Here is a 72,089-nt window from a genome sequence, read left to right as displayed (position 1 = left end):
AAGCCTTGTTCACAAATAGTAAGGTAGAAGATGTAACAGAAGAGAAAATTCCACTAACAATATTTTCATAAAAATAAATGAAATAAGAATAAAATTAAAAGAAATGTGCAAAGCCAACATGAAGAAAACTACAATAGTTCCCCCTTATCCATGAGGAATATATTCTAAGACCCAGTTTATGCCTGAAACCACAGATAGTACCAAATCCTGCATGTAGTATGCAAGAATTTCTTTTTCGTTCTTCACAATTTCATGGGTGACAGAAGATTCATTCTTACCAAAGATCTTAGCAACCTCACTATACAATATTTTTTTTCTTATTAAGTTAAGAATTTCACATTTTCCCTTAAAAGAAGAACTTTTCAGCTTCTCTTTTTGGCATATCTGAATTGCCAGCATCACTACTTTTGCACTTTGGGGCCATTATTAAGTAAAATAATGCTTACTTAAACATAAGCACGGTGACACTGCAATAGTTGATCTGGTAACCGAGGTGGCTATAACAGGTAGGTAGCATAGGCAATGAACATCTTCTGGACAGGGGGATGATTCACATCCTGGGTGGGACAGAGCAGGAGGGCATGAAATTTCAGCATCACGCTACTCAGATGGTGCACAATTTAAAATTTATGAATTGTTTATTTCTGGAATTTTCCATTTAATGTTTTCAGACCACAACTGACCTCACATAACTGAAATCGTAGAAAGTAAAACTGTGGATAAGGTGAGACTATGGTATGAAACACTTTTGAAGGACCAAAAGTTGACATGAACAAATGGAAGGATCTCCCATGTTCTTAAATAATACATCAATTGTATCCACTCTCCCAAATTAATTTATGAATTAAATATAATCCCAATAAAATACCAAGGAATTTTTTACCTTGAGCTAGGCATGGTGATACTAAAATTCATATGAAAAAATAAGCACAGAGGGAAAGCCAGGAAAACATTAAAAAGAAAGAGATATGAAGGAGAATTAGCCATACCAGATATTAGCACATACTATAAAACTCCTTTAACAGCACTATCCAATGGAACTTCTGTGATGATGGAAATTTTTTATATCTGCACTGATATCACATCCACTAACCACATGTGGCTAAATGAATGTACTTAAAATGTAGCTAGTGTAACTAAAAACTGAATTTTTAATTTTATGTATTCACAGTAAAGTTAAATTTAAATAGGCTATGTGGCTAATGGCTACTGTATTAAATAAGCATAGCTTTGTAATTAGATAAATATGGTAGTGATGCATGAATAAGAAGACCAATTAAGTAGAATGTCAGGTCTAGACATAGCTTATCCATCTCTCTATTTCTCTATCTCTCTCTGTCACTCTTTCTCCCTCTTTTTCTCTTTTCTTCTCTTCCCCCTTCTCTTTCTCTCTCACTCTCTCACACCCTCTCTCTCTCTTTCTCCATTTCTCTCTCTCTCTCTGTTTCTCTTCCCCCACCCCCCCCTAAAAGGCATTATCAATGGAGCAAAAAGGAACTTCTTAATACATGGTGCTGGAACAACTGAATAGTCATTTAATAAAACACAAAACTGGATTCATTCCTTACACCAATGTCAAGATAAATTCCAAATGTATCAGAAATAAATGTAATAAACAAAACCACACAAATACTAGAAAGAAATACGGGTGAATTCCACCTTATTAACCTTGTTATAGAGGGACACTTGCTAACTAGGACTCAAAAACCTAGATGCAATAACAGAAAGGATTGATAAATTTGACTATATAAAAATAAAAGAAAAAACTTTTGAATGGCAAAACAAATGAATAAATAAAAGCCACCAGAAAAAATATTCAACAATGAATGGCAAATAGAAAAATATCATAAAAAATATGAAAGAAAAATGCCAATATCTTTAATATGTAAAAAGCCTTTAATTTTGAGAAAAAGGTATTTTTAAAATCTCATGAAAAATGGGCAAAAATATAAAGATATAGTTAACAAAAAACTAGCCCCTAAATGTATGAATAGATGTTCCACTTTACTCATAGAAGGAATAATGTGCACCAAAACTCACAGAGATAACTTTTCTCATCCATCATATAGACAAAACCTCAAAAGCTTACAATAAATGCACTGTTGGCAAGACCCTGTCATACATTGCTGAAAGGAAGGCAAAATGGCACAACTCTTACGGGACAATAGATTTGGCAATATTTAAGAAAACTGTGTATGTATTTATCTTTTGACATAGTAATCCCACTTCCCGGAATCTACCCTGAACAATATGAAAATATATGCAATGGGTTATTCATTACCACACTATTTGCAATTGCAAAATATTGGAAACTACCTAATTGTCCACGCATAGGAGATTGGTTGAATAGACTACATTACATGCATGCAATACAGCTGTGTAGTATTATGTAACTATAAAAAGAGAATGAGAAAGAATTTAGTGAAGCAATAGGGAGATACTTCCAGAATATATTAGATGAAAAGAGCGAAGTGTAAGAGCATATATTGTATCAATTATACATTTCCAGAATTTGATCATTTTAATATGGTTATGTGAGAAATGTCTTTGTTCTTGGGAAATACACACAGCATTAAAGAGTAAAGGGCAATGATGTGTGCAATCTATTCACAAGTGGTTCAGGAAAAGCAGTGAGAAAAAGAGAGAAGGAAAGAAAACAAATGTAGCCAAATGTTGAAATTGGTGAATCTGAGTAATGTATACAAACCGCTGCAGGCAGGAATTGGTGACTTCTCTTTGGCACTTCTATAGCACCCTCTGTTATTTTACAGCACTGTTAATCATGCTTTGCTTCTTAATTCTTATCCACCTTTTTCTGCCCACTACTTCCAGCAGGATCTGGCGCGTGGGAAGATCTCAATTATAGCGTGAATGAATTCATGGATAAATTTCTAAAAATGTAAAAAGAGAGATTATGTGGATTAGCTCTTCCAGGGAAGGTGACACTCAGAGGAGGTGACACTTAAAATGTGTTTTTAAAATTCCTAAAACTTGGGGAAAGATGGAGGGTGAATAAGAGCAAAGGGAACAACTTAAGGCACAGAAAAGTATGAGTGTGACAGGGTTGAAGACAATCAGGGCCATTGTAGCAAGAACAGAGGCCACCGAATGAAATTACTGGGAAGTAAGAGAGCCGATGAAGACAATCGGACTGGAGAGACACTTCAGATGGAGCCAGGAGGTTTGAGAAGGCACTAGAAACTCCCATGAGGCTCTTGGTAGCAAGAAACGTGAGATCCACAATACACAGCTTCTCCTGCTGGCTTATGTGCATGGGGAAAAATGCGCCAATGATGAGGATTTTTGCTGTTTTCCTTCCTTATGTTAGTCACTGATCTTTATTTCCAAGCAGGTTTCCCAATGCTCAGATTGTCTTTTTGAATTTTAAGACAGGAATCTAGACATATGGCAGCTTGGTTTGACTTTGCCATTACGTAGCCATCGGAAAATGTTGCAGTGGTTTTTCATCTGCTGCCCTAACCACATGGTTTCATGCTCTAAGAGTGTTGTTTTGATCAAACAATATGAAAAAAAAAATGATAATCTTAAATAGGTTTTAACTTTAAAGTGCAGAAAATAAGAATTTCAGCTCCCATGATTAACTATTCTAGGCATGGCTTATGTTCAATGAGGTGCTGAAGCTTAACTTGAAAGATGTTAAATGCTTCAAGATATGTAGTAAGCATGTGATTCCTCCAATGGGCACAGTAATTATCAAGAACACAGGCAAAACCTTGGTTGAGTAGTGTATACATTTGCCTTAGTTTACATAGGGGTTATTAAGTCTACAGAATATTTCTTCATTGATTTTATATTTTCCTAAAAATATCATTGTTAGTCCACGGTGAGTGTATCTTTTGAGATTCATGGCATACTGATATAGGAATATAACTATAAAATACAGACAATGATCATATTGACTTTAGCACTGCATGACCTAGAGCAGAATGGAGAGTCATTTAGAAAGTAGACAGAAACTCCACCCTTTTCTTCTGGTAGGCCCAGGCAAGGGAGAAAGAAGATGACTATAATCTGGAAAAGAAAATGATCATTTATTCTTTCATTCAATGCATATTCGTTAGCATAAAAAGGTACTTGTATGTAAGTATGACTCAAAAAATATATCCTCAAAATGTTAATAAACATGTCTTAAAACTCCTATATGCACGGTTGTCAATGCCAGTGCATTTATGAATTACTTTAATTATATAATTACTCATTCAACAGATATTTATGAAATATCAAGGAGGTGTCAGATAGTGCTCTGTGCACTGGGGACAGAAGCAGGGGGGAAAAAACAAACTCCCTGTCCTCAGGTGCTTACATTCTGGTAGGGAGGGATAGATACTGAACAAAATAACCAAGTATAAAATATAGCTAGTTGGTGATAAAAAGGGTGGAGAAAAATGAAGCAGGAAAGAATAGGAAATGTTGAGGGGGTAGCAATTTTAATTAAGGTTTGTAGGAAAGTCCCACTGGGAAGATATTTGAGAAAAGACCTAAAAGATGTGAAGAAGCAAACCACATGAGCAGTTGTGGAAGAGAATCTGGGCAGAGATAAAGCAAGTGCCAAGCACCCACCTGGTGTGTCCAAGGAGCAGCAAGGAGGGCAGTATGGCTAGAGCAGAAGAATAGTAGGAGAAAAAGTCAGAGAACGAGCCCAAACCTGAGCCTTGGCCATTTTAGGCAAGGATTTTGGACTTCATTCTTCATAAATCTGGGAGCCACAAAGGGATTTTGAGTAGAAGAATGACAACCTGAATTCTGTTTTAGAAAATCACTTTGATGGCTGCCTGGAGAATAGACCAGAGGAAGAGAAAATCAGAAATGAGGAGACAGCTTAGGAGTTTATTTAAATAATCTATGAAGGAGATAGTGTTGTCTAGATAAAGGGATATGCATTGAAATGAATGTATATTGAAAGTATACATAGAATGTTTTAAAAGCAGTTTGCTTTCCTCTTAGATACATTGAGGGCAGAGGTGTTTTATGAAGTAGCTAAAAGGAAGAAATATTCTAAGTAGTTGGACATCAGGAAAAAGGTGGGTTTGAATGAGTAAAGCCAGGAGAAAATGATGTTATAGGGCAAAATAAAGTCCCAGGCTACCTGTGTTCATAGCAGCATTATCCACAATAGCTAAAACATGGAAGCAACCCAAGTGCCCATCATAGATGAATGGATAAGCAAAATATGGTACATATATACAATGGAATATTATTCAGCCTTAAAAAAAGGAAGGAAATTCTGATACATGCTACAACATGGATGGGCCCTGAGGTCATTATGCTAAGTGAAATAAGACAATCACAAAAGATAAATATTATATAATTCCACGTATATGAGATACTTAGAATAGTCAAAATCATGGAGGTAGAGAGTAGATTTGTGGTTTTGAGGGGGTGTGGGGATGGACAAATAAGAAGTTATTTTTAATAGGTATAAAGTTTTAGTTTTACAAGAAAAAAAAAAGAGTTATAGACCAGGCACTGTGGCTCATGCCTATAATCCTGGGACTTTGAGAGGCAGAGGCGGGAGAATCCTTTGAGGCCAAGAGTTCAAGACCTAGCCTAAACGACAAAGTGAAACCCTGCCACTACAAAAAAATTAGAAAATTAGCCAGGTGTGGTGGCACATACCTGTAGTCCCAGCTGCTCTGGGAGGCTGAGGTAGGAGGATCACTTAAGACTAGGAGTTTGAGATCACAGTGAGCTATGATGATGCCACTGCACTCTAGCTCCAGGCAACACAGTGAAACCCAGTCTCAAAAAAAAAAAAAAAAAAAACTTATGGAGATGGATGGTGATGATGGTTGCACAATATCATGAATGTATTTAATATCACTAAACTGAAAATTTAAAAATAGTTACTATGGTAAACATGTTATATATACTTTACCACAATAAAAAAAATTGAAAATAATTGTCCACTTTGTACCTTTTCCCAAGGGGCTGTGTGGGAGCAAAATTTGTTAGACCACTGGATGTTTGCACTGCCTTTGAATGTCAGCCTACCGTCTTAACTGCAGGTGCTGAACACCTGTGGGAGAACATAACCAGGTCCATGAAAGCTGCTACATTGGAGAAAGAGTAAAAAGAGAGAACTGAAGAGAGAAACAAAGAAGAAACCCAGAGAAGAGGAGTAGATACAGGAGAGAGCAAGAAAGGAAAGGATTCAAGAAGAAAACAGAGATGAGCAGGGGAAATATTTTAATAGTGTCAAAAGCAATTGCCCCAGTTGCTGTTTTGTGATATACACCTTCCTGGCAGCAAATGCCTAATGGAGGGCATATAAGAATAAGGCTGATCAAGGAGAAAATATTTCTGACTACATTGATTTGGTCAGCATTGTGGATCTAGAGGACAGATTGTATGGGTATATTTCAGACATAATCACTGGGATTTTAAAATAATAACCGAATGAAGATAAAATGCTTTCTATTATCACTAAATTATCTCAGATTGTTTTAACTCCCTTTGATTGTACTGCTATTTTCAGCTGGAACTGTAGAAAAGGATTGAATATAAAAATCAAAACTGGATGAAATTCAAACCAAAACTTCCTTGCAATCTGATTAATCTGTTCAAATGAGACAGCTCAACTAGATAATTCAAGCCTCCGAGTGGATTTTTTGGATCAAGTAATCACACCAAAATGACTGACCCAGCCTGGCTGTCTGAATCAATGAAGCAAACCAGGTAATTGCAAAATATCTCTGCTGTTTGCACTGGGTAGATACAGTTCAACTATATAAAGACAGCTTTTAAAAATTCTAACGGGATTAAATTGGCCATGGAATTTTCCATGTTTTAATTCTTAGCATCTTCTCTTAACAACTTGTTTGACCAGAATTGTGGTTTGGGGTCCAGGTTCGAGGACAAATGGTGCTGGCCTGTTTATTATTATTGTGTGGGGCTCTTTCAGCATTTTTATCACAGTTCATGTCCCTGTCATGATCCTAACATCAGGTTGCCGGGTCATTACTTTTCCTCCTCCTCTTCCTGACACACATCTGGAAACTTACCAGCTATTTTCCTTCCAGCCACTGAGTAGGCCTATTTAGAAAGCCAAAATCAAGCAGCAGTTCTGAGTAACTACCCTTTTCCCCAGTCTTGACATTTCTCTCCAGTTTAAGCTGTGTACTTCCCCACCTAGCACTGCTTTGGGATTAATACAGATGCAAGACAAGGCAATGCAGGCAACTTCAGGAACAACGATCTCTGCATATACAAGTACATTCCACTCTCCCCATTACTGCTTCTTCTTTATGCGCATACTTGTGCTTCCTATCTAACGTGACTCTTATATCCTAGATCACATTTGTTTCCTTCTCCCCATTATACAAATAGTTGCCTTACAGAAACAATAACAGCTAATGCATCAGAATTTAATAAGTGCCAGGTGCTGTTTTATCCACTTTATAGGTACATTAGTTCATTTGATCCTCATTTAAGCACTATGCAATAGACACCATTCTTGGTCATATTTGATAGACGAGGAAACTGAAGTACCGCTAAGTAACTTGCCTAAAGTCACACTGCTCACAAGTAGGAACTCAAGGCTGGTGGTCTGGCTGCAGAGCCCATGGTCATAACCTCTATGTCCTACCACCTTTCAGCAGAACCCACTCTAGCCACGTGCATGTCTCTGGTCTTGGCAAATAACTGAGGGATTTTCTCTACCAGTTTTCCTTTAGTGGTGGAATCATGTCCATGGAGGAAAGTCAAGAGATTTCCCCTCTTCCCAGGGTCAGGAGTCACAAGGGAGTTCTATGGAGCTGTGACAATAGAATCAGAACTGATAATGCCATGGAGCCCCTGCCTCCTCTAAGGGTACCCTCTCCCACAGTTCTCGAAGGCTATGGAAGCATCTGATGAACTAAAGAAGCAGTTGTAAATTACTGAACCCCATTCAGATGGTTAAAGAAGAAAATCACCAGTTGATGTGTAGATGTAAATTCAGGGCTTTACCTAAAAACAGACTTACATAGCTGATGCATTTATTCAACTGCAATTATTAGTGGTATTGTGTGCTGGGTTCTAGATCAGCTGTGGGTGTTCTCAGTGTCCTTGTATGTTTCATTCCATAACAATCATTAATTCTTCTTTATTCTATTCCTCTTGTTTTATTCACTCATTACTAATTCATTCAACTTTTACTAAGGCTCTACTGGGTAGCATCAGCTGATGTGTTTCATGAGATGATACAAACATGGTTAAAATATAATCTCTGGGCTACACTTCCTCCTATCTGCTGAGGAATTATTGGCATGGTGACTCTCACAATGCTTGATCTCTTTTCTGTTCGGTAATTCGCATGTTTTTGTTCACATAGGCTTACAGAAAGCATTTCCTTAAAGTCCCAAATCTTTGACCATTAGGAAGACCCGTTAACACTAAGCTACAGCCAGTACTTGTATGACTTACCAGTTTGGAGTCTCCATCTTTCTGATTTTTACAGAATTCTCCACTTTAAAAAGTTCGTTGAGGTAGAAAAGGGGATAGAGGGCATATATGATATGTATGTCTTAGTACTTGACCCAAACCAGTTTCTAGATGAATCAGTTTGAGAAATTAATCCTTGAAGCCTCGATTTCCTCATCTGACAAATGGGATAAATAACATCTAATTTGTAGATTGTTGTGAAGATCAAATGAAATGATGTGTCAAAAAGGTGTCTATATGTATTAGACACTAAAAATGGCAGTGGAGGAGAAAGAGAGAAGAGAGCAGAAGAATTTATGTCATGTGAGATTTTTCAGGAGTAAAAATACTGTAATAGCAGAGTAATCTCCATGACTAGCACAGAACCAGGATGATGACTAAGAAACAAAGGCTTTTTGTTATTGTTTTGTTGTTTTGTTTGTGGACCACGGAGGTCTTTTTAGTAAAGTAGACAAATCTCTTCTGTATTTTTAAATTCCTTAATTATATTCCTGCTTGCCTTTCTGCTTTCTCTTAGCCTACATCCGATTTCTCATATTACTTGGAAATGTTCTGTGTTCATTGTCTTCCCAACTGCCTCATAGGGAGATAGAATTCTCTTTTAGCGTGTGATTGCAAAATAAGGGATATTTTGTTTTTGTTTAACCCACATCTTTTTGTTTAATGAAAAGGCATTTGAGAAACCCATTGGTAACATCTAGATTGAGAAAATGCAAGATTCTTGGTTTCCGAGGCCCAATTTTACATTATGTGAAAAGTATTTGAGGCTAACAAACCACAATGAAAAGAGAAGGAAACATAAATGTATTTTATCCAACTTTTAGGAAAATATACATAAGATGATTAAATATGAATATGTGTCCAAGTCAGAATATGATAGGAATAATTAAAGGACTGACTTTGAAAGAAAGACAAAGGTACCCTGATTCTGTTTTCTGAGGGCTGTGGGAAACCTCTATAGGAAGATGAAACATATTTAAGAAACTGCTAAAGATCCAGCAATTGAAAATATTTCAATTTAAAACCAACCAGGGTAAGGATAATAAAGGCTACTACACTAAAGTGTGAAAGAGATATGAAACTTTTATATGCAGAAATCCTTCAAATAAAATAAGGAAATATAGTACAGTGGAAGTGGAGGTAAAAATATGTAAAAATAAATAGAAGCAAGGTGAGGGATTTGAGCTTTAGCAGTGAGTGAATGGATTTAGTGCCAAACCACAGAAAAAATATTTTAGCTCAAAATAATGGGCTCTTGAAATGTATTCTCCAAATAAAGGAGCAAAGGCAAAAGCTGTTCTTCTGACAAAATACTAACAGAAATTAACACATTGACTGCCACACTAGCAAAAAGATTTTTTTTCTTGGGGCCACAGTGTTTTGTTATGAAAATAGAATGAAAACTTGGAAAACAAAATGATCCTTTCTAATTTAATGAAAAATGTGTTATTTTTTATTGTATTCTGTGCATGAGTTATATGCAACTGGAAAAATAGTTCTTGCAGTTCCCATGGTGAAGAGACGTGTGAATTAGGTATGATTCATGAGGTCCTGGGCTGAACACTAGTGTGAGTTAAATACAACTCACATGGCAGTTCATGTTTAAAGACAGAGAAGAAGAATTGACACAAATAATAGCTACTTACAGAAGAAGGAGTACCAAGAGAAGAGGAGCCACCCAGCCCTGGGAATCCACTTCCCAGGGGAATACCTGGAAAGAAGTTTGAAAGTAGGACGGTAGAAATTAAAACATCAATGAAAAAGCAGGTAACTGATTAGGGAAAATGTATACCAGGTCTTAATGACAAACCATTATTATTACAAGCTTTATAGTATACTATTCCATGGTATCAAAACCTTTTGTAGTAAAGGGATCATATAAAAGGATCAATAAAACAACCCTTTAAAACAATAAAGCAAACATATTCCACATGTTTTAGAGGAAATAAACACTTAATTAAGATTTAAGCTTGTTTAGGGCTCCTGTGCCAGGTTTGATCAGTAAAAATTCAAAACCAAAATAAACATTATTTTTCTAAAGTAAAGTTGAGAATTTAAAATCAAGGAAGGAACCCAGGTGGTATGTACTGAAGATCTGGTAGTCTTCTGGTTAATTTGTTTAATGGGGATAGCCTCAAAGTATTTTTTTTAACTTGTACTGTTAGAATTAACTTTGTATAATATTTACTATTGTTGTCAAGTCTCTTTTTTTGTAATTTATAAATACAGCATCAGAAATATGGGTATGTAATTTAAGATTCTCCAGCAGTATTTATACCAATAAATTACTCAAAAACCATATACTATACAAATACCATATATATTAAATTCTGCAGAGGCAATGATACATATGGGAAAATACTTGAAAAATCTAAGTTCTTTACATATATTAACTCATTTATTCCTTACAAAAAGCCTGTGAGATAAATTATATTATCATCTTTATCTTATAAATGAGAACACAAAGGCCTCCAAGATTTGAGGGACTTGGCCAAGATCACAGAGCCAGTTGCTTTAATTTGAGTCTAGGTCACCTAGGAGTGTCTGGTGCCTTTTTACCACTACGTAATGTAGCCATCACATAAACAGATACATATATATAGATATAGATATATAGATATACATGTATGAAATCACTATAAAAAGTATGAGAAACACATTTGAGAGCAGAAAGTATCTATGTAACTCTGAGCAGTGGGAGGAAAGTTAGGAAAGTCTTACTTGAAAAGGTGAGAAGGAACTCACTGGGGTGTCAAGTTGGAGAAGGACATTTCTTGCAGAGATGTTAATACAAAGTGGTGAGAGAGATCATGCTTTTGGGGAAGAGGGAGATGACAAAGCGATGCTGCTGGTACACAAAGCAGAACCGTGTCACTAACTCTCTTTAATTTTATTTTCACAACTTCACTGCAGACAAAGTGAGTCTTCATTGGCTAAATTCATTCCCCTGAATCTGAAGCTAAAAATGTATTCCCCTCAAGTGAAGCAGACTTTCATATAAACTTCAAGAGATAATTAAACAATTGATTGGAGGTAGGTGAAATTTCATCAGGATAGCTAAACTGAATGCCTGATTATTTCAAATTCCAAGCACTGTGATTCTACCAAAAAGCAAAATAGACGAAATGTTTCATTCAATTGATCAGTCAGTCTAAACTGTATAGAGACAGTTCAAAAAAGCTTTTTTTCTTTTTACGTTCTATCTGTGGAATTAAACCTTAGAAATATTCTATCTTCTTACAGAACACAGGTATCTTTGTTACTATTAACATACAATTTTACAATTCCTTTTTTTTAAATCATTTGAGCAATTTTTAAAACACCACAATATGGTCTATTTTCTCACAGACTTTGTATTAAGAAAGACGAGGCTATTAATAATTTTTAAATCTTTCTATCAGTCTCTCTCATACTTGAAATCATTAAGTTCTTTTTTATTTTTATTTTTTAGTGTTAACTCATATTCTCAGTGAAATAGGTCTCTTAAGTTGCTATGGAACTTCCTCTAAGAAAAGAGTTAACGTTTAATGTTCCACTGCATAATTGGTACCCCAGGTTAACTGAATTGAGATTGACCAAATTTCACATCCACTTCTCATCACTACGCCAATATTCTACCTACCTACCTACCTACTTCTCCTATTCGAATTCCTTGCCATTTTCCTGGGATGAAACTAGACCTTATTTTTGAAGCCGTAATTAGGACTCTTATGTCTTTTTAGTCCCTGTTACTATTTCCGCTACTCTTCTTCTCCCTCCTTTAAAAACCAAAGCTCCTTAAAAAGTCAACTCTTGTACTTACTCACACCTGCTGGGGAGATCTCAGGTACTGATGCCAGAGAAGCCAGAATTTGAGTTAGTCCTGCTCTTTAGGGAGTCCCCTGTTCCTGATACACCGTTATTTCCCCACAACCACCTCTAAAACACCTCCAGAAAGCCCCCAAATGACCCACACCATAGTTGTACACATTAATATGTGTGTTAATATTAACACACATTATTAACAATATTAACACATTAATATTAATAATAAAATAAAAATAAACCAATGAGGTTTTCATGACATGGCCATCTCTCCAATGGCATTGGATTCCACCAGAACACATAGTTCAAGGATCATAAATGCCTAGATGCCAACTAATGAAATGTCAAAGTGTCTTAGTCCACTTGGACTAGTATAACAAAATACTATATAAACTAGGAGGCTTAGATACAGCAGAAATTTATCTCTCATAGTTCTGGAGGCTGGGAAGTCCAAGATCGAGGCACTGGTAGATTTGGTGTCTGGTGAGGTCTTGCTTCCTTCTCACTGTGTCCTTACATGTCAGGAAGAGAGAGAAAGAGTTCTCTGAGGTCTTTCACAAGGATACTAAGGCACTCATAAGGAAACCACTCAATGACCTAATTACCTCTCCAAGGCCTCGTCTCTTAATACCATCATACTGGGGGTTAGGATTTCAAACTATGAATTTTGGAGTACATAACTGTTCAGTCTATTGCATTCCACCCAGGCCCTCCAAAATTCATGTCCTTCTCATATGCAAAATATATTTATTCCATCCCGATAGCCCCAAAGGACTTAACTTACTATAGCATCTGTAAAGTCCAAATTATCATCTAAATATTTTCCCACACTTTACAAAATAAAGTACCCAAATACAAAGTTACAGCCTTCCTTTATTATCAGCTATTCAGGCCAAAAACCTTGCATCAAACTTCATAATTCTTGTTTTCTCATCCATGATATCCAAACTATCAGGAAATCTTATGACCAGTATCTTCAAAATAGATCCAGAATCCAATCACTCCTCACCAGCACTACACCCAGGTCCACTGTTCTCTCTCTCTCTCCCCTGTATTACTTCAACAGCTGCCTAAGCTGGTATTAGTGCATGTACCCTTGCCCACTTACCATCTATTCTCAAAACAGCAACCAAAGTGATCCTTTCAAATCCTAAAACAGATAATGTCCCTCAAAACCCTGCAATATCTCCTTGTTTTTCTCTGGGGGAAAAAAAAAAAAGTCCTTACAATAGCCCATAAGTCACTACAAAAGTACTCCTTAGAAACATTTTTTACCTCATTTCCAACTCTTTTGTCCAACTCACTTATTCTACTCTAGACACACTGTCTTTCTTCCTATAGCATGGATTATTCCCCAAACGGAATGTCTTTGTCCCACATAATCTCATGGGAAATTCTCTCATCTCAGTTCATGTCTTTGCTCAACCATTATCTTTTTTTTTCTTTTTCTTCCCATTTATTTTTTATCTGTATATATTCATGGGGTACAAGTGCAAATCTGTTAGATTGGTAGATTGCACTGTGGGGAAGTCAGGGCCTCCAGTGCATCCGTCACTGAAGCAACACACATTGTACCCACCGAGCAACCTCCCACTCTCCACCCTATTGGACATAAGAATAACTCATAGAACATTCGCATCAGACAAGTTCATTGTGCAATGCAAACTACTGAACATCCTCCTGCCTTTACCAATTACAGGAATACCTTGGCGATACTGTGGGTTCAGTTACAAACAATGGCAATAAAGTGAATATCGCCATAAGGCAAGCCATAAAAATTTTTTGGTCCCCCAGTACTTTTATTAATATATGTTGACACTATACTGTGGTCTATTAAGTGCACAAAAGCATTGCGTCTAAAAAAATACATACCTTTATTAAAATAATTTACTGCTAAAAATGCTAATGATAAAAAAGTAAAAATAAATAAAATAAAATAAAATGAATGTCATCTAAATTAGATGTAAGAGTCATCCTAAGGTGCTGAACCTGTAGAACCAAACAAGTTATGTTCTTCCAAATTATAATAATGGGACAGGCATAGGATAGATATTCCTATTTTAAAAGGGAAAAATAGGAAGGAAGGAAGGAAGGAAGGAAAGAAGGAAGGAAGGAAGGAAGGAAGGAAGGAAGGAAGGAAGGAAGGAAGGAAGGAAGGAAGGAAGGAAGGAAGAGAGGGAGGGAGGGAGGGAGGGAGGGAGGGAGGGAGGGAGGGAGGGAGGGAGGGAGGGAGGGAGGGAGGGAGGTATCAGGTCCCCAAAAAAGTCCAAAACCTAGCAAGGCATGCTCCATGAGATATTGAAGCTCAAGGACAATCCTCTTTGGCTCAATGTTCTGCCTTCCAGAACCCCAATGTTGGCTAGATGCCCCTGGCTGTCTGCAGCAGCCCAGCCATGCCTTGATCCTCTGTCAGGGAAGGGGCTGCACTCCCAGCAGGCAATCTGAATTGCCCCAGCCTTAAGGGAGGCTTAGATCCATGGAGTCGCTTCTCTCAAGGGCCATTAGCTGATGGATATTGTCAGCCTAGGGTGCTCCAGGAAAGATGAAGTAGGAAGGAAAATGATCTCTCCAGGACACCGAAAATAATAAACACCATGATAATCATATTTTTGTATGCAGGCAAGAGCCTCAGTGCATGCATCTTACATAAACCTTCATATGTTTAAATTGGGACTATAGGTTGGTGAGATGCTTTCTTAGAGTTATCTTGTGTTAGTTCTGACATGTAAAGTCCATGTTTTCTCTTCTGTCTTTTCATCATTTGCATGAACTATGATTCTGAGTGATTTTAAATTGATAATTAGAAAACAAACAATTAAGTTCCTCTCTATGCATTATATAAAGACATTCACTTTTGTACGATATTCTTTACTGAAATTCAAAATAGTCACTAGAGGACTCTTTAAAATACTACTGACAATAACAAAAGCTGATTAAATCAATCTTCTCTTACACTTAGAGGATTGTTAATAAAAAATTCAGAATATCTTTAAAATTTTTATATAGAGGATAATTTCTACCTATTTTGAGAATGAGAAAAGATTATTTTCTGGAATATGCTAAGTTACATGACTATTAACTGTATGAATTTATGTTACTTTTGCACATGTTTTCTTGGGGGAATAGACTTTTTCCCACTTTAGATGAGCCACTTAAAAAGATATCCTATAATATTGCTTATAATTAGACTGTGTAATAAGGATTACTATTTCTTTGAGTTTATACTAATTAAGCATAGACCAAGTAAAAGTTATAAATATTCCTTGTAGGCATCATGCACCTAATTTACTTATTTTTAAAAATCTGCCTGGCCCCAAAACACCTAGGGATAGTGCTTTAAGTAGCACTAAATATTGATGAATAAATTAAAAGAGTACATGCACTTAAAATAATTTAAATTCAATGTATGACATAATTTTGACTTCACCATTTCACAATTTAGCTTCTTTGTGGCTGGTCCAAATTCTCTAGAGTATTTAATATATTTGAATTATGTCTAAATACCGTATCATCAGCTGTGATAAATGTGATTGCCCAGGATTAATCTAAGAAACTAGATTGGTAACTTCATCATGATATGTTATAATTTTGTATGGATCTATCACATCACATAAAAATGTAAGTTTAAGGCAATAGAGAAAACACACTATTAAAAAAGAATAAACTGGAACAGACTCACCAGAAAATGTTAAACTATTTTGGTGGATTTTGGTTTTGTTAAATTCTTAAATATGTTTGGCCTAACACATTTCCCTTTAATTCCCTTAATATACCCTGTGGATTTCCACAGAAATTTGAACCATATGTTTCTGATTAATTTATACTTAACTCATCAACATGTTTGGTAAGAATGATTTGAAGCACAAAGCCTCATGAACAGTTTCTGTGGGCTCTTTTATTTTAGTTAGTAAACAACTGGAACCTGAACCCAGAAATCTTGAGGTTTCATTTAATACTCAAATTCCATAAAGAATGAGAGAGTTCTTAACTGGATCAGGCACTCTTTGCCTTTGACAGCGCCTAGCTCCAAATCTTGCAGCTGGGAGGAATTATTTTGATAGTTCCCTCTATTTCTTGTCACTTTTGTTTTAGAGGATATAAGCCTTTGATGGTGCAAAATTTGCTTGAGTCAGGACTAGCTGACACCCAGTCAGCTTTGTTTGTTTATGCCAGTAGAGGTAAGTGCTGATGCTGGCATCAGCCTGCTCATCAAGGATCCTGAAAAGAAGGCTTTTCTCTCCCAGTTATAAGTTAAGAAAATGAAGCAGTGTAATTCGGTAATGTCTCATGACCTACCCACTACAATTTATGTATTTGTTTATGTAGAGAGAGAATGAGAAAGACAAATTTTTACGTAGCTCTCTTTCTTTCTATTTAAAATGATCTATTTAACTGACTATTTTCACAAGCTAATTATTCCTTTTTTAGCCTAACTCTAGAATTTTTGACAAAGCATGGGACCTATCTATTTCCTTTCTCTGCCAACTTGGGAAAACATAAACTAAAGATCTGTGTCGGAATATTTAATGAAAGATGTTTCGTCCCAACGTTATGAACATGAGCTACTTGCTCTCTGCCATCTCTCATCCCATGGGGCTTTATTTTTCTCATTAAAATGGCTGACATCTCTTTTTCTTTTCTTTTGGAAATTAGCAACCACACCTTCTGTTCCTCTTCCTTCTTCACGGGCATTTCTCCAACAGCTGTCAGATCCGGGTTTTCCTGTGGTTTGTATTTATAAAGACCCTTAACACTCTGTAAAACATCAGAGATAATCTGCTTATATTGATGTCTACTTTTCCTTCCACCCACTCTCAATACCCCCTTCATTGCCAAACTCTAAGCCTTCCTTGTTACTTCTAAGGACTCCTTTGGAAACAAGATCTTAGGTCTAAAGGCATTTCATTCCTTGCTACCCATTGCAGAGCAAACATAAAAATCCTCTGGCTTTGAAATATATGTAATTTCTGTAGAAGAAACTTAAAAACAGAAGATTAGTGAACTGAAATAAGAATAATCTGAAGGAAATTCCTAAGGAGAAAAACAGCTCTATTTCATCAACTCTCCTAGGAATTAAAGAGAGAAGAAAGAGATACGTGTGGTATTTAAAGGGGGAAAAATGCACTTTTCAATACAAAGCATAAAATCTACCCTCCGAGTTTCATAAATAAAGGTCCTGATCTTTTCTTTTATCAAACTAGAGTGGTACAACTTATCAAGACAAAAAAAAAAAAAACTACAATGAAAGAAAACTCTGTTGAAATGGGTCCTGAGCCACTCATTTAATAAACATTCCTGAACCAAGGTGTTGTGGAAAATAAGGCACCAGGGATAGAAATATGTTACCCCTCACTTATAATCATTAAGGACTTTTTATTTCCCTGTTTACATAAATCATTCTGCCCTATTAAGACAAATGTTTGAGTGGCTGCACTCCAAAGTAGGGAGAGGAAGAAATTCCTAAGACTTCTGTATATTATTTACTTTAAACTTTACCCTTTAAAAATGTATTTTTTAAAATATGTGATATAATACGATTAATATACCAGTTAGTAGCACATGTTAAACATTTTACACATAATGCGCAGATTTTGGAAGGACAGGCATGATTTCTTGCACATAGCAGGTGCTCAAAACACATACTGAGAGAATGAATAAGCAAGAAGAGAGCAGTACCTTGATAAAATCTAGGAGAATTTTCTCAAAATGTGGTCTGCGGACTATTGGCATCATTTACTCATTTGAGACCTTGTTCAAATGCATTGTATCAGGCTCCACTTCAAGACTATCGAATCTTTCATGTATTAATAAGCTCATCAAGAAGATTCTGGGTATGCAAGGTTTGGAACCACTGACCAAGGAAAATGTCAGTGCTTCATCCCTTTTGATTTCCAGTGAACACCAGGGATATGAAGGATGACTTCTATCTGAGATTCCTTAAGACCTAAACTCTCCCTTTGCTTCTGGATTTTGGTTAGAATCCCATCTGCATTCCCAAGACTGTGTATCTGTGGGAATTTGACAGTCCAGATCTTATTCTAGTGGCACGGGATTATGGGCTGTTTTAACAAAAGGGAAAATCATGGCTACAGTGTATTGAGCACTTATAAAATGCCACATTTCATTTTATAAATATATACATATATAGCTTACTTATTTAATGCTCATATGAATCCCTATTTATTACATATTGCTAACAAATCTATTTTACAGATAAGAAGGTTGAGGCAGAAAAAAGGGCAAGTAACTTTCCCATGGCCACACAATTAGGAAGTGGTAGAGCCCATCAAACCCAGGCAACGTGGTTCAGAAGTTCACCTGCTTAACCACTAGGCAAAACTGCCCAACAAGAAAAGAACAAGGCTCTAGGGCATTCAAGGGAGAAGGAGATCATTTTGCTGTCATAAAAAGACTTCTGAGAAATGAATGAGGTGCTTGTGCAACTGTGAGTTACCCTAAGCAATTGTGAAGATAGGATTTGATAGCCTTTTCCTGAATAACAATTGCTTAGTTGCTTTCATATCCTCCACACCTGAGTCACAGTTGTGATTCTTGGAGCTGGTGGCTCTGGTATGAGCTATCACTCAGGAGATCAGGGTTCTCCTGTGGGGGAAGGGAAGTCTGAGAATCATGGGGAAGCCTAGACAAAGGAATACATTTGAGAGTGGAATTGAGGATTCCATGAGGAGCATAAATGAAAATGTAATTTTAGGGAGACACAAATTGATATATTCTTCAATGTGGATCAGCTAGAAGATGAGAGCCTGGAATTTCTTATATGCCTTGATGTTGACTCATGTGATATGAGATTCATCAAAATGAAAGGAATATGAAAATATGGGCTCTAGACCAAATCATTTTCACCAGCCTGAAGGTGACAGCACTGGGGAATGCAGTTTCCTGGGTGTTGAGAAAAGTCACTCGCTTAGGCTTGGGGTAATTGTACAGCCAGAATAGGGGCTGACAGGCACTTTCCACTTAGTCTTCTCTGAATTGGAAGGATTGAGACCCATTAATTTATTTTCTCAGATCGGGTCAGGACAGCACTAGTTGTGACTCCCAATCATTATGAACTGGAGGGATACAATGTCAAATATATCCTCCTGAGCTAGATTCCTGGTCCTCTGCTTGCTCTCAGTAAGATCTGAGGTTAGAGTTCTCAAAACAGAAACTCTGATCTCAGTAGTCAGCAGGACAGGTGAGTTAAAAGGGAGCCAGGAGCCAGAATTACCTGTGTTATTGATATGGGACACACACTTCAAGTCATCAAGCATTTATTGAATGCCTGTTATATGCCAGGCACAATACTAGTCCCCAGTGGGAGAATGTCCTGCAAGGCATGTGTAATAGTATCTAACAGGGCAAGAAGTAATGGAATAAGGCAAAGTCCAGTCACTAGATGTAGTGAACAAAAACACAGGCAAGAACACAAAGTAGACCACTCTTCTGAGGGATGACCTTTGAACACTGATTAAAGTCTCATGGTAAGCTTTAAAAAAAGGTATTCTCTTTCTCTCAACAAGGTAGGATAATTTTTTTCCAAAGTAAATCCTAAAATTAAAATTGACAAAAGGGAACGAGCTTTGAAAAGTATGCAACAGAAAGTAGTTTTCAGCATGAATATTTCAGTACAATTTAGCATGCATTTAAAATGAAATGTGAATTATTTGCTATCGAGAAAGTTCAAAGCCCTTCAGCTGAATTTGTTTGACCTGTCTGGCAGCAAACTAAATATGATGGGTGGTCTGTTCAGGCACCTATCCAAGTCCAATCGCATTGCATTTTCATAGGATCAACATTTAAAAGCCCCATCCCTGTTGCGTCAACAACAGTGCATGAGAACATCTCCCAGACACATGGCAACCAGCACATTACACAAACACGCTTGCTCCATGAGCCAGACTCTGGCGTTTTCCAGAAAGTACAAACTCAGCAAGTGAAGGAAGGATTTGCATGTTACAACTCAGAGCTCTGCCACTTGAAACACATCACATGGATGTGAGGAATGAGGATTCATCTCATTAGTAGTCAGCTGACTTTGCAAAAGCAAGGGCATCATTTTACAGCTAAAATGTCAGAGGAGAGGCTAAAATGCACGTTTCTTAACTTTGAAATCAGTTTGTTTCCCATTTCTCAGTCCAATTTTCCATCTCACCGAATATTGGGATAGAATACAGCAGTCCCCAACCTTTTTGGCACCAGGGACCAGTTTCATGGAAGACAACTTTTCAACGGACCGAAGAGGAAGGGGGAGGATGGTTTCAGGATGACTCAGGTGCATAAAATGTATTGTGCAGTCAGACCTCTCTGCTAATGATAATCTGTATTTGCAGCCGCTCCCCAGCGCTAGCATCACTGCCTCAGCTCCACCTCAGATCATCAGGCATTAGATGCTCCTAAGGAGCACAACCTAGATCCTTTGCATGCGCAGTTTACAGAAGGGTTCACCCTCCTATGGGAATCTAATGCTTCCGCTGATCTGACAGGAGGTGGAGCTTATGTGGTGATGTGAGCAATGGGAAAAGGCTGCAAACACAGAGGAAGCTTCCCTTGCTTGCCCACTGCTCACCTCCTGCTGTGTGGCCCAGTACTGGCCCATGGTCCAGGGGTTGGGGACCTCAGAGTTATTATATATCCACCAACTTTTCCCCCTCTTCCCTAATGTATAAGACATGGCTTATAGGACAACATAGAGTTGAGACCAAAACTCCGTCATTAACTCAGCGTATCTAAATAAGTTACTTATCTTGTCTTAAGTCCAATATTCTAGCCTATAACTATATTGACTGAAATGAATAGGATTGAAAAGGATTGTATGAAGATGATTGCAAATTATAAGCACTATGCAAATATGTTAGTAATAATAATAATAATAATAATCACCTTCCTGAGGTTAAGGATCATATATATGCTTGTTCAACTAAAGTACCTTGTGTATAGTAGTAGTAATAATAGAACATTTTTGAACACCTGTTATGTGTCAGACACTGTTCTATATGTTGTACTTGTATAAACTGATTTAATCTTTACCACAAGCCTATGAAATAGTGACTATTTTCATTCCCAATCTATATACGAAAAATCTGAGGTTCGGAGAGGTGAATGGAGCCACTGAAATTCCAACCTCAGAGCCCCACTTCATGGCCACTATTGCATGTTGCATGTTGATACAATCAGTGGCCACTAGACCAGTGGTCAGTCAACCTTGACTCTTTCTGATTCAGGAACTTCCCAGCCAGAGCCTGGAACCAAACAGATGCTCATGAAACACTTACTGGACTCACTGATGAGCCACATGTTCTTTTATAAGTCTCTGAATCCCATGGAACCTTTGTACCTCACTGATAAGTGTGAGGCTCAATGGGAAAATGCATATTATACACGTTCAAGGGGCTACAAGCATCTTTGTTAAGAAATGAGTGACAACACTCGAATGAATAGCTAGCCTGATGTGCTTCTGAGCTCCACACTCATTTTATCTCTTTTTTGATCTAGTCGAGCATGTGGCCAGTTAGGTTTAGATATGAGGGTAGAATTTACTGATTATATTCCCACGTATGGAAATGTCAGGAGACCTTGGAAGACTTATGCAAGGCCAAGGATCTTGCTGCAGATCCATCCAGTAAATCCTCCACAGAGCATGCAAGGCCTGGGGGACAGCAACCCTGCCAGACTACTTCCTGTGTGAAATCCTGAGTCCTCCACATGGCTGGCTACTCAGCCCAGCAGGCCCTCCCTGCGACAGCTGTTCTGGCTGATAACTTTCAAACTGTAGAATAATAAAAGCCTGAGACCTTATTATTACCACTTGTAGTGGGTTGAATATTGTCCCCTCCCCTCAAAAAAAAACAAAAAAAAAAAACTTATGTCTACCCAGAACTTCAGAAGGTCACTTTATTTGGAAATAGCATCTTTGCAGATTTAATTAGTTAAGGATTTCGGGTTGCAATCATCATGGATTTAGAGTGGGCACTTAATACAATGACTGGTGTCTTTGAAAGAGAAAAGAGAGAGGGATTTGGGTTCGTAAACACAGAGACACAGAGGAGACAGAGAGACAGAGAAGAACACCGTGAAGACAGGGGCAGAGACTGGAGGGATGCAGCTACAAACCGAAGAACACTGAGGATTACCAGGAGCCAACAGAAGCTGGAAGAAGCAAAGAAAAATTCTTTTCTCGAGCCTTGGGAGGGAGGATGGTTCTGCCGACGCTTTGCTTTCAAACTTGTAGCCTCCAGAACTCTGAGAAAATAATTTTTTATATTTTTTAGCCACCCAATTGTTGGTACTTTGGTTACAGCAGCCCTAGAAAATTAGTACACTACTACTGCTGCTTATGCTATAAAGAATTAGAAAAGATGTTTCAGAGACTTTAGAATCCACTGAAGAATCAGAGATTCTAAATAGAGAACTAAAGTAAAAATTTTGTAAACCATGCTCTCCGCGGGGAAGAACTCTGTGAATCACACTCCGCACGAGCAAAACACAAGCCATTGCAAGCAACGTTTAGTCTCACTTTTGATGGTCCAATAATTAGAGCAAAGTCTACTTATAGCAAGAGCCTTTTTTCCCCTGTGTAGCCTACTTCCACATAATTATAAAACCGCATGCTCTTAAAAGACACGTTCTAGTTCTATAAAAATAAAGTTAAAGGAAATATTTTAGAAGAAAAATCAATTCCAAAAATATAATAAAATGCTGTCATTTTTCTCCCCTGAAACAACCATTTCAAGAAATATTTTCATTACTCTTAGTTACTACTGATCTATCTAGCCCAATTTTAAATCTATTACACAGTAAAATTTACTTAAAAATGTTCATTAATCTACATTTTTTCCACAAGCTAAGTCACTAGGAACCATCAAAGATGATTTTTCTTAAAAAAAAATATTTTAACTGGGCCCACTTACACACTTTTGAATATTTTGTCCCAGATTATTACCCAAATGCAACATAGAGGAGACCCCAAATTTTAACTTATTAGGAAAAAAAAAAGGGGCCTGTAAAAATTTTATGCTTTGCAATCAAAGGTAGTGCTCCCAGCGAGGTGCCTGCTACCCATGTAGCAGCTGCGACTGAAAAAAAATCAAGGTGTGATTAAATGGCCTTTTTCATATTATCCTCCCTTAAAAGCTTTTTAATTGGAACACGGCCATCATTAACAGAGCCTGCTCACCCGAGGTCTTGCCTCCAAATGACCAAATGAGGCCCCAAGTTCTGACTTCTTCATGCCAGGTAGGTACCTGCTACTGACAATCTCACAGCAGTGTGCTGCTTTGTCATGCGTCCGTTTTAACAAAAGAAAACAACACGATAATAACTCTTTTTGTGAGCTTCTGACATCCTGTGGCTTCATAAGAAATCGATTTTTTTTCCCTAGCACAGACAAGAAGCATCTTATGTTTCCCTAGCTCCCTCTCCCCACTCCCCCACTCTCCCTCCTTTCTAATTTCCCCACATCCGTTAGCAGAAAGATTATTTTCTGGTGGCCCAGCCTGCAAATTTTAGAGCCATTTCAACTTAACTCTTCCTTCTGTATCTCCCCTGTATCCAGTATTGTCATCAAATACTGGCATCTCTGAATTGAGGATGCCTAAATTCACGGCAGTCTTCCAAAGCTCAGGGCTTCTTTGATGACACCCTCTGGCATAGACTCCTCCCCTTGGAGTCCCTTCTCTAGCCTCCTTCCGTCCAGGTAAATGTGTCGAAGACATCACTTTCTTCATAGCATTCGCTGCTTAATATTTTGTCATGGTTCCCAGTTGTCCAATAGATAAAAGCGTGCATCCCATAATAGGTTTTCAAACCCTCTGTCATTAGCTCAATCTGGTTATCCATCTTTCTCTTGTAAACTGCAGCACGCAGATACTGTTCTAGCCAGATAAGCATTCACACTGCTTCCTTCCTAGCTAGACCTTCCCTTTTTCTAGGCGTCATGACCACTCATTCACTCTGTCCCGGTTCTTTGGCTTTGGACACAGAATTTCCTCCTTCCTCCCTCCATTAAAACCCTAACAGCTCTTAAGGATCTAGCTTAATCTCACTTCCTCAGGGAGCCTTCTCACCCTGCCCTACTCTGCATAGTCATATTTTACCTCTGAAATAATTAACTCATGTCTATTTTTTTATGTCACTTCCTCCTATCCTTCAATCTGTCTCATTTCCTCGTTCTTAGTAAATTGGCTCAGAGACCCCATTGGAGACCTTTGGGCTTTATTCCCACATTAGTTTTCTAGTCTGTTTGCCATTTCTGGCCTTAATTCTCTCCCTGCTTAACCCTATACAGCACGACACTCTCAGCAATCTGATCAACAGCCCCACCCACCTTGATCTGCTGCCTTGATATCGCTAATGCAAGATCAATAAATCATTTATGTTTTCTGTTTCTTTTTAAAAACTACTAGCACAAATTTGATGACAATGGTGACTAGCTCCTTTAAATGTTTTATTTGCCTTAACAGCTAACAAGCAATTCTTTCCCATTCTTGCTCAGTTCTCTTTTCCTTTCAAACTTTACAGATTTTCTTAAGTTCCTAACCTTTTTCCTGTTCTTTTCATTCTTAGCAAATAGTCATTGTAGGGTATAATCAATCCTCACATTCGGATTAGTCTATATTTCCTTATCTACTTTTCCCTTTCTCTGCTCCCCAAGGCTCTTGGTCCCTTCCCCTTCCGCCTTTCAGTTATTGCCTGTCCTTGTTCAATTTCTTCCTCTCATTTGGCTTCTCTTGTCAGTTTATGGTATGTTTGAATCATCCTCATATTTTAAAACACTTTTTTTTTCTCAGCCCTGTCTTTTCCTTGGCTTTACAGGTAAAAACTGTAAAAGAATAGACTACGCTTCCTATGGTACACTTTCTCGCTCTAGATTCCCAACTTGAACCACTGCAATCTGACTCCTAGCCTCACGTTTCTACTAAAACTGCTCTCAAACACTTTTCTGGTCCCCCCTTCCCTACCTGCTAAATCTGATGGCTTCCTTTCATCCTCCTGTAGCCCTCACATTTATTTACCTACATCCCAAAACAACTGTTTCTTTGCTTTCATAACATTCCCCCATATTTCCTTCCACTCTTGTGATTTTTCCGGAGAGGTTTTCACTAATTTCTCTTCCTTAGCCTAGCCACTAAATGTGAGGGTGTTTTTTTCTTTTTTTCAATTATTCCTATGTTCTCTTTTCTTCTACTACTAATTTTCTTCCAAAATGATTTCTTCACTTCCTATGGTTTTAACTGATTCCTATAAGCTGATGACTTCCGAAATTTATTAAATACTTCCATCCCCATTCTAAGCTTTCAACTCAAATTTCCAACTGTCACCAAATTTCCATAGACACCCCAAACAACCCACTAAAACCTGAACTCATTGTCTTCTCTCTACACTTATGTCTTCCTTTACATTCTTTATCTTTGTTAATATCTTCACCAGAACACTTTGACGTAGTATTCTACATACTTCACCTCCAAGTCCAGTGCATAACCAAGTCCTAACCCATTCAAGCTTTAAAATCCACCTTCTCTCCCATCCTCCTCAGTTTATTGAAAAAATAATCCTAATGAGTTTCTTCTTATAGCCTCTGTCGATCTACCTGTATATTGTCCTTAAAGCTATTTTTATGCTGCCCAAACTAGCTTGTTATGTAGTATGAACATGTCACTCCTATGTTTAAAACAAACAAACAAACAAAAAACCTCTGACCTGAGGTATGTTTCTAAATGCTAGCCTGTTTTTGTGTCTCTCAAATTAAAATATGGTCTGCATACAAATGCTGTTTGGAGAAGACCAGTGTGTAACTTCTGCCCATGTGGATTTTATTTGAGAGATGGTACCTATTTTCTTCTATTGTTCAAACTACCGGGCGCTGTCTGTGAAACCATTTTTTTTCCTCTTTCCAGAAGGAACCCTCTCTACTCAAAACTAGGTCTTTCCTGGTCAGTGGCTACACACCAGCTTCATCTGCCAGTTGCTGCTCTTTTGTGCACCCCACAGCCATGGCTATAGGATGGCATTTGGGCTTCACTGAGCTCTCTTTAAGATGTCTCTTTATTTGTAAAGAATAATCTTTTCACTTGGCATAAAAATTAATGTTGGGACTTTTAAAAATGCCTGTTGAAATGTCCGGAGCCCTGTTTTTCTGTTTGAAATAAGATGATGATTATAGGGATTAGAAGAACTCACCTAATTGAAGACGGCCCTGGAGTCTCAAGATTATTTTAGAAGATACACACGTTGTTACTTTGCATTTTACATGTGCAAACAAAGCCATTACACCAATTAAGGCAGCTTCCAGTTTATTCTGACAGTGCGTGAAGGTATTTCTGTACGTCAGTGCCAGCCTGGGCATTCTACAAGTCTTGACGCATGGGTGTCCCCTCCCACCCTGGCTGGGAGTATTTGGGCATATTTTTTAAGCCTTGTTTAGGATTTGTAAAGGCTCTTCTTTTACTCTACCTTCCAATGTAGAGTATCACTTAGTAGAAAGCTAAAAACCTGATTTTGTATTGATATTTAAGCCTTTCCCACAACATAAATATAGGAAGCTTTATCTGAGTCTAATTGTATTGTCTTACTCAAGACAGATCTTAAAAAATGCTTCAAGAATCTCCCCCTTGTTTGTCACATGTTAGGGTGTGTGTGAGAGAGCAAGAAAGAAGCAGCCAAGGATTAAGTTTGTTTCTTTTAAAATTTTTAGCTTGTAGTCAATCATTTCACTTTAATTTGCTACATGATGCTACAGTAATTGTTTTAACCTATTTCCTGCTGGCAATACCAAACCTTCTGTGAAGTCAATTTAATGTTATCTTTTTGAAATTGCTCCCCAGAAAACAAGGGAAATAGAGTTTTGAAGAAAGCATATAAATAATTATGTCAAAATCCACCTATTTAAGTGGAGTTTGAGCTTGTGTTTTTCTCTATCGGCTCACGTATTTGAACATTCTTTTCCTGCAAGGCTACACATTTTGCAGGATCTAAACACACTTAGATTAAATGGGTCAATCCATTCATTCATTAATTAACTTCCTACTTCACTTTTCCTCTAGTTACCTAGCTGTTAATATTTCTTTAGGGCGACTAAACATGAGATACAGGTAATCATTCCCATAAGCTATTATTCCATGTTATAGAGGTTTAGTAACACAACATCACAAAACTATAATGTCCTTTATAAAAATAAAAGCCCTTCCCCCACGCAAAAGAAAAGCTATAAATTTAAGCTAATACAAACTCGTCAGAGTTCTCTCTCTCAATTTCACACCAGGGCGTGGTGCTACACAGCTGGGGAGCTGAGCTAATAAGTGTTGAAAAATGAAAAATGCTGCTTTATGGCATCACATAAACTGGCAGAAAGAATACTCTTACCTCCACCCCATTTTTGACAAACAAATGCCAAAATGTAGATGCTGTAAGAATGAGACTTTATGGCATTAGCCCCATGGGGCAAACAGAATTGTCTTGTGGGATTTTCTTTTAATTGAATACTATATGTAATAAGAGGTGGCATAACATTTGTAAAATCTAATCACTTTGGGTTCCTTTCTGAACCTCAAAGGGGTCATTTCCAGAAAAGCTGTTGGAAACACTGCATAATGATCTATTTATCCAGTAGTGAAACAGGATTATCCTTTTTACGAGGAGACTGAGCCTTCCCTAACAATATAAATACTGTAATCTGGGTGTACAACTTGAGGATTTTGAGGAACATCTCGTTCAACAAATATTTGTTGAATAACTATAATGGAGTTCAAAGAATGATGCTAAGAGCTCTTGTGTCATTTACATGAAATCATATAATCAGGACCCAGCTGTTTTTCTCGGGCCAGTTTATTTCCTAGCCGGTGGTCATTCACTCACTCACTCTCTCGCAGTCCATCACTCACTAGTCACTCGTTCAACATTCAATCAGCAAACGTCTATTGCAGGCTTTACCATAGTCAAGTCACACAGGCATAATAAATCAGAGAACCGTACTGTGATAGCAAGAGATCCAAAATCTATCACAGAAAAAAATCCCTTTATGCAGGGTCTTGAAATAGATGAGGTGAAGCCAGTACAAAGTAAGCAAGAAAAGTGAGGCCGGAGTGTGCATTGTCAGAGTACTGGCCCTTCCCATAGGAACCACTCAAGTTCAATGAAACCAGAGGACATAAAGAATAGCTCAAGGCCCTACTCTAAGGCTTCCAGGTGCTGTTAGACTCGTGTCTGGGAATTTCTGATTATAATACTTAGAGATTTTTGCTTGTCTACTCTACATATACCTTCTCTGATTTTACATAGCTATATAATATACCTATATATATTCTCCTTCTTCTGAACTTATAAAAAATTACCTGTGAACTTATTATAGCCATTATTATTATTTACCTTATATTATAGTTGTACATCTCATGCCTCCCTACTAAATGTAAATTCCTTAAGGGTAGGACCAAAGTCTCTTTTATCTTTCATTCACGATCAGTATTTAACACAGCGTCTTACAATAGTGGACATTCTATGCCATTTGGTTAAATAAACTTTTCAATGGATTTAATTGATACGCAATCAAATACTCATAGCATCACAGTAACACTTATTATAGTAGTAAATAATGACAAAAAAATATATGAATACTAATTGAGAAACCCAAAAAGTATGACTCACATTTGGGAGAAGTACCATTTGGGTAGTCTAAATCATGTGATGAGTAAATAATACCATGAAATAAGGGAATTCTGGTTACAGCTTTTTAAATGTGAAAATACACAAAGAAGCCACTGAAAAGTTCCCCCAAAGTATTTGAGTGTATTGAGTATATTTTAAAGGACACAATTCAGGACTACAATTACATCAGCTCTGTAATATTACTATAATTTAATAAAATGCATTACTGGAGTATTTTCCACACAAACAAATGCAAGTTCTACAGATAACAGATGATTTCCAGGAACAAATCCATTCCCCTGTCACTGTTATCACTCTTTATTATGGAAATGGTAAAAGCACGAAGAATTTTAGTTAGTTGTAGTAGGTTCTAAATATTAAGCAAATAGATTTAAAATGTATCTTTTTTTTTTCTCACCACTCTGCTGCTATATCCTAAAAGCAAAGACAGGGAACACAAGTTCTTACGGAATAGAGACTTGTCAATTACCTTACAGTGCTTAGGGCATAGCAGGCAATCTACCAGTGCTATTAACATTTTATATAACTTGATTAATTTTAATGAAAAGTTTCTACTGCTGATCCTCAGGTAGTTACCAACCCTCAGGTAATAGCTAATAAATTTTTGGTATCGAGTTGAACTTTGGAGGATGACTACTACTGTGAAGATCAGCTTACTTTGTTTTCATATCATCTCTAGGGAGCTAACGGTGATTTCTGATTTCACACTGGAAGGGAAAATTATTATAATATTTTTAAGAACGTGCTGTTCATACTTGGCAAGTGGTGAATACTGGATAATTTTGCGTTAACATGAGACATCGGGGTACATGAGTAATCACTGACTTTGTATGTATCCCCTACAATGAGATTTTCATCCACTTAATTTAAAATTATGTTGGTCACAATACAACTTCCCTGGGCTAGGCACAGGATACCCAACAGGTTTAGTGAACTTAAGTGGGTCAACTGCAAACAACAAGACCTGACAGAAACACTCTTATGGATACAATAAGTACTTCTTCAAACAACGGGGGAGGCAGGCAAGACCCATGAGCAGAACAGCAAAGAATGTGGTAATGTGGAACGTGGTGACATGTCTTGAGAAAAGGATTTAGTCAATCACTGGTCAAAAAAGACAATAATTCAAAACAATGACAACCTCTGAGAACAAGAACCACAGCCACTAATTGAAGTTCTGTCTTCAAAAGGATTCATTTTAAGCTACAGATCCCTAAATAATTGCCATGATTAGCATAACCTTTGAATGTAAAGAACAACCTTTAATTTATTTTTTCTAATTTGTGACATAGACCACTATTTAAAAGAAAAAAAAAAAAGGTTGGTACTTTACAGTATTTGCATTTTTTATGCTGATACAAATCTTTTAAATGCCATAGGATCTATAGAAATAGTCGTAGGGACAAGATTAAAATGTCATCATTACTAAACTCTATTTCAAAGAAATCACTTGGGTTGACACTGTTGAAAATGTCTTGGAGATCTGTGAAACACAGTTCAAAAATGGCTGCTACTGAGTACAAAGAGTGTGGCTGAACTTTCTATTTTATACTCTGTATTTTTTTTTTCCCATACTCAGAAATGAACAAGTCTGCTTAATGATGTTATGAGAGAAACTTCGTGCTTTACACAAAGCACAAATTGTAGGGAAAAAAAAATGCATGCATCTTGTGTTTATGGCCAGGGCCATGGGTCAAAATGAAAATCACGTCCTGTGTGAAACTGAAATAACCAAGAGATTTCATTTGCAGTCCATTTTTATGTTTTCTGGAAGTTTATTTTAAGACAAAGAACATATTTATTGATAGCTCAATCTTTTCACTGGCCTAATGAATGGCTTAAAGACAATAATGACATTTGAGTCTGTGTGTGTCAAAAGAGACATGGAATTTGCGAATTTGCCTTCTTTACTTCCATTCTAGTATTTCTCTCCTCTGAATATGCAACAAATTGGTGGTAGTTATTACCTCGAGTGACTTCCAGATGTTAACCATGTGACTGAACTGAACTACTCTCTAACAAGAGTGGCAAGAGAGGGGAATTGTTAGTATATATGGTGATTTAAATAACCATGAAAAATGTATTTTTGCTTATGAACTCCACCCATATGATGTAAATATTTTACATAAGTAGGATACTTTTTTTGTGGGGAAGAGGAAGATTTAAATCTATAGAGCATATGTGAACTTACTTAATTTTAAAAAAGAAAAAAATAACTAAATTAATGACAGCTGACTATAATTTATCTTTTAATGCTTTAATTGTTTTAGATTTTAAGTTATATGTCTATGCAAAGGGACATGCATTCTTATAGTCTATGTTAATTTCTGACAAGGCCCTTTGATGTTTTAGGTAAATATATACTGTTAAATTATTTAGTCCAATATATGCTGTTAAATTATTTTCAGCTAAATATTTATGCACTTTACATTTTCTGTTAAGAAAAATAAATAATTCACACTTTTGCAAGTGTGTATTTTTTCTGGCTTTGCTGACATTATATTATTACTAGCAGCAAGTGCCAGCCTACTTCATGGGTGGCATTTCTCACTGAGAAGTAAGACGTGAATCAATATTTTTATTAGAGTCAACTCACTTTTCTTCATAAATAACATATTAATGTTTTTTCAGTTTGATTTCAATGCTACTAAGAAGAATATATAAATTCTTAGAAAAAATAAGTAAAATACCCGGATAAATAGTTTTTTGAAGCCCTTCTTTGGTACAAATTGAAGCAAGCAGTTGAGTTTGTCAGTTAAGTTTCCAAAAGCTGATGGTTAGTGTGTGTTTTTACAAAATCCAAATCGTTGAGTAAATTGCTTGTCTCTTGTACTTTTTCTATTGAAACAGCTGTAGTTAATGATACTTTGAAACATCCTTTGTGTTTCATGCATTCTATAATGACCATGTAACTATAAATTAATGGGTAATACAAGAAAAAAATTAAGCAAAAATTCCTTTTCTCTGCATACACACATGTACATACACACACCTGCACCCTACGTTTAAGTGAAAGAATGATTAAAGACTCAGCATAGTGCCAACACTAAAGGGAAGCTCTTTATTTTTGTTAATACTATTATTTCTCAGGCCCACAATGTGAACATGAGGACAGAAAGACAGGAAAGTAAATAGTCAATTGTGCAAGTGCTATGTTAGTGGCAGCTGAGTTTGCCATAGGAGCAGGTACAAGAGGACTGATAGAAAGAAGAGCCGAGAGACCTGAATTTTGAAGAATAAGTTGGCAGGTGAAGGAGGGAACAGAAGAGATCTACACCTGGCTGAGATTTGAATGGGCAAAGGGAAAAGAGCAGGAGGCAGCACAGAGCATTTGGAAAATTCTTGGTGTTCAGTGTGGTGAAAAGAATAGAATACAACACTGGGTGTTTCCAACAATAAAACTGGAATGATAAATAAAGGTGTGTTCCTAAAGAGCTTCGGGAAACTTGTATCAATTCTTATAATAGATGCATTGTAAAGGCATCTTTTTTAAAGAAAAGTCACTCTGAGAAGAATCCTTTTATAGTATAGACACTGGGAAGATAAAAATGAAAAAACAAAATCTAGTTTGCCTGCAAGAAGATCTCTGAAATAGACACTTGCTAAATATAAATTCAACCATAATCTAATTTATCTTGCACATTTAGACTTGGGGATGTAAACTACGCTTTCCTAAAATGAGGCATTCTTATAAAAATGACCTCATTTATTTGTTGTTTTTATGCTTGAATTTGCAAAATCATCCTAAAGAATCATGTTTTCTATACAAGATGATTATACCTCAAGGGTGCACAAGATAGTACTTTGGAATATGGAAAGAAAATATTAGAATTGATTTATATTTTACTTTTAGCCCATGTTTTACATTTTTTTTATTTATGTTGAGTATACACATAATATATTACTACAACAAGGCATTCATATAATTTATAAATAACTACACATTTGTAAGAGAGGTGCTGAAAAATTTCTACTGATAGGGACATACAATAGAAAAATTGGAGAGACAACCACTATAGAAATTTGGTTTTTTTCTTATACCAACTAAACTAGACAATAGGATAGCTAGCACAAGGTGAATAGTGCTACTTGGATTTAGTTGAAGACATAAGGCACAGGACTTCTCATAAGCTTTGCCTTGTTGGCAACTGGAATGGATGAGTGACCATTAATTTTTTTGTGTTGCTGCCCTCAAAAGTATAAAAGCATGAGGCAGGTGAGTCACACCCTGAGTTCCATGGATTTCTAGGGTGTCCATGGATTGACTTTGGTAGGTTCACAAACCTTCTAAAAGTGCATTCAAAGTAAAGTGTGTGTGTGTGTGTGTGTGTGTGTGTGTGTGTGTGTTGGTGTCTCTTTCACTTGAGAGGGTCCATACTTTAAGCTAAATATTAAATGAGGGCTTAATACCCCCTACCCATAGTCACCACCAATTGAATAGCTTTGCCATAGTACACAGACCCTTCCTGCTGGGCTGTCTGACCTCATGCTCGTCACACATGCCACACTTCAAGCCACCAGCCTTCCTGTATTATGGCTCTTTCCTTTCCTTGTCTTTTACGACCTACTTCTTTTCACCCGGGTCATGTCCTAGCTTTTTTCGGTTCTCACTACAAGATTTCTTGATATTGAGCTTTGTGTTTTTCAAAAAGTTTTGCTTCCCCTGTGAAGCTGGAAACCAGTCCTAATATTGTGACCTTACTCTGGTCTTGTCTGGTTCCCTCCAAGTCTTGGTCTGTGCCCCCTCTAGCTCTGGCTGGCTACTGTCTACATGCCAGGATAATAAGTAGATGCCAGAAGAACATAGAGTTCCCCTCTTCGTTCACTCTTTTTCTTCAAAATATAACTCAAAGGCATAATTTCATTCCAACAAATAACATCTAAGACACGGCTTCAGGTATTTCAGGAAAATACAACATAAACTATGACTTATGTTTAAGGCAACTATAACTTAGTAGATCACAGTGCCAGCCGTAGCAGGACAAGTATTCAAACCTAAGTTTTCCAACTCGAAATCTAGTGCATCTTCCTCCACAGATCACTGACAGTTTCGCCTATAATTTACTCTGGAATTGTGTATGGGTTTTCAGATTTGCAGAAGTATCTAATAAAGACATTTATTCTCACTTATATTCTTTTACTCTGTTAACCCCTGTGAAGGGGAATGAAACAAATTTCATACGAATGAAAATATATAATGAATGTCAAATTAATATTTTGAATAATTGCTGCTTTAAACTTCTCATCATTTTTATTCATTTATTACCAGATTAAAAAGTTAAAAACAATGTAAAACTTAACCATCTTAACCATTTATAAGTGCACTGTTCAGTAGTTGTAAGTACATTCACATTGTTATGAAACAGATCTCCAGAACTTTCTCATCTTGCAAATCTGAAACTCTATATCCATAAAACAACTACTTCCTTACCCCTCTCTTCAGCACCTGGTAACCACCATTCTATTACACTTTCTGTTTCTATGAATTTGACTACTTCAGATACCTCTTATAAGTGAAAGCATACAGTGTTTGTCTTTTTGTGACTGCTTGTCTTTTTGTGACATGCTTATTTCACTTAGCATGATGTCCTCAAAATTCAGCTGTGTTGTAACATGTGACAGGATTTCCTTCCTTTTTATGGCTGAATGATATTCCATTATGTGTACTTACCACATATTGTTTATCCATTTATCTGTTGAAGGACATGGATTTCTTCCATCCATATTGTACCGTACACTAACTGTACCAGTTATTGTAAATAGTGCTGCTATGAGCATGAGTGTACACATATCTCTTGGAGATCCTGCTTTCAATTCTTTTGGATATATATGGTTGCATTCATTTGTAACTTGCACAAAGAATATCTACTCTTGAAGAATGATATTTTGCCATCATTCTATAAGAAAGCAAATTCTCTGGGACTATCATATGACAAAGAAATATTCTTAATTTGCCTTTAAAATATGAATTAAGAAAAATTATACAAAGCTTTTTATTTTTTTTAAATATAGTTATGACAATAGAAAATCCACTGTGATATCTTGATACTTATGACATTGACCCATTGAAAACATTCACATATATACATATACAGAGCGACAGGCAAATACACACACATCCTGAAAATAGTCCACTTCAGAATAAATTGCACATCCTTTTTTAAATTGCAAAGGTTGACTTTATATTTTCTGATCATCTGTTAAAAAGATCTTTTTGAACTTGTTTGTCTGGCTTTTAGAAGCCATCATAGAAAGAATGGGAAGAGAAAAAGGTGCTAAACTCAGTCACACAGGAAAAAGGAGAATCATATGTGCTGATCTTTCTAACACTACTAACTAGGTGTCTATGCAGTACAATTAAGTATTTTGAACCATAATTTTATGAGCAGAATTAAATATCAGAGGTATATTTATAAACATAGCACATGTCATATATTTAAACTCTTTCAGGATCTTAGAATCATGGAAACTAAGAGCTTCTTCATCATGCACTACTTCTTTATTTCAAAGTTGGAGAAATATGTCCAGTGAAATAAATGGTCTACCTAATGCTGCACAACTTATCACCCCTGAAGCTAGAACAGGAACCCCTTGCTGTCATTTCAATACTTCAATATTCAATATTCTTCCTTATATGTATATATATTCTTTAATTTATATATATATATATATATATATATATATAATCTCTTAAATGAATATAGCAGAATGTAGATGTTCAGTGTTCAGATTGTATTAACAGATAAATTACTCTTTTGCTTTTCTTTCTTCTCTTTGTACTAGATGTATGGAATGCGATGACTTCCCCTTATCTCATGGGAGGGTTTGAAGATTGAGCCTTCCCTGCACTCAGGGGAACAGAACCTGCTTAGGAGTTCTTGCTCTGGATTTGGAAAGCCAGCAAGATCTATTATAGAAGAAAAAAGTAGTAAGTTCTAGAGTACATAGGCAAATATGAAGATTGAAAGAGGGAGTCCTGTGATTCTTATGAGGACTTAGAGGAAGTTGAATAAGAACTGCTTCCAGAGGGTAAATTGGGAATTTGAGAACTGGCCATGGCAGGTGTTCAGGGAAGGGAAGAGACATGTGGCAATGCAAAGAAGAGTGTCCTGGCACCCAGGCATACACAGTGACTATCCGTCCTGCACTCTAGAGAAGAACTGTCACTGTCTTCCCCTAGGGCCTGCACACTGCTTTGGTGTGGATCACTTTGACTGTTAATAATCCAGCAAAGTGAGAACTGTCTGGGTTCCAAGATTTCTGTTTGGTCTCTGTTTGAGTAACTCATGTGTTCCCCTACCCCTACCACCAATGCAGCCTCAGCCCATCTCACAATGCCCCAGGTGGCCCTTCTCTTCCCAAAAGGAGAGGGACCACACACATCTAGTGGAAGTAAGGGGTGAACTAGGGGAACTCTTTCATCTATGTATCTATAATAGAAAGACTGAATTGAAAAAGTCTAAGGTCCCCAGAACTTTGGCAATGGTTATATTAAAGCTTAAAATCTTATTTCTAAAATGAGATATTTATATGGATTCAGAACCTTTAAGCTTTTCTCTAGTCTTTTGCTTTGTTTTTTTTTTCAAATAAATGCATAGGAGGAATGTATAAAGAAATTTGTTTTGTTAATTTATTAAAATTTTTAAATTACCTAAACCTGAAACATTTTGTGCAATGTGTATTTATTGTTCAAGTATGTCCTTTTGAATAATGCAGTTAATAAAAACCAACCAGTGGAGAGGATATGATTTGATGCTTGAGAATGAGAAAAAAGCAAATGCATAACTGTGTACTGTTCACACGACCAGTGCAATTTCATGTAACTGTTATCATTTGAAAATGCCAAATATACTACTCTAAATGGCTAAATTTTCAGGTTGTTTTTAAAGCCAACGAGTGGATTCCAAAGGATTTCTAAACGCACAGCAGAACAGTGAACTAAGCTCTGATTTTCCCATTTATATCTGTAGATCCTAGTAGATACTGAACTCTGCAAAACAGAAGGATTGTTGTTTTTTGTTTGTTTTGTTTTTTGGCTTTTGTTTACTTGCTTTTTTTTAGTTTAGAACTGAAGTTACCAAAAGAGAGTGCATATAGATTTGCTGAAAGCAAATTAGTAGCAACAAGAAAAGAATTAGGGGAGACACAAAGAGTAACAGAATGTATGAATGAAAAATTTCCAGTGATAATTTTCCCCCAAGTTTAATAGGGCCAAAGATCTACCATAAAAGAAATAGCTATCCTGAAACTTAACTACATTTCAAAGTAGTGCAGCTACATGAAAGGAACAAAACATTTTTGTTCACTAGTTTGCCTACCAGATGGCATCTCTAAATATAGTAATGTAAAACCTTCTGCTTGTCCTACAAATAAATAAAGATGAAAGGAATAGCAACAATAGCTAAGCATTTAAATCACTGGAAATAAAAGAGCACTTTGATTAGGTTTGGAAGAATCTGGCTCATTCTAATAATGACCCTGAATCTGGGAAGACTCAAGTTCTAGGTGAAACTCAGAATCCCAACCTTCAGGTACCTCCCCCTGTTTTATCTACTCGTTTATACTGGTGCTCACCCAGTTAGAAGTATAAATTAGCAGGTACTAACACCATGAGACTCGGGGAAAACTGAAGAAACGCAGGAAGTCCTAATAAACAGAGACTCTAAAGGGCTACAGTACAAATTCCAGGGTTTTGTTTTTTAAAATAAAATAGTTGACTTGAACAAGAAACCATCTCTACAAAAAATAGAAAAATCAGCCAGATGTGATGGTGGGTGCCTGTAGTCCCAGGTACTCACTCCAGAGGCTGAGGCAGGAGGATCACTTGAGCCCAGGAGTTTGAGGTTGCAATGACTAAACCTGAGACATTCTGTGCAATGTGTATTTATTGTTCATGTATATGTCCTTTTGAATAACGTAACAAATAAAAACTAACCAGTAGAGAGTATATGATTTGACGCTTAAGAATGAGGAAAACAATAAATGCATTACTGTGTACTGTCAACATGACTAATGCAATTTCATTTCATGATGATGCCATTACATTCTAGGCCCATGCAACAGAGCAAGACTCTGTCTCAAAAATAAGTAAATAAATAAAATAGTCGCGATACGGCCTTGCTTTATTTCTGTGGGCTAATGTGTAAATAGGGGTTAAGAGTTAAGGACCTGGACTCTGGAGTCAGGCACAGCATGTGAGTCCAGGCTCTACGACTGACTGGCAGTGTGACATTGAACCAAGTTCGTCTTGCCTCTTTGAGCCTCATTGTCAAATAAGATAGTAATAGCACAGAGTTTGATGGGTATTAACTTAAGACAGTGCTGGGCACTTAGCCCCATAAATGTCAGTCGTTTATTATTGCTATCAGTAATAACTATTAAGTAATTATATTTCTGATTTTTTGTTGTCTCAAAAGCAAGGGGTAGTCTACAGCCAGGTATTGTGGAGGTAAATGAAGGTCTAAGAGTAGAATTCAAAGCCTTATCTGGCGTATCTCCAATTTTTCATTTGTGTACCTCCTAATTTTTTTGTTCTTGCTACTCATTTGCTTTCAGCAAACCTATATGCACTCTCTTTTGGTAACTTCAGTTCTAAACTAAAAAAAAAAAGCAAGTAAACAAAATAAAACAAAGGCATATCTCCAAGTGGCCTCTCCTGGCTACTGAAGGTTGTCCAGAACTCAAGTGGGGAGGCAAGTCTAGAGACATAAGTATTTCAAAACTTGGCTATCGCCTGTAATCCTAGCACTCTGGGAGGCCAAGGTGGGCAGATTGCTCGAGGTCAGGAGTTTGAAACCAGCCTGAGCAAGAGCGAGATCCTGTCTATACCAAAAATAGAAAGAAGTTAATTGCACAGCTAAAAATATACAGAAAAGAAATTAGCCGGGCATGGTGGCACATGCCTGTAGTCCCAGCTACTTGGGAGGCTGAGGCAGTAGGATTGCTTAAGCCCAGGAGATTGAGGTTGCTGTGAGCTAGGCTGATGCCACAGCACTCACTCTAGCCTGGGCAACAAAGCGAGACTCTGTCTCAAAACAAACAAACAAACAAAAAACCTTGGCTATCAGAGCTCAACCCACCCTACCCTGACTTCAGTCTCAAGTCTCAGTTCTCTGAGTTGCAGATCTATGTATGGGCTTTGGAGAAATGACTCAGAGTTTATTTTTGATCTGGTTAACTAATGGCATGTAAGACCATTCCCATGGATAGCATTGATAAAACACTATGATATCACAGAGCTTATCTTGGCAACTAACCCTTGATAGTAAACAATTTAGTCACTTGTGGCTAGGATGATTACCTTGAACAAATAAAAGATAAGTTGTAATCGCTTAAATGTGATGCAGACTAGTGAATGGAAGGCTAGTGTTTAAGGGTACTTAAAATTTCACTGTATTGTTTCATTGAATTTTACATAAGGAAAGAGTCACTTGCTAGGGTTACAAGCTGCAGTGTTAAAAGTTACTTTGTTTAGGCCTTTGTACAGGAAGTAATTCCATTTTTTGGTATTTTTAAAATTGTAGTAAAATGCATCTAACACAAAATTTACTAAGTGTTCAGTTCCGTAGCATTAAGTACATTAACGTTTGTACAACCATCATCACTGTACATTTCCAAAAATTTTGCATTATCCCAAACAGAAACTCTATACCCATGTAACAATAACTTTTCATTCCCTTCCTCCCCTTAGCCCTTAGTAACCATTATTCTACTTTACGTCTCTATGAATTTGCCTATTCTAGATACCTCATGTAAGTGGAATCTTATAATATTTTCCCTTTTGTGTCTGGCTTTTTTCACTTAGCATATGTTTTCAAGGTTCATCCATGTTGGCATGTGTCAGAATTTCATTCTTTTTAAGACAGGACAATAGTCCATTGTATGTACATACCACATTTTGTTTTTTCCATTCATCTGTAGGTGGACATTTGGGTTGTTTCTACCTTTTGGCCGTTGTGAATAAGGCTGCTATGAACATCGGTGTACAAGTATCTATTTCAGTCCCTTTCAGTTCTTTTGTGTATATATCTATTAAGAGAAGAGGGATTGTCAGGTTATATGGTAAGTCTATGTTTGAGGAACCACCATTCTGTTTCCATAGTTGCTACGTCATTTTCCATTCCCATCAGCAATGCACAAGGGTTCCAATTTCTACATTATCTTCACCAATATTCATTTTCTGGTTTTTGGATAACAGCCATCGTAATGGGTATGAAGTGGCATCTCATTAAATTAGATTTGTTTTGCAAACTATTTTATAAAAAAGGACACAAAGAGGAATTATTATTATATGCCTGGCTTACCCTGTATACAAAAAGATGCCAACATCCAGTGCAAGTCCCCAAGTGGAAACTAAAATATAGCTGTAGCTGTCGACTTATAAACATAACAACACTAATATTTCTCCAAATAAGAAGGTACTCTTGAGTTTTAAGATTGCAGTTAAAAATCCTACAGCAAAGGCTTGGGATATAAACATAGGCATTAGTCATTACAAAAGCCCATACGAGGCTGACACACGCATTTGCTCAATACCTTTCTTAGCAAAACCACACTCAATACAGTTTGAACTACCTCAAACTCGACCCCAATGTATTAAAAGGCAAGACCGCGCCAGCAGCGCCGCGCATGCGCGCCCTCAGGCGTGCTCCCGCGCGGTAGCTGCGTGCTTGCGTGCGCGGCCCCGCGCGGCGGCGCAGGGGCGGGGCGTGCGACTGTGCTGGCGGTGTCGGCGGTGTTGGCAATGGCGGCTGCGTCTCGCTCGGTTCTCCTGCAGCGCTGTGTCGTGTTGCCGGCTGGGAGGCACAGCGCCTCTCTGATCTTCCTGCATGGCTCAGGTGGATTGCAGTTTTACGTCCCGGTTTTCTGCAGTTTGGGAAGCATCCTCCCTTCGGTCGCCCAAGTGTTGCCTCAGTGGGGGAGGCGCCGGGCTCGAAAGGGGCCCAGTGGGCTCGGAGAGGGTGGCTTTCCCCTAGCCAGACCACGGCTGTGGACACACGGGCAGGGTCAGCTGTCCCCAGCCGTACCCCCTTGTCTTCCTCACTGTCCCACCACCCCGCTTCCGGCCCTCGTGTCCCGCCGCTCTGGGCCATCCCTCCATGCACAGCATTCTCTCCGTGCAGCCCCTACCACCGCCCCATCCCTCGCCCCAGCTTTTTAAGCAGAGCCAGTTAGTAAGGTAAGTCTTCCCAAAGGGGCGGATGAATTATTTAGTGCTTTTCAGGGTCAGCTGCTAGCGATTTGCCCTTGCTTGCTTTCAGTCTCCTAATGTCAACAATTGAGATAAGGGCTAACTTAGATAATATTTACTGAGTGTCTCCTTCCTGTAAGGCACTGTACCTGGGTTGGAGTGCCTTTTCTTGTTTACCTTTTATCTGCTCCTTTCCCCTTCTCCCTGGTGTCATTAAACTTCCAAGATACAGCACAGAGTCAACAACTGTGAGCCCCGGGGACAGGTATTCTCCTTCTACTGCCGGCCCTTAGTAACGTGCACTTAATTCTGTATATTGTTTCTTAACAGTCACCTGTAATTACTTATGTCTGTCTTCCCCACTGGACTGTGAGCTCCTCAAGCGTAAGAACCCTTGTTTTAATCTTTGCACCCCCAATGATTGGCCCAGGGCAAGTTCACAGGAAATGTTTTTTTTTTTTTTTTTTTTAAAGAAATGAGACACAGCCAGTGTCCTCAGGGGGCCTACCTAAAGTTAAAAACAAAAACAATTCAATTAGTTTGAGTCAGCAGTGAATGGAAGATCACAAGATGGTGCATGATTTACTGCCAAGTGAATTGTAAGGAAAAAAATGTGGTTAGGCATTATTAAGGCATTTGGAAGATGAAGAGCTTGTCAGACTTTTCAGAGAAAAGTGGTCTTTGAGCTGAGACCTGTGGCTTAAAAGGGATGGTGATTGGATAGTGGAGGGAATTGGAAAGGTACAGAAAGGAAATTGGAAAGGTAGAGAAATGGAAATGGGCAGTTGTGGGAGGTATTCTGTTTATTTTGAAAATGAGACTAGATAGGTTCAACAGCTTCTTGCCCAAGCTCACTTAGCTATTGGTGTGAGTGGAGTTGGATTAGGGATTTGTTATTTGAACCCAAATTTCTCTGACTACAAAATCAGTGCTCTTTGGTAAAGTGAAAAACCCTAAACTATAATGTATCATTTTGGAGATAGGTAAGAAAAGAGCCAATGATGTTTAATGGGAAAGACTGGACATATATTTGGAAGGTGAAGTGTTCAGGATGGTACTATTCAGGGTTCTAAGGGTGTTCATTTATAAATATCCAGAAATGCAATATTATACCCCTTCTCATAAGTAAGTTAATTCACAATATTGTTAGGAAGAATACCTGGATTATGTTCTTTTTTCCCCTAGACCACTTTGTTTAAATGACTATCCTTATTTTCACTTTCAAATTACTGACATATTTATAACCTGTAAGGGCATGTAAGTCATACATTGTATATATATTTTTTTCCCTTTGTGTATTTTGAACAAAAAATTTATCCAAAGAATTCTGCCAAGTATGCAAGTATAATATGATTCCTATATATTTAAATCTCCATTGAAGTAAATAAAACTTTTATTGGGAGTAGATCTTTATCATGCATGTTAGAGGCTAGTGATTTTACATTAGACTTTAATATGTGTGGTTATGTTATAGAAGATGTTTGGCTTCTAGTTAATCCAAACATGGGCATACTGCTTATAACAGTTTTATCATACTCAATTTTACCATGCTGTTAACCAATTAAATCAGTTTGACTATAACAGTTTTACCATGGAAAAAGGTGCTGGTTTTTCAAAAAGTGGGCATTGTGAATGGATGGTTAGATGTTGTTTTGTAGCAATTCAATCTTACTCTTCTAGGCTGAAAAAATGTATATAGAGACAGATTTTGTTTTTTAAAAAATAGTCTTAAAACCTTAAGATTTTCTTCTAGGATTCAGCAGCCATAGAAGAATATATAAGAATGTAAATTTTATATAGCCAGTTTAATTTAAGCCTTTCCTGCTAATTAAATACTAAGGAGGTAACTTCTTTTGGCATGATAAAAATAAGTGATAGTTTAGTTAACTTTGTTCCATCTCTCAGGTTAGATTAATTCACTCTTATTATTTGCTCCTATAGGATACTGTTCCTTCTTTCAGTGGCATTCATACTTGTAATTACCTAATTTAATGTCTGTATTCCACACTGAACTATAAGGTTCACAAAAGCCTAAACCATGTGTTTTTGTTTATGGCTTTCTCCACATATAATAAGGCTCAGCTCTGAGCCTGAGTTGGCTCTTGCTAAAGTCACCAGTAACCTCTGGATTGCTAAACGTAATGAGCATTTTTCAGTCTTCCTCTTATTTGAACTGTCAGCAGCATTCAACTTTCTTCTCAAAAAACTCTTCGGGTTTTCTTTCTATCTCTATTTGCTCCTTCTGGTTTCTTTTACAGATTCATCCTCTCCTCAGTGTGGCTGTTAATGATGGGATTCCTTAAAATTTGGTCCTAGATCCTCTTCTCACTGTACATTTTTCTCTCCAGGCTAAACTCCATAGCAGCTCGTAGATTCTGTTTTTACCTATACATCAGTGACTCAAATGCATGTCTCCTTTTGAGGCCTCCTTTGAGTTCTGAACTAGTTTGTCCAACTGCCTGATAGTCATTCATTAATCTGTTCACTGTGAATAGAACACTGTGTGCAAGGCAGTATTCTATAGGCTCTTAGCATACAGCATTGAATAAAGCAAACCCAAATCCCTGCTCTCATGGGGCTTATGTTGCAGTGAAAAAAATGATATAGTAGAAGATAGTAGGTTTTATGGAAAAAGGCAAGAGGGATGGAAGGTATGGGGGGGAGGGTTTGCAGTTAAATAAAATGGTCAGGATAAGCCTCATTGTGAAGATGACACTTGACAGCTAGACTGGTGAGTGAATCTTGTGGATATATGGGGTTACACTGTTCCAGACGAAGGAAAAATGAAGAAAGAGGCTCTGAGGTAGGTTCCTCGACATGTTCAAGGAACAGCGGTAAGGCTAGTGTGCCTGGAATGAGAAGAGTAGGAGAGGATATCTAAGAGGGTACTGGCATCAGGTAGTGTAAGGCAGGGGTCTGCGAACTGTAAAGGGTCAGATAGTAAGCATTTTCAGCTTTGTGGGCCACATAAGGTCTTTTTCCACATATTTTCACCGCCTTTCTTTTTCTTAATGACTCTTTAATAATGTAAAACCCGTTCTTGGCAAATGGTCCTGAAGGACCTTATGCTTATTTTGTCCTCCACTCTGACTGGCCATCATTTGCTCAACCAACTCCTGGTGTAAGACTTTGTATGCATTATAAAGAGGCACCTCTCATTCAACATATATGGACCTGTTGCTTCTTGTGTTCCCTGTCTATGCTAGTCTGTAGTACTATTGTTCACCCAGTCTGGCCAAAAACCCACTAGTCATCCTTGAAACCTTTGACCATTGACCCTCATAACTAATATATTGCCAATTTCTGTTCATTTTATCTCCTAAATCTCTCTAGTATCTAGTATCCTAAATCTCTCTAGTATCTGTCTGTGTTATTACCCTGTCACCTGAACAGTAGCCTCCTAACTGATCTCACATCTACTTTTGTTCCTCTTCAATTCTGTCTTCACACAGCTTCCAGAGTGGTCCTTAGAATCATGCCACCTTTCTGTCTATACTCCGGTGTCCCTGTGCTCTTAGGATTTGTCATTTTCCTACAGTTTTCCCATCCTCATCTTGCAGTCACTGCTCGTCCTTATTCTCTGCCTTTCAGTTTTTAGATGTCATACTGCTCCCTACTGTCTGTGGTCTTAGCACCTGCCCTTTCCTCTGCCTGAGATCCTCTTTCCTCCTGTATTTCACTCCTCACCACCCTGTAGATTTTAGTCCAGACCATTCAGCAACTATCTATTGGATATCCAGTGTTTGTCAGTCCTGTTCTAGGCACTAGGTGAACAAATAACTGGATAAAACACATAATGAACCTTACCTTGCAGAGTTTACAGCCTAGTGAGATTATCTCTGAACTCCTTAACTCGATCAGTTCGGAGTATAATAAACGCATGCAGCAAGTGTCTCATCTTTGCAGCATTTATATTTGTCTTTTACATTATTTGTGTGATTATTTGAATAATACTGTTTCTCACAATAAACTATATATGCTATGAGAGTAGGGTCTCTGTTCCTCCCTCACCCCCCATCAATGCCTCTTCTCTAACAGTGAACACAGTGCCTGGCACATTGACATGTATTCAAGAGACAATTTTTGAAATGATGTCTTCATTAATTGATTAAAAAATTAAAGTTGTTCCCTCTACATTTACTCTTCAGAACTATATAAGATGGACCTATAGTTTCTTGTATTTTTGGGTGCAAATACACACACAGTAATTTTGTATGAGTTTTGATTATTTTTCTCCTTTGGAGTATATAATTATTATTTTAGGTCATATAACATGTTACCAAAATTAAATTGTAGTTTCTTCAAGTTAAAAATCAAAGTACACTGAATACCCCTTTTTAAAGGTTATTGTTTTAACCGATAAAATTATATTAGGTTGTTCCAACTACAAAAGTTTAACAATCACTTTAGGAATTTATTACTTTTAAGGGTAAGATAAGAAATTACAGTGCTAAAATCAGATATAGATACAGAAAGAATATCTTTTTAGAAAAATCAGTTTATTTGTTCTTATACTCATTAAGCAAATAAGAAAACTTAAACAAGGTCAACTAAGTGACAGTGGTGAAGCCAGGAATAAAATAATCAAAAGTATCGCTGCCTATTGATGCCTGATCAAATCACATTGATGAAGCAGTTTCTATATGGTTGCTTTTATGTATGGAGACTTTTTTTTATCTCTTATTTCAGCCCTGTGTGACATGAAAGTTATAGACTGTGTTTAAATGCATTGTATTATTAAAATATTTATCTTAATCTAGATTTTGTGATTCATCAGGTGATTCTGGACAAGGATTAAGAAGGTGGATCAGAGAGGTTTTAAGTCAAGATTTGACATTCCAACACATAAAAATTATTTATCCAACAGCTCCTCCCAGGTATGCAGTAATTTATCTCCTCAATATCACTGTGGCATAATATATATAAAGAAATGTGCCAACTAGATGTTCTTTAAGCTTAATTCTGTATATAAGATATCTTAAATTAGCATACTTTTTTTCCAGAATGTATTCTTTATTGCAGTTACACTATTGGGCTAAATTTTGCCAGGTGAGTAATTTATTCTCTCTCTCTAACACGTTTGGTAAATCTCTGAATTTAAACTCTGTGTCCCTGCTGTGACTTACAGGACTCTGCTTCCTCTGTCCTGCAGATATTACTTAACTTTCAAACGCTCTTCTTCCCCACATTCATCCCAAAAGGAAATTTAATAACGCCAATGAGTATAATCTTTCTAAAAATTTAGTTAAACCAGAGTTCATAATCTCTAGAAAAGGGTTTTATGAGATTCTTTCCACATTTAAAAGGATTATTTAGAAATAATGTTATGCTTTTTGAATCAGTAATCCAGAATAGAAATATGGAATTGACTACTTAATAAATATTTAGATTATGTAACCTGTAGGTGTGTTTGACAAAATTCACAATAAGATTGTTATAGTTTTGAAGTCAAACTGCTTTGTATAAATATTAAATTAGCATCTGCACACTCTTTTATCCTGCACACTTAATTTAAGCCAGCATTTAAATTGCAAATGTTTTTGTGTAAGTGAAATAATGTGCTGAGCTGTGCCCCAATCTGTCTTCTCATTATTTGCTCTTGATTCACATCAAGCATACTATGTGCTTATGCAAATGCTTTGCTTTAATTTTCCGTTAATTTACTATTAAGGAGAGAGAGAGAACCAGGACTTCTAGGACCTTTTTATGTGTACTAAGAAGAATTTATTTACCTCAGTTGGGAGAATTGAAAGAGGAAGAACAAAATGATAATGAAAAATTGAAGATTCAAAAAATTTTAATATACTTTTTGGAGAGTATAAGTATTTGGTAGTGCATTTAGAAGATCACCAGCGAGTTATTTTTGTGTTAATTGAATGTCTTCCAAAATGTCAAAAATGTGTTAGGATTCCCTTCTATGTTTTTTGAGTTTGTGTTATTTCTTCCCTAAATGTTTGTTAAAGTTCACTAGTGAAATCATCTGGACCTGATGTTTTCTTGGGTGAAGGTTTTGATAATTCAATTTTTTTTCATAGAATCAGGGTATTCAGATTTTCTTTTTCTTTTTTGGATCTGTCTTGATAATTTGTGTTTCTCATGGAATTTGTATCCCTCGTGGAATTTGTATCTTTTATCTAATTGGTCAAATTTTTTGACATAAAGTTTATGATATTTCCTTTTAATGCTTTTATGGTTTATTGTTGATAATCTTTATTTCATTGCTGATAATAATTTATATCATTTTTCTTGGTTCATCTTACCAAGGGGTTACCAATTTTATTAATCTTTTCATAGAGCCAATTTTCACTTTGTTATTCTCTCTTATTTGTTTTTCAGTTTCGTTTATATCTACTCTTATATTTCTTATTTCCCTCTATTTACATTAAAACTGTACATTTCTCTAGCTCAGTCCTGCTAATTTTGGGGGTGAGGAGAAGGTCTAATTTTTTCTTTCACTTTTAAAATTATTTATGTTGAAATATTTTCTTATCTCCTTCATGGTCCCATTATTATTTCTGTGTAACAGACCGCCCAAATTACAGTTTCATTGTGGTCACAAATTTTGTGGGCTAAGAATTCAGAAAGGGCATGGTGGTGAGAGCTTGATCTGGGCCCTTTGCTGGGAAAACTTGAAGGCCTGGGCGACTCATGGCTTGACTGGTAGGGGCTAGAGTCACCTGAAGGCTCACTCACATATCTGGCAGTTAATGCTGGGTATTAACTAAGACCTTCCTTTAGTCTATTGTTGCAACACCTACATGAGGCCTTACCATGTAGTATTTGGGCCTCCTGGCAGCATGGAGACTGAGTTCCAAGAGCACATGGCCTAAGAAAACCAGGAGGAAGCTGTATTGCTGTTAATCACCTAGTCTTAGCAGTTACATGGTGCTATTTCCTCATTAATTGGAAAACCACTCAGATTCAAGGGTAGAAAACATAGACCTCCACCACTTGATGAACTATCAGAGTATTAGACAGAATCACATTGTAAGAAGAGCACGTGGCATAGAAAATACTGTTTTGGCCAGTTGTAGCAAATATAGTTTTGAGACCTTCCTTAACCCATGAGTTAATTAGAAATATGTTGTTAATTTCCAAATATTTGGGATTGTGTTTGATATTGCTGTTGATTTTAATTTCATTCCTTTGTTGTCAGAAAATATCCTGTACGATTTTATCTGATACTCACTGGAATGTTCTATGGCTTTGCATATGTTCTATGTTGGTGACTGTTGTACATTTTTGTGTATAGTGTTCCATAAATGTCAGTAGTTCAGGTGGTTAGTAGTTTTACTCAAATTTTGTATATGCTTAGTGGTTATTTTTATAAGTTCTTTAGTTACCAAGGAATGAGTATTAAAATCTCCGACTATGATTGTAGATCAGTCTGTTTCTCCCTTTAGTTCTGTCAGTTTTCTCTTCATGTATTTTTAGGCTGCTTTGTTAGGTCCATACCAATGTAGGGTTATTGTCTTCTCCATTAATATCTACTTTATCATATAAAATGTTCATTTTTAATTTCTGGTAATACCCTGAAGTATACTTTGCTTATAATAATAATGTATACATCAGCTTTCCTAATCTTGCAGTTTACATGACAAATCTTTTTTTTTATCCTTGTACTTTCTTTTGTTTAGGGTTGCATGATATGTCTTTGCTCATCCTTTTACTTTTAACCTACCTGTGTCATATTGAAGTGGTTTCTTATAGACAAAACGTAGTTGGGCTTTGTTTTTTTCCTTAACCAGTCTGACAGTTTTTGTCATTTAAATGATTTGTTTAAACCATTTACATTTAATGTAACAATTGATACTTTTGAATTTAGGTCAACTGCTTTTTTTCCTGTATTTTCCTTTTTTACCTCCTTTTGAATTATTTTTAATTTTTTAAAGACTCCATTTTAATTTGTCCACTTTTTTTCCTGGTTGCTCTAGGGATTATGATATACATAGCAAACCTCTTAAAATTCATTTTTTACCTCTTTCAGTGAACTTCAGATGCCTTATAATTATAATACATCCCTTTATTCTCACCCCTGTATGTTACAGTTGTCATGTGTATTTCATCCACATACATTGAAGATGCCACCAAACCAGATTGTAGTTTTGTTTACATGTTTTAAAGAACAGGATAACAGTAGTCTATTATATTTACTCAGTTGTGGTCTATAATAGTATATTAGCATGTTTTGACTAAATTGTGAATTACCAGTTTAGCTATAAAGTATTCCTTTTTTTCAACTATATTTAATAGATATTTTTAATCAGCTAAGTTAGGGGCATATTTAGTGAAAGTCAGCAATTTGCTGTGTTGATTTAGATGGAAAATATTGCATTATTTGTTTTATAATGGCTAATTTGGACTCTTGAATTGAAGTGCCCAATAAAGATTTTTATTTCTATGACATACTGTAGCTATATTTACAATTAGAGGTTTCCTTAGTTTGGGTTTACTATTAGAGTTTCCATTTTTAAAAAAGTAATTTTTTAATAAGCCATTTATAATTTATATGATGATATAGCTTTTTTTTGGTGTTTTGAAAAGTTCTTGAAGCAGTAAGATTTACACAATGTCTCCACTTTTTGATTTACTATTTTTCCACATAAAGCCCACATTTATATTTTACATTAAATATGTATTCTAAAATAGATTTGGCCAATTTTATTTAGGGATAGTAAACAATGGATTCCTCTTTACTCCATCACTTAGGATTCCTCTCTGAAGCATGATATTAGGAGATCCCTCTCCTGATACCAGTAGATCTGTACTACAAGTATGCTAGTAAGGAACTCTACTAAAAAGCCATTTTGAGGAAATAGTTTACTTCTTTGGTAAGTATTAGGTATGTTTAAGTATCTACTAGTATGTATAAACTTGTTTTCTTAGAAATCTATTTTTATAAAAAAGATACAAAAGAAAAATTTGATCATTTTTTAGAAATCACTGTGGATTTTACAAGAGTTAAAGTCAAAAGATGTTTAAAAGCACAAATAACTTTAAACATTCTATTATTTCCAGCTGACACAAATTATTCCCAAGTAACACAAATGGTTATTGACATTTGTTGTTCAACAAATACTTACTTAGTATCTACTGTATGTCAGGCTATGTTCTTGGCACTGGGGCTATCACTGTGGAAAAGTAAAGTCCCTGCTCTCAGGGAACTCACACAGAGAAGAAAACAAAAGGGAAATTAAATGTAACAATTTCAAATAGTAATAAATGGTGTTAAGAAAGTCAAATAGGGTAATGGAAGAGAGTATATGTGCGTGTTGCTGGGGAGAAGAGAGGTACACTTTAAATTCAATAATAAAGAAGCTCCCTGATAAGTGGCATTTGAGTTGAGACCTAAGTGCTCAGTGGGAGCCCACCATGCAGAATACGGCGAAGAGCTTTTCAGGCAGAGGGAATATCAGACACAGAGCCCTTGGATCAATAATGAGCTTGCCTTGTTTGAAAGAAAGAAAGGAGTAAATGTGACTGGAACCTAGTGAATTCTGGAGGATGTCGTATGAAATGAGGACAAAGAGGAAGACCGGAGCCAGATTATTATCTTAAAGGTTATGAATGACCTTTTGATTTTATGACGTTAAAGGTTATAAATGACCTTTTGATTTTATGACGTTAAGAGAACACAGATCAAAACCAAACTTGGTATCAAGCTGAATGTCAATTCTTTCTTTTCATTCTTTTTTTTTTTTTTTTTACCTTGGATTTTTTATTCAAGCTTAATAGTTGACTGGTGTGTAAATGAATTGATTGATTGATTGATTTAGGAGCCATACAGATGTTCTTTGCCAAACATATTTATTTATTGTGGTAATGTCTGAGCTGTTTTATACCAGCTAATAAAGTGAGTGATTTGAAGAAGAAGGTGAATGAGTATAACATATGTGCCAGTTTTTTTAGCTGTTTAAGAAATAATCTTTTATGCCTTCTTTAAAGGTTATTCTAACATTTTAAGAGATTTATACATTCTTGATTATGTTTTCTTAGCATAAAAGTTCTAAATTATTCTTTGTCTCATTAAATTTTCCTAAATATTTCTTTTGTACAGAATTTTAATTTTCTTAGAGAATTTCAAGAACAGAAAGCTACCATATTAGTAAAATACTTAAATTGGGATTCTACCTCTATGGAGCATCTATCTCTAATTAAGTAAGGCATTGTCAAAGAAAAAAGTTAAGTGAATGTCATTTTTTTCCATTAATGGCTGAGTTCCCAGAATGATTCACATTTTAGCCTATGATATCATCCTTATTTAAGTGTTTAGACAGACAAACACTTACAGAAATAGCAGACTAAAATGAAAAGGGAAGTAGAAATAATTCAAAAGGGTTAATAGTCTAATTCGAACTTAGTGTTGTATATTCAGTTTTGATTTAGAACTTCACTGTGATTTTAATGACAGTTCTAATACAATTTGAGATTTCATTTTGTTTGACAGTGGCTATGTGGAAAGGCCTACTTTCATTTTCAGAGTACTTTAAGAAAGCCAATTCTGAGAGGAGATTCTGGAAGGAAGAAGTCTTTAATGCTGTCTGCCTTCTCTCCCCTTCTGATTCCGATTTATCTTCCTCTCTTAATCCAGGCAGCTTCTGGGGTCAAAAGGCATATGGAAATGAGGGAAATTTAGATTCTGTAGGAGTCGTAGTAGAGAATTGGTTCAGGATTTTATCTTTTCTGTACCAGTTCAGAGCCTGGATAGAGAGCAATGTAAGAAAAGCCCTAAGAGCTTAGTCTGCAGAAATCTGCCCTCCTTTCAAGTTTATGTCATAAAATATTAATTCTCAGATAATAATGTATTAATTAAAATTCTAAAAGGACTTTTGAGGAGAATATTTTGAAAATATTTTATAGTTTATTAATTTTTTGATTAATTTCTCGAAGAAACAGCAATAGATGCCTGAGAATAGCCAACACAAGTATGAGACAATTTCAGAACATGTAAAACCACTGTAATACATAATATGGTTAATATGGTACTAAACTGATAAATAGATTAGTGAAATAGAGCCTTTCTCAGCCAAAGCTCTTAATCTAAATCAAAGAACACAGAAAATTATTTGACCATTTTCTTGATTTTCCCAAGGATAGTGTAGAACTAGTACCATTCTAGATGCTTTGGAGAGAAGTCAGTTCTAGATATACTATATGTCTTAGGTATTAGGACTTAATTCTCTCACTGAACCCAGATTGAGAGAGACTAGATAATACAGAACTGTACAATTAAATAGCTGACAGAGGTGGGTTTCACCATTGTCTGAGAAGGGTATCTCCCTCCTTCCGCTTCTTTTCTTTCTTTTAATATAATATAAGCACAATTAACTATCCATATAGCATAGAATTAATTTAAACCCTTAGAAGTCATTCCATGTATGAAATTCATGAAAAATCAAGACTTAGATGTAAATATGAAAACAAAATCTTAGAAGAACATCTGGGATTCTATGTGGAAAAAAATACTTATGGATTGGGAAAAGCTTCTTAAACCAATCGGGACACCCAGAAATTTATTTTTTTTTAAAAGACATTATATCAGATGTAGAGTCTTTTACCTGATAAGAAAGATCCCTTAAATATATAATGTCAATATTCAAAAATAGGTTTGGGAAAAAAAACTTGAAATACATATAGCAAATGTGTGAATAATAGACAAAATACTCTTTTAAACAAGAAAAAAATCAAAACCCCAGTAGAAAAAAATAGCTAATGATGTCAATCAGCGGTTCCATTTACGTGGAGTTGTAGAATAAGCAGAACTAATCGGTATTGGTAGGATCACTAAGTGGTTGCCTGGGAAGTTTATGGAAATTGCTTGCAAAGGGGCAGGATAGGATTTTCTGCAGAAAGAGAATGTTCTGTATCATTGTGGAGTTGGTGGTTGCATCGTCAAAAGTATTTGAACTGTATATTAAAATGTGCACATATATATGTAAATTATACTTTAATAAAGTTGATTTTAAAATTTCAATTGATGGTCTTAAATGGTAACATTTTAATGTATGCGAGCACCTACTGCTGTTAGCGCTGTGAACAAGGGATCTTTTCCTACCTTTTTTATAGAAAGGCCAATGTTTGCAACCTTTGTGGAAGTAACGTTGAAACAATAGATAAAAATTCTTCCTTTCAATCCAGCAGTCATGTTTCTTGAACTCTGTTCCATAAGAATAAGAAGTTCCAGTAGATGAAAAACATGTATGCAGGTATGTTTAGTGCAGCATTGTCTTAGTGACTGAAACCTGGATGCCATTTGAATGTCCATTAGTAGGAGAATGGCTGATTATATTGTGGAACATCTTTATCATAGGATATAATATAGCCACTTAAAAGAATGAGTTAGAACTATGTCAGTCGGAAGGATTTCTGTAAGATACTGTTAAAGGAAAAATGCATGATTCACATAAGAAAAGCAGATAGGCTTATTTTATTTTTGAAAAGCATAGCATGTTCTAAGAAATGTTCTGTAAATATGCATATTTTAATATTTTAATATATGAGCAAAGCATTGAAGGATATATTCCGATCATTAAGATGGTTTACCTAGCATGGAGGACAAGGTAGATATGTGAGGGAGTTGGACAGGAGAGGAGGAATGGAGAGATGAGCCAAAAATAAGGAAGATTTATATAAAAAAATCAAAACAGCATGTATTTATAATATACATTTGTTGGCCGGGCGCTGTGGCTCACGCCTGTAATCCTAGCTCTTGGGAGGCCGAGGCGGGCGGATTGCTCAAGGTCAGGAGTTCAAAACCAGCCTGAGCAAGAGCGAGACCCCGTCTCTACTATAAATAGAAAGAAATTAATTGGCCAACTGATATATATATAAAAAATTAGCCGGGCATGGTGGCGCATGCCTGTAGTCCCAGCTACTCGGGAGGCTGAGGCAGAAGGATCACTGGAGCCCAGGAGTTTGAGGTTGCTGTGAGCTAGGCTGACGCCACGGCACTCACTCTAGCCTGGACAACAAAGTGAGACTCTGTCTCAAAAAAAAAAAAAAAAAAATATATACATTTGTAAAATTTTTGTGTATCTGCATAAATTAGGGAAAATGTTAAGTTTTTATGTATTGACTTATAGGGATATTCATAATATCCATCTAAATTTTAGAAAGCACATTGCAAAATAATGTTTATGGTCCCCTGTATGTGAGTTTTTGTTAAATTTGAGTCAGTGCACCTTTCTTGTTTCTAGGTTTCTTTTCAGTTTATCTAAGAAACTTTCCAAATATAACCTTCTGGATGCCCAGGCTCCTTAAGTGGTATGATCAATATAGAAAAGTAGTGGTGTAGTTCTCTTGTTCTCTTCAGCACCACCCACTGGTCCTGAAGATTGCATGCTTCCTAAGGGTAATAAAAATTAAATATCTCTAGTTCTTTGGGTTTGCTGAGTAAAATATAAATTTGGGGATAGGTACAATGGCTCATCCCTGTAATCCTAGCACTTTGGGAGGCCATGGTGGGAGAATTGCTTGAGGCCAGAAATTCATTTGAGACCAGCCTGGGCTACATATCAAGACCCTGTCTCTGTAAAAAATACAAAAATTAGGTGTGGTGGTGTGCCTCAGGAGGCTGAGGCAAGAGGATTGCTTGAGTCCAGGTGTTGGAGGTTGCAGTGAACTATGATGATGCCACTGCACTCTAGCCTGGGAGACAGAGCAAGATCCTGTCTCAAAAGAAACAAAACAAAAAACATATACAGAAAATCATGTTCAGATCTCAACTGGTGTCTGTTAAACCCTCTTCCCCTTTTTCTTAAAAATCTAGCTGCACATTTCATGCTTTTACTTCAGTGACTTTGGAGGGTGAGAGTATATAGCTCCGAGATGGCAAAGTTGTAGAGATATTGGTATGGGAGGAATCCTTTATCTGTGGTCATCAAAGGGAAATGTTACTTATCTTTGGTCTAGAATTCTTTCAAATCATGATAGAGGCTTTTGTCACTAGCTGTGTTTTCTGTGGTACTCTTCCATATAGCAAACCTTGTTATTCACCATTATACAAAGAGAAGGCAGGGCTTGCCAAGATATAAGCTGTATCTTTTGTCCAACTCTCCTGTCCCTCATTTTTGGAAAACTTTTGTTCTCCTTATTTGTCTAATGTAGTCCCCTGTACCTCTTTTTGCTTGTCTACAGAATTATCTTAAGATTGTTTTTGTTCCCTTTTCATTTACCTCTGCCAACATAAGACTCTATTATAATTTGAAATACCTTCAGAGTGTGTGTGTGTGTGTGTGTGTGTGTGTGTGTTTTATATATAAACTAACATGGCATTCCAGAGCATGAATATACAATAAATGGGTTAAGATTCACTAGTACTATAACTGTTCCACTTCTTAAAAGATGGAGAGAATCAGTAAAGATGATGAACTGGGATTAGTAAATGTTAATGGAAGAAATATAGAAGAGTTTAGGGCAATATGCAGGGGGTTTTTTAATATGCATTCTTTAACTTATAAAACTTGGAGGAAATTGAAATTATTCATTCAAAATATGAATCCTTTGAGAATTAAACCATCCATTTTAATATTCCTTTTTCCTTTCTTTCCTTTTTGTTTTTAAACAGGCCATATACTCCTATGAAAGGAGGAATCTCCAACGTTTGGTTTGACAGATATAAAATATCTAATGACTGCCCAGAACACCTTGAATCAATTAATGTAATGTGTCAGGTGCTTACTGATTTGATTGATGATGAAGTAAAAAGTGGCATCAAGAAGAACAGGATATTAGTAGGTAAGACCTTTAAATGTTAGTAATTTATAGTTTTTTTCCACTTTTGTCCAATTCTATCAAATTTTTACTTGGAGTATTACTTAGAAGCACTTATATATCATTTGACTTATTCATAGTTTCAGATAAACTTTACATATTAAGGGGTTCAAAGATAGTGGAAGTATAAACAACAGCTCAGGAAATTTTAATTGATTTTATTTTTAAATAATATGTTTTGAGAATCCCATGGCAGTTAAAATTTAATTTCTAGTTTAATTTTCAGTTGAAATTATTCATTTCAGTTTTTAAAACATTTTATTTTAATTAGCTTAATACTTATAAGTTTAAACTCTTATTGCCATGATTAAGATAGAGTACACCGTCAAAGTATACCATCAAATGAAAATTAAACTCTTTACAATGATAAGAATAGGGTATTTATAAACTTTTGTTAAACATACTTTTGCCAAGCCCTGTTCCTAAGGGAATGTAACACAGCTCTTTATTCTGTTTAATACCTTTTCTTTTTCTGTACTCATCAAATATACAAACCACTAAAATTTCTACTTTTGTGATACATACAAAAGTGAGATGGGATGTGTAGAATGTGAGTAGTAGAGGACATATTTTAGTTAAAAGGGTTTTATTTCCAAATGTAACTATTTATATTTATAATGAGTTGTATTTAATGATGAAATTATTAAAACCAGTTACCTCCATCATGTTCTGACTGAATAACATTAAAATGCACCTTGAAATTCTGTATAGACAGGATTTGAGTAAATTAACAAACTGTGTTTATTGAAGTACTGAACTGTCTATTGAGTTACAAAAGTCAACATGATATAATAGATAGAATCCGTCCATTCTAGAAATGCATTCTTTTCTGTTGTGGCTTCAATTTCTACTTTTGTTAGTTAAAAGCAGTGTGATGTCCAGCCCAGTAACATCACCTTTCTGGGCCTCAGTTTCCTCATCTATGTTTAACTCTGTGTATATTTCTGTGTTTAACATTGACGTTTAACTCTAATAGAGACAAACATGGAACATTATCGGAGTACTAGGGAGAGCACAAGGGAGGAACACATAACTCAGGTTAGGGGATTATGAAACAGGAAGGTAGAATTCAAAATATGTGACTGTCTCATCATACAATCTTTAGTAGGTATTTTTTAAGTCCCCACTGTGCCAGGCAGTATTTTAGATGCCCAAAGGGATACACAGATAAATAAAACGGGATCTATCTAACAAATTTCTTACAACCTGAAAGGGCCCATGAGGTTCTTAAAATGATAACTGTAATGCCAGCCAGGCTGTGATGAGTACCCTAACATGGTATAACTCATAACTGATATATAGAATATTAGTTATACCATGGTACCATATATTTCTTCATCACAATGTCTGGCACAGTACAAATGATCAGGAAATCTATAATGAACAGCATGACCTGATCAGTCAATTGGTGATTTAAATAATTAAGTACCATGTGAATTCAGAGGAAGAAGAGTCACATGCATTTGGGAAAGGTTTAATAGAAAGGTTGCAATGGCAATTGAGATGCAAAAATTATTAAAATTTTAACTATTGTAGTATAGACATCTGGGTATAGGGAATAAAATGAACAGTAAAATAGAAATAGAAAAAGTAGCGCTTGTTTTTGTCTGTCTGGACACTAGTTGGCTGTAACAGAAAGTTTGTTGTCTGACTAGAAAGTACCTGTTGACTGATAACTGCACTAAGGAACTGAAGTACATGATAGCATAACAGTGACAAAAATGGGCATTCTAAAGTCTTCACTTCCTAGCTGGCCTACAGCTTAATTACCGGTACTTAATTTTTGCTGCCTAATCTTTACAGTGAGAATAATAATACAATATTGATGCTTATAAAATATTTGGTTCATTCTAGGCTCTCAATAAATATGCTCTTTGGTTTTTATCCTTTATTCTGTAAGTGTAATAATAATTGAAGAAGAATTATTGAAGATTGTCTTTGAGTCATATAGTTAATTAAAACAGTGCTTCGGAAAGTTAATTTGGTAGAAGGGGTAAGTGAAAGGAAGAAAAGCTAAACTTGGGGAAACCACTTAGTGAATTTATCAATATACAGTAATGAGAGCCTGAAGTAGTGTGATAGCAATAGGAAAAGAAAAGATTAAAATAAGAAATTACTTTAAAATGAAATTACAAAGTCTTCATAAGTAAAGAAAAAGAAAGCAGACAATACTCTGCATAGTGTCCTTAATGAACGTATGTTGAAGAGTTTGTCACATCGAGTGGGAACTGCTGTCCTCTTGCCCCGTCCACTGTCTTCTCCCTTCCCAGATCCATTACTTCATTCAGTTCATCTTTGAGTACCAAAGATACAGTGGATTTTCTTAAGGTCAGAGCACCAATAAGAATTTTGAATCTAGGCTTACTTCATTTCAAAGCCTGTGATTCTTCCATGTAACTGAACATTTTTAGGATTCTTAATATATATTTTCAAATTCCTTTTCCAAATAAGCACTAGTTGATACTTTTATCACTTGTGTTAAAATGTCCAACTTATCACATCTGTGTCTGAATAATATAGTCTTGAAAAAAGGTTAAAAATAAACAAGAAGTGGTAACTAATTGTAATTTGTACTTAATTTGTTGTTTTCATTTTAATTCCATTATAGTTTGACAAAAAAGGCTTTTTTTTTTTTTAGTTAAATGTATTGGTCTTTCCTTTTATGAATTTTTTCCAATAATTTCTGAATTTAAGTTTTTTCCTCTCTAGAACGTGGATGAATATGTAAGTAGATTTTTCTGCTGGGGTTTATACAGTGTGATTTTTTAAAAAATTATTTGATTCATATGGGATTTATCTTAGTTTCTTTCTACTATTCAGTATAATGGAAGATTTTAAATATTTTCTAAAAAACTAAGAGAACCTTGTTAAAAGATAGTCTTATATAATTATGAAGCAATCAATATTTTATCAAGGCTCTTGGATTTATGAGAATAAAATTTTTTTTGCAAGATTTATAGACTATTATAAAATTATAAAATTTAAAGCTTTACAACCATATTATAGTTTATAATATATAAATATGAAGTCTAAAATTATGGAAAAAAATTTTTTTAATTTGTAAAATGAGCTTATTAACATCTTTAAAGCTTTTTTCCTAATTTAAGATACAGAAAGAGACAAAAGTGCAAATGCAAGCATATTTGTCCTTGTATAGTTAGTTGTTTAACCAGTGAAAATAAATCTTCAGTAACAGTTTTATAGAATTATACATGTGCCACAAAATACACATGATTCTTAACCTCTTAAACTATGACAAAACATTAGTTTCATTACCCCCTATTTGTATGCTGAATTTTTCATACACATTAGTTATTAATGCATAGAGAAAATAGTATTCTAGTCCTATATGAGCTTTTTGTTATAGTTTGTCTTACTGATCTAGCCGGTCCTCTCATATACTTGAAAACGTGGCACAAGTGGCAATATCATTACTGTATTAGAGATGATCTAAAATCATTTACACCTGCATTCCCTGAGTTACAAACATCATAATTGCAAATGCACTAACACAGCTGACAGCATATAACATATCTAAGAACTTAGGCTCTAGACTCAGACCACTGGGTTCTGATCCTAGATTTACTGCTTTGTAGGTATACCAGTTGTCCTTAACCTCTGTGTCTTAGATGATAATAGTACCTACCCTACAGAGTTGTAACAATTAAATTAGTCAATTCATGTGGAATACTTATACTTAGAAATGTGTCTGGTAAGTTGAAAAAGTTTTCTTGGCTGTTGCTAAATACACTTTCTGTACAAACCATCCATGGTCAGCCAGATAGCAGAAGGCCATGCTGGAGCAGTAGCACCACTTGGAGACTTGTAGGTCCGTCATTGTTTCTTCTGTTCTATAGCTGCTTGCTTTTTCCTTAGTGGTGTATCAGAAAAGCTTCCCTCTTTTTCATTGCTCCTAGACTATTTAAACAGAAGTTACCACTTAGTATTTTTCTACTAGTTTTTGTACTTCTGTACAGTGTCTGTTACGGTGCATTTTAAGTAAGATTTAAGTGCTATTCATAACATTTTAATGAAGGAGGGATAGTGACTTTTAAATTATTTTCTGAAAGTTGGCCATATGGTCATTGACAAAACCAGGATTCAAATCCTGTATTCTAAGAAAATTATTCATAATAGTAGATTATCTTGTCTTCTTCTGACTTTATATTAACATATTGAAAATGTCCAGTGTGCATATAAACAATATTTCATAGTCACTGCGTTCTCCCTCTTTGTGAGAACCTCTTCTTGAAACTCTTCATTTCCTTCTATTATGTTTCTGTATAATGTGAGAAATCAAAATAGGGAAAGATATGTCATTTTCGCTTGTAAACTATTGTGCTTAGAAAGAATATATGGTAGTGATACTCTTAAATTAGTTGACATTTATACTTGGTAGTTTTAAAATTGCCATTATATATCATAATGTATTATATTTAGGTAGTGTTTTAAGTTACACAGTAAATCTCTTGAACCTTTAATTTTGTCCTAAAATAGGACATAATTATTCTTATTTCAGAGCCAAAGAAACCAAAATTAAAAGAGATTATTGACTAGGTGGAACTAGAACCCAGGCCCCTTGACTTAGTCAAGAACTTTGTACCCTTAACAGATTCCTTTATTGGCCACTAGGTGGCGATAATTTGTTAAAAGAAAGTATATAATTCATGTTTAACTTTGATCTAGGATGTATAGAACCTGACAAATGATATGAACAGATTATCAGAATTTTGATAATATGAGCAGAGTATCATAATTTTGAAGCAGGGAAAAACAAGTACATCTGGAACTACATTTGAGTAATTTACATGGATGGTCTAAATACTCATCATGAAGGGAATGGTTAGGGAATTACAGTCCATTAATAGAGTAAGTACTATATATACACACGTAAAAGACAGTAAGTATGTGTTCAATTAAAAAATAATTACAAGGTTTTGAACTCTGTGGAAAGACTTTCAAATCAGTTATTACATGGAATAAAAAACAACATATAAAATTGTACATATAGGGTGAATTTAACTGTTAAAATGAATTTTAAAAGAACATGTCAAAATTACATATGAATAATAAGATTTGGGTTACTCATTTTCTTCTTTATATGTATCTGTATTGTAGAAACACTTTGCATAGTGGGTGTGTAATATAATTTTATAATAAGATTCAAAATAAAAATAAAATGAAGAAGTAGTTGGAATTCTCGATGTGAAAATTAGCACCACAATTTCCAGGCTGCCTTTTCCTGAATATATACAAGTTTCTTCTGAAGCTCTGCTGGGGTGTAAAACATGAGAACAATTGTGTTCTTCTACTTTCTTTGAATATGTATATATTTTAATTAAACATATATTTCTTTATAGCAATATTAGGACTTTAAAGGCTTAGGACTATTTTTCTAACAGTTTTCCATAGAGGAAAATAAATGGTTTATTCTGAAAATTTTGTGAGAGAATAAATACAAAAGCAAATATATTAGGCATAATTTCTATATTCCCAAATCTTTTGAGACTTTATTGCCCTTAAGTCTAAAGAATAATTATAATAGTACATAAATTAAATGGAAGAACTTTTTAAATTTGGGATAGTGGTGGACTTTATTACGTTTTTAAAATCCTATTCAGTTGATAGCAAACTTTAATTGTGTGATTTTTATTTTTTGTTTTACTATTTTACTCTCAGATAGATTATCTTAATTTTTCTAATATAGTTTTTTTATAGATTGTTACTGTTTTATTTTATATAAAGAGTTCATAAACTGAGGTTTATTATTTTTTAAATATGTTTTATTCAGCTTGTTAATCTTAAATGTAGTTGAAATGTTAACTCTTGACATTTTAAATACTTAACCAGCAACTATAAATATCCGTTATAACCATTACCTACAATGAATTTACTATTTGGTATTTACTTATTGAACAGTGTATTTTATATTAGGCTTTAGACTCTTAGATGGAAAATTGAATTCAAATAACTAGTCCTTTGTGTTAAATTTTCTTCTATTAGGAAAAAATACACAAGGTCCCTTTTCACAGTAGTGTCCCATGCTAAAGGTAATTGTATTGTCAAAGACGGCTAGTGAGGAATTACAGATTACCTCACAAGATTATAAATGGGTAAAGGACTTAGATTAAATCTTAAAATAATAATATTTCAATGAGTATATTTTTCTTCATTGTAACTTATGAGAATTAAATGTGAGGCTAAATGTCTGCAGGATGCATTTATGTGTGTGCATAATGGCATTTTATATGTGGGTAAATGTGTGTGTTTGTGTTTTTTTTAAGCTAGTCTGTTCCCATCAGTGGTCTCTAAAAACTGCATAAAGTGATTAGATTCCCTGGTCAATAAAAATGAAGTGTTAGGGGCACTTAACGTGTACAATTTTCTTGATAGGAATGCTTTTAAAATCATTTTTAATATGGTTTTGCCCACTAATCTATTTATATTTTGTCTTTTATTGATCTTTATCTTCAAAACTGTCTTTTTATGAAATATTAATTTTATCATTGTTCCATTTATGAATTTTGAAGTTTTTTTCAATCACTGATTCAGCTCAGATAATCAGAACTTCATTGTCTAGTATGGTAGCCACTAACTACCTGTGGCTCTTTAAATTTGAATTTAAACTAAAGTTAAATAAAATTTAAAATTTAGTGCCTCAGTCACACTAATCATATTTCAAATATTCATTAGCTACATTTGGCCAACACATAAGGCAAGCTTTTGAATTTCTCAGAAAAATAACAACTTTGTTCCTGCAGCTTCAGTATCTATAGCATATGGATTTCTTTTATATCATGACCATATTTCACTTTCTGTTTACCCATATGCTTAATTTTGAATAATTTGCCACACGATTGTGATTCTCAAACATCTGTTTTATTAAAAATTAGATATATGCGATGAGATTTTATTAGTGGGTCTGGGGTTGAGTCTAAAATCTTTATTTTTAAGAAGCCAGATTAGGAATGATTGGCCTGGAGCACACTAATTCATTTCTAGGCTTTCTAAGCTTTACTTTTATATCAAATCATCAAAAAGCTACATTTCTTGATGATAAATTTGTCTTCTTGCAGAAATATCTTTATTGAACTACAGTTTACATTGTTTATTCAATAAATATTTATTAAGCACCTTCTCTGTACCAGGCACTGTTCTAAGCATGGGGGGATACAGTGGTGAATAAAACTGATAAAAATCCCTGCTCTCTTGATGTTTACAGTCTAGCAAATGTTAAGTCTTTATGACCCAGAAGAGTCAGTAGCAGGTGTGGCTGTATGTAGAATGTTTGATTTTGAATATATGTTTAATAAAGATCCACTTAAATTCCACTAAGGATTTCAGTGCTAGGAAAACTTTCTGTTAATAGTATGATTTGTCATGATGTCTTCTGTTAAAGAGTATTTTCTTGCTCTAGAGAAACTGTTAAATGCCCAGTTGTACCCTTAATTACTGCCTGTACCCCAGTATCATGGTCTCTTAGTCTCTTTCTCTTTCACTCTTGTTCTCCCTCTCTTTCCTCAGACCCCATTTCTCCCTCGCTCATATCCCCCTACCTGCTCTCATTTTAGAGATGTAGTTTTGTTATTAACAGTGTATTTGATTGTAAGCAACCTAGAATTCATTTTCTAAGTAAATGGGTTATAAGTAACAGAGGGAAGATTGGAAGAGATGAAGAAAGTGAGCAATTACTAAGATCTATGAACTTTTAGGAAAGTTAGAATTGTGTTCTGAGAGATAATGGATTCTTATTTCTTAACTGAAAGTAAATTTCTATGTTTGTAATAACTTAATTTTGAAGGCCCTTACAATTTCAAAGTTTACAATGGAATTACGAAGTATTTGTATTTAAGAACTTGTTAGAATCCCTACAGATCATCTAGTCCAGCTATATAATTTTACTAGAAATGAAATCCGCATTTAAATAATTGACACAGAAACATTCAGCTAGGAAGTGTCGTGGGCAAGACTAGAACTCAGGTTCCCTTACTTTCAGCCTAGTCCTCCTCTTTCCACCAAACCTTAAATTAGAAAATGCCTTTTTGTGTCTTTATGATATTGATAAATTTAAGAGATATTTGTAAATGTTTTCTAATTTCATCTTATAATACCATGTTTCCCCCAAAATAAGACCTACCCATAAAATAAGCCCTAGCAGGATTTCTAAGCATTTGCACAATAAAAGCCCTACCCCAAGAAAATAAGACCTAGTGATGGGCGTGGCTACGCAGCGCATCTGCACAACCCATGCATTTCGTCCCGGAGCGGTAAAGAAGAGGAGCAGCCCTTCTCATCTGCCCCATGAGAGCTCTGTTGCTCGACATGAGAGATTGGGGCCAATAGTTTTAAAGGAAATAGAGTCACAAGAAATTCAGGATAGAATTCAGGGTTTGGAGAGTTATGATGATGTTCCAGAAGGCGACTTAACTATATTTGAATAAATGTAGATTGTTATACTGTACATAAAAAAAATAACACATCCCCTGAAAATAAGCCCTAGGGTGTCTTCTTGAGGAAAAACAAATATAAGACCCTGTCTTATTTTCAGGGAAACAGTGTATATGGTTTCTAACATTTTAATTAAACTTTTACTGAGTTATCACTATGTGCCAGGCTCACCATTGGTCACGTAAGGATGAAGCCAGCTCATCAGTACGTGTGCAAGAGGAGGGCAGAGGCACTTTGTTCAGCCAATCATAAGCATTCAGAGTTTGATGACTGAAGAAAGAACTGTTTCGTACTCTTAAGGTTTTTCTAAAGAACTAATTTATATAAATTAAACTAATTTAGATAAATCTTGATAAGGATTTTATTTCAAGATGCTTTATAACCCACATAATGTTCTTACACTGAATAACTTTAGAAGCAAACAGAAGTCTGTCACTAGAAGTGTGACAAAACCTAGAAAGATTTAGAATTCTTTCTGTGTACTTATGATGAATGTTTAACTACCTGAAATTCTGATCTTGTCTACTTAGGGTAAACTCTTTCTATCCAAATGGGACGTGTCAAAGATTTATTAATGCACACATTCATGGATGATGTAGCCCAGTGACATTTAGCCTTTTGGGGACTCTAATGCATATATGCAAGTTTTTCACAGAGTTTTAGGATGATGATGCTTTTTCCTGCCCCTGTCAAGCTCATTCATGAATTAATTGGGTATGTCTGCATCTTGGAGTGTTGGGGAAGGGGTATTTTGAAAGAGCCTTTCAGGTGATTCTCATTCATTGAGGGCTGCTGCTACTGATGAGACCTCTTATTTCTTTCTGGTATGTTGAAAATCACAGATACAATACTTATCATACATGGTCATTATTTATATATTATGCCCTTGCAAACCTAAACTTTGCAAGGCTGGTAATCCTCTCTCATATATTGATGTCCTGTGTCAAAATAATACTATCTGCCAGCCCCAGATAAGGTAGTCCTATTTTAATAGAGAGTAGAATATGCATTAAAATCTGTCATATGAGATCTGAATTCCAAAATTCCTAGCATTACATCTAAAATAAGGGGTACAGCCTTAAGCCAATCACTTAATCTCTCTGTTGCCTTCCTGTATAAAAGAAGGATATTGTAGTAAATTCAAATGTATGGTCTCTAAGACCTCAGCATTACATTTTAAGTAAAATAAAGCAGTAGGCTAGAAATAATGAGACCGAATTCTACATCAAAGTATATTTGTATTTTCACAAGTGTGGGGCTACATGAGTAACTTTCTATATTTTATCATGAACCATAAATGTGATATCATTTAACTCTCATTCAGGCTTGGGAGTACCATCCTGAGTCCCTGAACTGTAGTCGGGCTTAGAGTCGCCACTCCCTCTGCCGCTGTGACACCATGCACCTGTCTCCACAGTCTGTGATTTCCACAGTCTGTGTGTTTCCTCATCGAAGGCCCCCTGGGTAGGAGGGTACGTGTATTTTAATCTCTGTGTCTTCATCACTAGCATAGTGTTTGGCACATAAAAGACAATAACAGCTTTTCAAATGAATAAATGGTTTTTTCAGACTCTGTTTTTAAAAAGTACACGTAGGTATCCATGTTTTATTTTTATTATACCAACAGAAGTCAGTTTCTAAAATAATATTGTAATCCAAAAATATTTTAACTAGCTCACCAAATTTTTGGTCATCTTTCCTAAATTTCAAAGTTCACTAAATATCTGTTATGCAGACACTAGAAACGTAACTTCTTGTGGAGCTGACAGCTTGTCAAGTAAGGCAGAAAGGTACATGTTCTTATTGTAATTGTAGTTGTGATGTGAGGATTTCTGTAAGTATAAGCAAAATGTAAGTAGACATTGAAAGTTAAATAATGGTTATACTATGACTCATATTTTGAATTATGATAAATATTTTTACTTGGTGATCATGGTTTCTTTGTTTAATTCTAGCTCCTTTTATAACACAAATCTCTCTACCAGTGATGACATAGATGGAACCAAGGTTGTTTACTCATAGCAGACCTTTTTCTATGAAACCTAAGGTAGACTAAATTTTTTTTAGCACTCTCTCTCTTTAAAGGTTTCTCTACAAATACTTTAAAATGATTTATGGACAATCGACATAGATATATTTTATTCTAAATTATTGTTGCATGTGTTCTTCTTTTTCTGGTAAGTGTATTTTTGCTTCTTTTAGGAGGATTTTCTATGGGTGGATGTATGGCAATGCATTTAGCATATAGAAATCATCAAGATGTGGCAGGAGTATTTGCTCTTTCTAGTTTTCTAAATAAAGCATCTGCTGTTTACCAGGTAAGTTCTAGATTTAAAAAACAAAACAAAACTGAAACACCAAACATACACACCTTGAAACTAAACCAAAATTGATAATTAAACTGCAAAAACTGATGCACAGTTTTTGCACAATTGACGTAAATTGAGCATTCCTATAACTTATGGCCATATTAGTCATATTGACTAAATTCCAGCATGTCATTAATGTTCAGGAAATGGCTCGTACAAAGAATATTGTTAAGCAAAATGTCAAGTAGGAAAGGATATACACACACACATATGCTTATATGTATGTATGTATGTATGGCATATATGTATCTTTTATACATATTAAAAATCTAGATTATTATACCCAGGTTTCCTTATTATGTCATGAACATAATCAAAACAAAAAAACAATTACATAGCTGATACTTATTTTGCAGCAATATCCTAATTTATGAATATAATACATTACAGTATTACAACTTCATTACCAGAAGTAGAAATGAAAAATAAAATATAGAAATAAGAACTAGAATGTAATTTTCCCCTTGATTGGTTCCCCTTCAGCTATGTACTCTTCCTTCCTTTCACTTGATGTGAAGAGGTCTGTCTTCCCAAGTCACTCCAGTTTCTTTAGGAAATGCTTTGGCCATTTTTGAGACAGTCCTCTGTAGAATAAATGCAGGACACATACGACCACAGCTCAAGGTATTCCAGCAACCAGCCAAGTCCTCAGCTGGCCGACCAGTATATAATTGAGATAGTACCATCTCTGCCTGTTTGTTCCCTTTGATAATTGAAATGTTGATAAAATTGGGATTTTTCTGCTCTGATTTCTAAGAATGATCTTTTAAAATGGAATTTCTTAAACTTTTCCATTTTTGTATCTTCTTCTCTAGGCTCTTCAGAAAAGTGATGGTGTACTTCCTGAATTATTTCAGTGTCATGGTACTGCAGATGAGTTAGTTCTTCATTCTTGGGGAGAAGAGACAAACTCAATGTTAAAATCTCTAGGTGTGAGTGCAAAGTTTCATAGTTTTCCAGATATTTACCATGAGCTAAGCAGAACTGAGTTAGAAAAACTGAAGTCATGGATTCTTACAAAACTACCAGGAGAAATGGAAAAGCAAAATGAATGAATCAAGATTGATTTGTTAATATACATATAATATCTTTGTGCAAAGTGATTTTTACTGCCAAATGATGATAGAAAATAAATATTAAGAAACAACTTTTTTCTGGCTTATATATTTATTATTAAAATGCTTAGCACTGTAGAGTATAATATCTTATTAATGGCAAACATGTAGACAAACATTTTTCTGACACATTTCTGTAAATATTTAGAGATCTTTTAAGTATTTAAACATTTGAATTTTTAAAAATAAAGTATTTTAAACTAAGGGCAGTCAGAAAACCTGAAAGGACTTAGCATAGTGTTATTTCGTCTCTTCCTACCACTTTCTTTAAATTATGTTTCCAAAGATATTTGTGTTTATGTAGCTTTTGAACAAAAAGCGTTAATGCTCCAAGTTTGTAAACTAGTTTCACATTATCTTACTTGATCATTACAAGAACTTTGCAAAGTAAACTGCATAATTATTACTCGTATTTGACAATAGAGAGAGAAGGGCTAAAGATGTTCCCACAGCCCCAGGAGCCAAGCTGATTCTCAGTGGAGCTCTCTTGCCCCTACACCAAATTGCCTCTCTGCTTTAGGTCTCAGTTTCATCTGTAAAATGATACTAATAGTATCTATCCCATGGGGTGGTTGTTGAGATTTAAATAAATAGCCAAAAAACAGTACATAATAAGTGCTCAGTAAACATTACCTATAGAGTCAGGATCTACTTTGTTAGATAATGACTGAAAAGTGACATCATATGACTCCATTGAAAATGCTCACAATAATAACCGTATCTGTGTAATATATTGGTTGCAATCTCTTATCCATACATAGTCTAAATTTTCTCTTATTTGATCCTCACAACAACTTTAAGTTTGGTTAAATATACATCATCCCCATTTTGTATAAATGAAATCATAAAATACCTGCTTTCATTCAACAGAATTATTTTGAGATTATCCATGTGCCATGTATCAATAGTTCATCTGTTTTATTGCTGAGTAATATTCCATTGTATGGTTATACCATGATTTATTTATATATTCATCATAGAGTTCCCTGTTCAGTTCAAACAATTGAGTCTAATTCTTGGTTTTTGCAGAGAATGCCCAGGAATCAACCCAGCCTGTGCTGTTTGTACCACCAGTTGGCCGCCATTGGTCTATAACTACGCAATGAATAAGGGACAGCTGTGAGAATAGAAGTTGGGGAGAAATTTAGGGGTATTAACAGGTGGATTTGTATGTGTGTGGTGTAAGAGCTCAGGCCATCTTTTGCTGTTTCCATAAACTCAGCTTAAGGACAATAGTGATCAGATAGTCCTCTGTTGAGGGATGGCAAGTCCAGCAGTCAAATTTAAGGTGCTTTAATTTAAATTTAAGGTGCTTTCAGGTGTTAGGGAGAGTCACATCATGTTTGTTTTCCTTTGTGAGGAAAGCACCATGAATGGTTTTGAAAGGCAACAATCATTAAAGTCCTTCTCATCCATTTAGCAGCTGAGGTCTGAGGTGTTCTTAGGTCCCAGAATGGTTGTTTGCCCTCCACTGATACATAATTTATGTCCCATTCATCTCTTTTCTAGCCATTCTCAATCCAGACCTTTCATCCAGAAGGGCAGGCTACAAGAGGGACAAGAGCATTTTAAAAAACTTACAGAAACCCATCCGCCACCGCACTTTGGCCCACATGGACCACTGGGGGGTGGGGGGATTTGGCAAGCAGTGTACTCAACCAATTGGTCATTATCTTTTTTATCTAAGTTCATATCCAGCGCAACAAGTGCATCCAAATGGCTCAATCAGAATTAAGTTTAACTATCCTGCCTCTTTTTTACTAAACCCAGAAGGTATACCAAGCAGGCCAGCCACTAAGGTTGCCATTAGGGAAAAGAAGCATGATCCCCAGTAATGGTTGGATGGAATCCTGAATTTTCAAAACAGCTCCTAATACTTTCATTCTGACCTTTACCCAGGAAATGAATGAGAGGAGGAGATGATACTTTCTGAGGACTGCCGCATTTATTGACCAAATTGCCTTATTAAAGTATGTGGGCCAGAAAAAAAAAAAGTGAGGGAGGTAGAACCAGACATTTTCTGAGTTGACTTTTGAGAAGAATGTCCCAATGCCCCACAATACTAGATCTCTGGGAATTACAGGGAGTGTGAAAGGCCCATGGAATACCTGACCACCAGCCCATTGGTGAGTTGTTCTGCCACAAACAGCACACCACGATCAGACTGCAAGTGGTCCAGAAAGCCAAAAATATAACAGATTAGTTTCATAGATGGCCACAATGGTGTGGTCAGAGTAAACTTATCAGACTGGAACAGTAACACATAACCTGAAAAGGTGTTCATTGCAGTGAGGCACCATTTGTAACCCCTAGACGAGGTGAAAGGGCAGATGTAATTAATGTTCAGGAACAGGTATGGGCAATGCCCCATGCTACACGGCTGCCCCCACTGCAAGACAACTGGGTCAATTTTTGGCAGGAGTCAAAAGTCTAATATGCAATGGTAGCCTATGCATTAGAAACACAGGGTCCTTTACTTTGTACCCCATATGATGGTTGATGCGTTCCCATGTCTGCTAGGATGGAGGTTCAGATGAGCCTGGGTAGCAATCTGGGCAGTGCAGGCTCAATCACTAGCTTGATTCCAGTCAGTTTCAACAGACGATGGGTCCATCTATGACTGACCCAGATGATTCAATCAGCGGCCGCTATTTGTTGCCTTGACTTGCAGTGCCAAAGAGGAGTGTCTTTAAATCTGCTTGCCTGTACTTTTCCAAGTGATAGACCAAATACCCAGGCTGTGGCAACAACTCAAGAGTTAGTAAAAATAGAACAAGGTTTATCAAGGGTGGTATTTGCCAGAGAGCTCTGAGAACAGCCTTGAGTTCTGCCCACTGAGTGGGGTGATGACCGTCCACTTTCAGGCCCTAAGGCTGAACAGTCGCTGCTTAGCTAAACCATCAGTGGACCAGGCCGAGGCATTGTAAGGAACCTCTGTGAGTCAGGGACCCTGTTAAGCCAGCAGCTTTGCTACAGGTGGTGGAGCAGAAGAGCTGCCATCTTTTCACATAGTGCCAAGACACCACCAAGGCCAGGATGGCTGCGTTCTTGACTGACCATTTCCATTTTGTCAAGTGAGCCTTTTTGGACCCTTTTCACTTTTTTAGTCATTGAGTCTGAGCTGATCCTCCCACCATGGGACTATCAGGCCAAAGTGCTACACAGTTCCTCTGGGGGTCAGGTGCTCAGGATCGACAAGAACCCACCCAATAGTAAACCAATAGCTGCTTTTCCAAAGGGGTGTACCTGGTGGCTGTGTCGGGGAAGCAGAGTCCAGACTCTTAAGGGGCACCGCCCAGGGGAGGCCTCCTCCCTCAGCCAGTGGCTGCCATTGGCAGCATTATCAGTTGAGAGATTTGTAACTCAAAGGGATCATTGAGATGTGGGGCCTCAGAAGTAGCATCTGTCTACGCCCAGCTGTTTCCAATCAGTAAAATCCCTTTTGGTACTTACAAGCAATCATGGTATAGGCATGTAAAACATCGACACCATTTATACTTCCAGCAGTGGAAGCCAAAACAACAATACGTGGAATCAACACAGAGGGCTCAACCCTCAGGTCATGGTAACTTCCCTGCCTCCCTACTGTGAACTCTTCCCCAACTAGAATGTGGGCATGTTCTCCCTCTAGGGGACCCAGTGAGATGGCAACTAGGGTGCCAGTATCCCACCAGAGCCACAAAGGTTGGAATCCCTTCCCTCCCTGACATTCCCAAAAATATTTTTATTGTTTAATCTTTCTTGAGAGCAGGGAGATGTTGTACTATCTCTAATCACCTTGCTCTTTATACCAATTAAGGTCAGTGAGAGGAAGAGGGGTGGATCAAAGGGCTGTCCGTGGAGGGGGGGAGTAGCTGCACTCCGTAAGCAAAGCACATTGTGGCTTTGAGCATCATGGCAGCTGCTTTTGAGGATTTATTTTGATTTTTAGCGGCATCAACTCACTCTTCAGGGCATCAACTCTTTAGCATTATCTAGGGATGAGGGCCTGAATATTATTAGTCAACCTCCCATCTGTGGTTTCCCATGAGAAAGTGTCTGTCTCAGGGAAATTTCCCCAAGAGGGCCAAAGCTCCCTGAAAGCAGGCAGAACCCACAAAACAAAACAAAGCTCCGAGGCCTTTCACTGCCATCTTCAAATGGATCAAAAATTGGCATGATAGACTATGGGAGGGGCCCAGCCGTTGCTGTCCTTTCTAAAGAACCACCATGCACACTGCCCTCCTCATCTTGCAAGCAAACCAGTCAACTCTCCAACAATTTGCCTGGTCTCCAAATTTCCCTCCTTTT

General features: G+C 36.1%; 1 protein-coding gene across 2 annotated transcripts; it reads left to right on the top strand.

Annotated features, from left to right (window-relative positions):
- Window positions 1-40,582: 40,582 nt before the first annotated feature.
- On the top strand, window positions 40,583-67,835 carry LYPLAL1 (lysophospholipase like 1). 2 transcript variants are annotated; one of them, XM_012791421.2, is made up of 5 exons: window positions 40,583-40,742; window positions 45,873-45,972; window positions 55,662-55,831; window positions 66,518-66,633; window positions 67,500-67,835. In XM_012791421.2, the coding sequence occupies exons 1-5, from the start codon at window positions 40,649-40,651 to the stop codon at window positions 67,737-67,739; spliced, it is 720 nt and encodes a 239-aa protein (XP_012646875.2). In that variant the 5' UTR covers window positions 40,583-40,648; the 3' UTR covers window positions 67,740-67,835. The 2 variants fall into 2 exon arrangements, with proteins under 2 accessions (XP_012646875.2, XP_075853164.1); XM_075997049.1 differs by lacking the exon at window positions 45,873-45,972 and having other exon boundaries at window positions 40,602-40,742.
- The last annotated feature ends 4,254 nt before the right edge of the window (window positions 67,836-72,089 follow it).

The sequence above is a fragment of the Microcebus murinus genome, chromosome 23 (assembly GCF_040939455.1).
Source record: "Microcebus murinus isolate Inina chromosome 23, M.murinus_Inina_mat1.0, whole genome shotgun sequence".
Lineage (NCBI taxonomy): Eukaryota > Metazoa > Chordata > Mammalia > Primates > Cheirogaleidae > Microcebus > Microcebus murinus.
Note: the sequence above shows the minus strand (reverse complement) of the source record. Positions and strands in the feature narration are given on the sequence as shown.

What these genes read in the sequence shown, in the direction of transcription:
- LYPLAL1 (XM_012791421.2), top strand. Translation starts at nt 40,649, where the DNA reads ATGGCGGCTGCGTCTCGCTCGGTTCTCCTGCAGCGCTGTGTCGTGTTG. An exon ending in TATCCAACAGCTCCTCCCAG is followed by an intron (nt 45,973 to 55,661) that starts GTATGCAGTAAT and finishes GTTTTTAAACAG; the next exon opens with GCCATATACTCCTATGAAAG. An exon ending in AAGCATCTGCTGTTTACCAG is followed by an intron (nt 66,634 to 67,499) that starts GTAAGTTCTAGA and finishes CTTCTTCTCTAG; the next exon opens with GCTCTTCAGAAAAGTGATGG.